This window comes from Grampus griseus (assembly GCF_964374135.1).
Source record: "Grampus griseus genome assembly, chromosome: X".
Classification (NCBI taxonomy): Eukaryota; Metazoa; Chordata; class Mammalia; order Artiodactyla; family Delphinidae; genus Grampus; species Grampus griseus.
The window spans coordinates 64,794,346-64,866,434 of NC_138999.1; the positions used below are offsets into that span (position 1 = coordinate 64,794,346).

Sequence of the window (72,089 nt, forward strand, 5' to 3'; positions counted from 1 at the left end):
TTTACTTCCTATCCAGTGTTTCTACTCCATATTTGCAAATTTACTGCTGCCCAGTCTTATATAACTTGATAATCTGTCTGGGTAACTGTTTCAAATTAATTAGTGCCAAAAGGGAATTACCTAGTCACAGCATTCAATGACTAGTGCAAAATGTAATGAACCATTGAAAACAGTCATTCATTTACTTATCTTGGTTGTTTTGACTAATCTAATGGGTGACAGCATTAATGAAGGATAATGTATGGAATCCTGGAAGAATGTATCTCAGTCCAGAAATACCTAAGTAAATTGGCCTATCAAATTCACTGTCATTAGGACAATAAGAAATTTAACTATAATTTCAAAATGGTACGTCCTAATATTACAATTCTAGTTTAGTGTTTTAAATTCACCTCTCCTTAGATGTTAACCAGACACTCAGAATTTAGATTGTAAAAGTTTATTGATATGATCAAAAAGCAAACAGCCAGACATTTGGTTATCTTTGTCACTACAATGTGTCATTTTAAATAGTATTTTTAAATGCATAACAAATAATATTTAAACAATTGCTAGAAAAGTTAATTAAGAGTCTACTTAAGGCACTTCAGATGAAAGCTAATTTCAACATTTCCACAAAAGTAACACTATTCTAAGTGTAGTAAATCTGCTTTCTACAGATTTTAGCCAGAATGCAACTTCTCTCCTTAAAGAAGAAGAATGTGCTCTTAAGAGACAAAACAAATACAAAAAAACCTGTCATTCTTTCAATGTTCGTTGCAAATTATCTGGAGCTATACATTTTACATGGCAGTAATATTCCCCCGGTTAGTATGTACAAATCAGGGTATATTCATACAAGTCTCATAAGAATCACAGCATAAATTTACTTGGCCTGAGACAAGTACAAGAACAGCAGATAAGGAATCCAGAATCATACAATTTACAGTGGAGTAACAAAAACAGGCTCCACTAGAGAGTAAATATCCCCTCACCCACCAAATCTACTAACAAAAACAAAAACAAAACCCCCACATACAACATTTCTTCTTAGGCAATTATATCCATCTCTTTCTTCAAACCTCTATTATATAAGACTTCCAGACCACGTGGGAGAGTTATTAGATGGTAAATAGTAGCAGGCAGTCACAGTATTATTTTAATGTAATAATACTTCTAAGATTTATTAAACATTTTTTTCATTATCAGAATTCTCATATTTCCATTAACAGTGGCATTTCTGGATACTCTTTATAACTATGGGGGAGGTTATAGCTAGATCTAATGATAACCATCAACTTCCATTCTTCACAGAAATTTGGTTAGCACATACGGTTATTTTCACTGACAGAAAAAAGATAAAACTCAAAACTTCTTCAAATGATTACTTTGTTCTCCACTTAAAGTGAGAAAATGAAGGCTAAAATAATAGCAAAAACCAGAACAGCTTTCAAGAAACATTTACTTTCTATTCACAGGCAACAGCTTAATATTTCACGATTTTATTTTCCCAATCTAGGGGAGTCCTTTTCCTAAACACAAGGGTTAATGAAATATGTTGCAACTGTAATACAGATATCAACTTAACCAGATGAACCTAGCTTTTTCTCTTAGGTACAAATGAAATAAGTGATGAGCTCTAATTTGCAGAAACGTTTTAGACCATTTAAAATTTACACTGATTTTAGCACTAAGCTACATTTTTATTAGAAAGGCGCCCACCTTAAATAAAAGAAAACTAGGGAGACAGAATGAGCCTGAAATCTTTCCAAATACAGGTAGTTAATACCACACTCATGCAGAAATCATAATCCTGCATTTAGAGATATTTCTTAATGTCTACAGCTACCAAGAAGCATAGTTTGCACTGCATTTCAGGAGGAAAGATGGAGGAGGACTGGCTAGTCTTTTTTTCTAAAGTCTAGACATGTACTCTGAAGAATGGTGTTCCATTTTCAGAAGACACATAGCACATATGATTTCTCTGCCCAAAAGGAAAGATGTGCAAAGTATACACATCCATGCAAAGATGGAAAAGTTAAGAATGGATTCTTGATGTTGTTATCAGAACTGCCCCCCACACCTTTGGATAAGATAATAAAAAATCAGATGGTCAAAAGTTAACTAAAGCAGTTTTGAACCTTGTTGTAACTAAAATGAAGTAGTAGCTTTAAAAGTTTTAAAAAATATTTAATTCCACTAAATTAAATATTCCACAAAGTTTACTGGGAAGGGAAGGTTAAGAGGAGAATCATATCCAAATACTTCATGATTTTGATGGAAAATTGCTTCTTAAGGCACTATACATCTTCTTTGGTTAAATGATTAACTATTTTAATCACTTGAAAAAAAGAGGTAATACAAAATACACAAATTGCATTCTTCTTTTCACACACACGTTTTTCATTTTTCAATTTCCATTACTCCAGTGTCTACATATCTCTGGAATCCTTTTTAACTCATCAGAAAGCTGAAACAAAAATATATACCAATCTATTAGTCTCTGAAAGAAAAGTAGTCTTTACTTCTAATAAATATCTTGATTTTTTCAGATCAAAGAACGTTTGGGTACATGTATAATAAACTTTGAGTATCAATCACAAAAAGTGAGAAACACTGAGATATTGAGGTAGTCTTAGGAGAAAAGGAAATAGAAATAACTTCGAATTAAAATATCTCCTGGAGACACCAATTAATAACTGAATCAACCACGGTGATCAAATACGTAACAGAAGTCCCAGCTTCTGGGGAGCAGAAGATTACCCTTGTATCTCAGCTAGTATTCTATAGGGGATAAATTATTTTAAAATGTACATACACAGAAGAATAAAAGTATAAAGCTAGAGGATTATAAGTCAAGGATCAAAGTTCTAGTAGGTTTTGGTCTTAAAATTAAGTAACTCTGCAGAAAATGCAAAAGAAGATTAAGTTGTTCACTAATCAAAATGCATTTAGGAATGTGACAATATAATGAACTGATCAGGGAGTGTTTCAAAATTACCTACTAAAAACTTGTGTTAAAAATACGAAGAATGAATGTGTCTCAAAAATATCACTTGATATACTTTACCTTTAGTGTTCATAGTCGTTTATACAACAGGACAATGTTGTATTAAAAGAATAGGAATTATAGTAAATGGCACTCAGATTATAAAACTAACTTACAACATTCCCCATTGTGTACTGGTACATTTATTTTGGCTAGTAACAGAATAAAACCAAGAACTTATAACCAGGAGAATAATGTCTTCCCTGAGCCTTAGAGATCTCTATGAACATTATAAGCCAATTAGACCTTCTTAAACACTCTTTCTTATTATACACTCTACAAACTGGATTCTAATCAAATGTTCTGTTTATGCCAGCTAAAGAGCCTGAAAAGTAGAGTGAGAAGTTTTAAAAAACATTAGAAAAATAATTCTGTCCTCAAAAACACGTAAAGTATGCAGATAAGGAACTGTATGAGTAGACAGGGTATAAAATGTCCTAATCATTATGTGTTTGATAGATTTCTAGGTTAAATTAGGAGATGTCAGAATAACCCTGAATGATGTTCCTGAGAAATCACATGCTATTGTTCATTGTATCATAATTATTTTAATTTCTATATGCAACATACCTAAATTAAAGCCTACCTCTTTGCTTTAGAAGCTAGAGTAATTTGGCAATACAGTCAAAAATACTATAAAGCAACATCAACTCTAATCATTGTAAGTATAGATAATCACTATATAAATGAAAAATAATCATACCTATATGGATATCCATGATATTTAGATCTGAAAATAGAGAGCATCCAACTGAAGAATAATACAACGAGTCCAATACCAGCCACACACATTACTGTAGAAAAATAAAAGGACAGTAAAATGAGCATGTTAAGCATAATAAAGAGCAAGAGCATAACTTGTAGGCTATACTTCCAAGAGTAAAAAGCAAGGGCTTTAATTTACTGGTAAATCTAAACTGTACAACAAAGTTCATCCCCATTCTTATATCTTCAGCAGTCTGCCTTCTCCTTTAATTTGCTCCATTACAATATAATAGAATAGTTCCATTTACATACTTGTGTAATTTAATTGTATGAAATAATGAATTTTATTAAAGCCATCACAGTCAAGAATTTAGTGTTAAATACACTGTTTTATGACTGACAAGAAAATAACTCACTCAGTTATTAAACTTCTTTTAAATTCTTAGTATGATCTTATTTATTATTGATAAATATTCACCTAAAGACATCTGGCAATATCATTGTGAAAGCCTTACTTGAAAGTATTTTATTCATTCACTGGTAACTACACTGCTTGTATGAGGAACTCCTTCAACATGGATTCCTCATTTGAATTATGAGGGGAAAAAATCCGCCCAGATTCCTAGTCCTAAATTCATAGCTCTCTCCATTAATCCCACATGCTCTGGTTTAGCATAGCAGTTACCAACCTTAACTCTAGATGCTGACCCTACAATGCTCAAGTATGATTCCCATAACATGAGGCTCTTTGAGTCCCTGGACTAAGACTGGCTAAGAAGCATAGAGGGAGGGGTGTGGGAAAGCATGTGTGCTACAGCAATGGAAGCTCCAGGGAAACTGGAGCTCCATATTTATTGGCCGATACCAAAAACAACTTTTAGTTTTGTTATACTTAGAGAATAATTCTTTTTCCTTTAAAAATTTTCACACAATATGATTAGGGGCCAAAATGTAAATGTTAAATATATTATATCTGAGTATTAACACATGCTCTTTGGAGAAGTCTTTTTTTTTCCCTAATCAAATGCACACATACATGTATATATACAGTTTCACTCTGAATATATATTTGTACTCTACTTTTTCCACGTATCTAAGAGTGCTTCAGGTAGTTCTTGGTACATAATAGGCACTAAAGAAATATATATTATTACTATTTGTGACTATTTCATTAAGTTAGAATCTTAGAAGTAGATCAAATTGTGACTATTTTAATATATGTCACCAAAATGTTTTACAATTTAAATTCATGCCAGCAGTGTAGTACCCAGATGGCCTTTCCCCAATAATGAATACTGAAATAGGCAATTTTTCAAAAGTCAGGAATGAAAGGATGTATATTGACTAGATAAAAAATTGTTACATTAGTTCTATTTTTCTAATATGTAAAAATTCATTTCAATTCAGCAAAATACATATCTCCCAAATTTAAAATCCAATGTCATCATCTTTTTTCTAGAAGAAAAAGTAAATAGATTTATTAACCTAGGTTAATTTTGATGACATTTAACTCTTTAACCATAAAAAGAAACTCTTAGACTGATTTCATGTAAAACTCTTAGACATAAATTACATTGTTTGCATTTCTTTGTAACAAATATCAGTGTGTGAATATTCTAATATATAAAAAGTCTATGCAAACCAATAGGAAAAGGAATAAGACTCTAATACATAAATGGCAAAAGACATTTTACAGAAGGGAAAACACAAACAGCTAATAAACATCTAAGAAAATATTCAACTATACTAATAACCAAAGAAGTACAAAATAATGTATTTCCCCCTTATCTGATTAGCAAATATACACATACACATTTTTAATGAGGTTATCTAATGTTGATAAAGTTACAGTGAAACAAGCATTCTGAAATACCACTGGTAGGAATCTAAATTATTAAAATATTTGGGGAAAGAATTAGGCATTGTCAGCTTAAAACATCAAGATAATTGAAAATACTCATACACAGGACCACACAGTCATTCTACTTTAAGGAATTAATATGAAAGAGGATAAAGTTTAATATGCACCATAATAGTCACTAAATAAGTATTATAATGAAAGTTAGGAAAAAAGTAAACACTTAACAAAATCAGATTGGTTAAGTAAATTACAGTATAGACTATAAATTAAAAATTATGTATGGGAAAGTATTAGTGAAATATTTTAACTCTGGTTAAAAAGGGGTGGTATAAGATTCAAAGTATTATACATACAGTTGAAAAGATGTTTTTATAAATGGAAGGAACTTATATTACGTTAAAATTATTAGCTTTTCAATGGTGGAACAATGGGTAACTCTCCCCCGAAATGTTTCATTCTCCTATTTTCCCCCACATTTTCTACAATGAGCACATATTATTTTTATAATCATAAAGAAGTAAAATAATATAACTAAGAGGGGAAGTGATTAAAAGGACATTCTTTTTTCTGTATTAAAGGCAGAATTGCTACATTTTGGCATATGATATGACTTACTCTTTCGCTTTCCAATATCCATGTCAGATGTAGCAGCTTCACATAAAAGCACCATCCCTAAGGTAACCCCACCATCTTAGAAAAATTGTTTAAGGAGAAATTCACACAGACAAAAATAACATACAACTTTAATATTTCTAGAATAATATAGAATGAATAAATATATAAACCTTCTACTCTCAATTATAAAAAATTATAACTACATAATCTGGTGTCTACATAGTATGACAATTATTTACTATGAAGATAAAATAAAAAATTAAGGTTAGAAAATTACTTTATTTGCACAAATAAAAACTGATATTTTAAACAAATGTCTGATACTTGTTTTTAAATACTGTCTGATATCAGTATTTAAAACTGATATTTAAACTCATAGATGAAATATGAGTTTTCCTCTAAAATTGTACTTTGAAATAAACTTCTGGAACATTCTTCCAACTATTGCGTCAATCTCATACACATTTAAAAAAGTTAAATAGCCATTTTGAATATTTCAACCACCCTCCAAAAAAGAACACACTTGAAACGTACACCATTTAAAGAATAGCAACTGGGCTTCCCTGGTGGCGCGGTGGTTGAGAGTCCACCTGCCGATGCAGGGGTTCGTGCCCCGGTCCAGGAGGATCCCACATGCCATGGAGCGGCTGGGCCCATGAGCCATGGCTGCTGAGCCTGCGCGTCCGGAGCCTGTGCTCCGCAACGGGAGAGGCCACAACAGTGAGAGAGAGGCCCGCGTACCGCAAAAAAAAAAAAAAAAAAGAATAGCAACTAATTTTTATTTGAAAAATAACTTATCAAAATTTTCCAGAATTTCAATAATTAACCTTTAAAGCACAAATTACTACTAAACTACCTAAATTGTCCTATTCTAATAAAAAGAGAAAATCCTGCGAGCCATAACCTCACTTTTATTCAGCTTAATATAGAAGCTATATAAATACAAAATAGACTTACTCGTGCAAAAGGTAACACATGGCATGGCAGAACAGTAAAATAAGAAAAATCACATTTTGAAACAAAGAGAATGTGTTCTAGTAGAAAAGAGAGACTCACCCTGCAGTTTGGTGAATACAAACAGCAGTTTAAAATGCTCATATTAATTATGCATATACACATGCATATTGTATGCTACCTCATGTGGGTATAATTAAACAGAAAGGGGCATAAACTCATTCATGTTTTTTGTTTTTTAGCCAAGTTGTCTTCTCCAGTGATTATTTTTTTTCTTACTGGGGTTCTTTGTATGCATGTAAGCATAAAGACTGATCATTTCTATAGGCTTTGGCTATAGGTACTCTGATTAATGGTTGAGACTTTTGTTTTTGGAATGGTTTGCTTCTGTATCATGGTCTATGAGCTTTCCATCTTACAGTATACCACCAAGGTCCAGCTATCAAGAGCTATGGTGCACTTCCATATGTATTGTTTCATTTCATTTATAGACTCTTTAAACTTTTACTATTATACTTCTACTGCCTATTATAGGGAGGCACTATTAGTTGGAGTCACAAAGTTAGAGGAAATACAGATCATTCCTTGGACAAGTTTACACTCTAGTGGGGGGATACAAGCAATAAATAATAAATAATTACATAATCATGATGACATGTTACCCTGAGAGAACTAAATAGAAAAGAGAGGAGGTGGTATTACATAACATACAGGAACTAGGCTACTAAACGAGCTACTAGGGGGACTTCCCTGCTGGTGCAGTGGTTAAGAATCCGCCTGCCAATGCAGGGGACACAGGTTTGATCCCTGGTCCGGGAAGATGCCACATGCCACAGAGCAACTAAGCCCGTGCTCCACAACTACTGAGCCTGTGCTCTAGAGCTCACGCACCACAACTACTGAAGCCCGCATGCCCTAGAGCCCGCGACCCACAACTATTGAGCCCACGTGCCACAACTACTGAGCCCACATGCTGCAACTACTGAGCCCATGTGCTGCAACTACTGAAGCCCACACACTTAGAGCCTGTGCTCTGCAACAAGAGAAGCCACAACAATGAGAAGCCCCTGCACCGCAATGAAGAGTAGCCTCCGCTCACCACAACTAGAGAAAGCCTGCATGCAGCAACAAAGACCCAACGCAGCCAAAAATAAATTGAAAAAAATTAATTAAAAAAATTAAATAAAAGAAATAAATGAGCTAGTAGGTTTGGGGTTCACGATGGCAGAGTAGGAGGATGTGAGCTCACCTCCCCCAACAAACATATCAAAAATACATCTAAATGTGGAATAATTCTCATGGAAACATAACTAGACACTGGCAGAAGAAATCCTATACAACCAAAACTGAAAGGAAGATCTCCACTTAACCGGGTAGGTCAGGAAAAAAAAAGGCGTTGGGTCAGGACCTACTCCTCCTGGAGAGATCTGTAAGGAAGAGAAGGTCCGCATGGGTGGATCCTCACCCTGGGGAGTGAGCAGGTCATGTCAGAGTCTGGGCATCCCAGTCCTTGCCTGCTAGGAAATTTGCTGGGACAGACAAAAGGGCTACAGAAGCTTAGACTCTACTTGCAAGGAGCACACGAGTGATGGCTTACTAACCATCAGGGCAGAGTGAGCCCTGCACTGATGTCTGTCACCACACCACAACCCCAACCGGAAGGGGCGGACACCCCGGCTGTGCTCACTCCACCCTACAGCCTGGCGCGAGATCTGGGCAAAGACTTGGTCTAGCTATGCAGAGACAGACCAGGTTGCCTAGGGTGGTACCACAAGAACATGCAGCAGCTAAGCGCTGAAATCTCAGGAAGACAGGCCCTGGGAGAGGACTCATCTAGCTATGCAAAGACTGCCTGGAGGGCCTGGGGTGTGGTCCAGGTGTACACAGTCGTTCCTATCGCAGTGGCACCTAGGCTCTGCCAACTCCACACCCTAGCTTAGCTCTAGATATGGGACAGACAGGTCCTGGGAGAAGACTGCCACAGAGGCAGCCCAGATCTCTCATGGCAGTGCAGCCACCTCAATTCCTGCAGCCACAATGCTCCAACCCCCACAGCCTTGCACTAGATCTGGGACAAACACAACAAAGGGACGCAACCTTGGACTGCTTCTGAGCGGAACTGTGGATAGCTACACAGGCAGCACATAAGTCCTCTGTGACTGCATAGGCCTCACTTGCTTCAGCAATCACCTCCGATGGGGCAGGGCACGCATTCAAGGGCAGTGGAGCCTGATTGAACCCGACCCTCAGGGCTTCTATTCCAAGAACTGGGGAGCAGACCCTGCCCCTAACAGGGTAGGGATAGCCATGGAGCAGAGAGGAAGCCCACCTCATATCTTGCATAGTCTCTAGATACTCCAACACCAACCAAAACCCCCATCAAGGGGATAATGACCAGCACACCCTGAGGAAAGACGTGGCTGGTATCCACACCAAAACCACCCTCGCAGCAAAAACGTTGGACACACATAGTCTACACCGGGATGCTCCCACTTAAAAACACCCCTTTAAGACCACAGAAGATAACTGTTTCTCCTGAAATCATAGAGACAGAGAATGTTAAGTAAAATGAAAAGGCAGAAGAACTACTCCCAATTAAAGAACAAGAGAGGGCTTCCCTGATGGTGCAGTGGTTGAGAGTCCGCCTGCCGATGCAGGGGACGTGGGTTCGTGCCCCGGTCCGGGAAGATCCCACATGCCACGTAACGGCTAGGCCCGTGAGCCATGGCCGCTGAGCCTATGCGTCCGGAGCCTGTGCTGCGCAACGGAAGAGGCCACAACAGTGAGAGGCCCGCCTACCACAAAAAAAAAAAGAACAAGAGAAATCCCCAGAGAAAACAAATAATGAAACAGAGCTCACCAGTCTAGTAGACCCCAAGTTCAAAAAGGTGGTAATAAAAATAACTGAATTAAGAAAGATTATCGATAGAAATGCAGATCATTATAACAAGGAACTAGATAAAGAAAGGATTCCAAAGGCAGCAAGAGAAAAACAGTCAGTTACAAGGGAACCTCCATAAGGCTATCAGCTGATTTCTCTGCAGAAACTTTGCAGGCCAGAAGGGAGTGGCATGATATATTCAAAGTCCTGTAAGGGTAAAACCTGAAATCAGGATAGCCAGCAAGATTATCATTTAGAATAGAAGGAGAGAGAAAGAATTTCTCAGACAAGCAAAAACTAAAAGAATTCAGCAATACTAAACCTACCCTAAAAGAAATATTGAAGTGTCTTCTCTAAATAGAAAAGAAGCAAGGATCTATAGGAAAGGGAAAACCACAAGAGGAAAGGCAAATATATAAAAGGGTTTAAGATCACTTAAATAAACCAGTACAGGGCTTCCCTGGTGGCGCAGTGGTTGAGAGTCCGCCTGCCGATGCAGGGGACACGGGTTCGTGCCCCGGTCCGGGAAGATCCCACATGCCGTGGAGCGGCTGGGCCCGTGAGCCATGGCCGCTGAACCTGTGCGTCTGGAGCCTGTGCTCCACGATGGGAGAGGCCACAACAGTGAGAGGCCCGCGTACAGCAAAAAAATAAAATAAAATAAAATAATAATAAACCAGTACATAGATTTAAAAAACAATTTAAAAAATTTTAAAAGTGACTGTAACTACAATAAACAGTAAAAGGTTAAGCATGAAGATGTAAAACAGGACATCAAAATCACAGAATGTGGGGGAGGGGAGTATATGCATATAAATGAATATATATATATATATATATATATATATATATATATATATATATATATATACATGGTAGGCTGAAAGGTTCGTTCGGTTTTTTCCGTAAGATGGCTCTAGTAGCACTTAGTTGTCTTTATTCATTTGAAACAATTTTGTTAGACTGTATGTGACAGCTGTCATATCAGCATGCATTTAAAAAAAACTAATCAAAATTGGTGAATTTTTGTGTAGCCATTTTAATACTGAAGATGGGGGAAATAGCAACATTTTCAGCATATTATGCTTTATTATTTCAAGAAAGGTAAAAACGCAACTGAAATGCAAAAAACGGTTTGTGCAGTGTATGGAGAAGGTGCTGTGACTGATCGAACATGTCAAAAGTTGTTTGCGGGGCTTCCCTGGTGGTGCAGTGGTTAAGAATCCGCCTGCCAATGCAGGGGACACGGGTTCAAGCCCTGGTCTGGGAAGATCCCACATGCCATGGAGCAACTAAGCCTGTGTACCACAACTACTGAGCCTGTGCTCTAGAGCCCACAAGCCACAATTTACTGAGCCCGTGCTCCCTAGAGCCCGTGCTCTGCAACAAGAGAAGCCATCTCAATGAGAAGCACGTGAAGCGCAATGAAGAGTAGCCCCCACTTGCTGCCACTAGAGAAAGCCCGTGTGCAGCAACGAACACCCAATGTAGCCAAAAATAAAATAAATAAATTTATAAAAACAAAAAAAGTGATTTGCAAAGTTTCGTGCTGGAGATTTATCGCTGGACAATGTGCCACGGTCGGGTAGACCAGTTTAAGTTGATAACAATCAAATCGAGACATTAATTGAGAACAATCAACGTTATACCACGTGGGAGATAGCCAACATACTCAAAATATCCAAAACAAGTGCTGAAAATCATTTGCACCAGCTTAGTTATATGAATCGCTTTGATGTTTGGGTTCCACATAAGTTAAGCAAAAAAAACGTTCTTGACCGTATTTCCACATGTGATCCTCTACTGAAAAGTAACGAAAACGTTCCGTCTTTAAGAAAAATTGTGACAGGCAATGAAAAGTGGACACTGTACAACAATGTGGAACAGAAGAGATCTTGGGTCAAGCAAAATGATCCACCACCAACCACACAAAAGACCAGTCTTCATCCAAAGAAGGTGATGTTGTGTATATGGTGGGATTGGAAGGGAGTCCTCTATTATGAGCTCCTTCCGGAAAACCAAACGATTAATTCCAACAAGTACTGCTCCCAATTAGACCAACTGAAAGCAGAACTCGATGAAAAGCGTCCAGAATTAGTCAACAGAAAACGCATAATCTTCCATCGGGATAACGCTAGACCGCATGTTTCTTTGATGACCAGGCAAAAAGTGTTACAACTTGGCTGGGAAGTTCTGATTCATCCTCCTTATTCACCAGACATTGCACCTTCGGATTTCCATTTATTTCAGTCTTTACAAAATTCTCTTAATGGAAAAAATTTCAATTCCCTGGAAGACTGTAAAAGGCACCTGGAACAGTTCTTTGCTCAAAAAGATAAAAAGTTTTGGGAGGATGGAATTATGAAGTTGCCTGAAAAATGGCAGAAAGTAGTGGAACAAAAGGGTGAAGATTTTGTTCAATAAAGTTCTTGGTGAAAATGAAAAATGTCTTTTATTTTTACTTAAAAAACCGAAGGCACTTTTTGGCCAACCCAATATATATGAATCTATGTACAAAACAGAAACAGACTCATAGACATAGAAAACAAACTTATGATTATGAAAGGGGAGAGGGAGGGAGGGACAAATTAGGGTTATGGGATTAACAAACACAAACTACTATACATAAAATAGATAAGCAACAAGGATTTACTGTATAGCACAGGGAATTATATTCAATATCTTGTAATAACCTATAATGGAATATAATCTGAAAAAAACTGAATCAGTATGTTGTACACCTGAAACTAACACAAATATTGTAAATCAACTACACTTCAATAAAAAAATAAAAGAGCCAGTAGAAGAAAGTATATTATATACGATGAAGGCAAAGATATTTGTATAAAAGGAAGCATAAGTATAGAATTGCGGAAAAATGTTTGTTACTTTGATTATTATTGTCCAAGCTACATTTAAACAATTTCTTTGCCTACTGAATTAGCAGTTTAAAAAAATAATACATCACGATGGTTAGGACTTGCCAGGGAAAGCAGGGCACATATATATTTCTGGCAGCAAACCTCCCTACCCCACCGCCTTTTTTTTTTTGGCCACACTGCGTGCTATGTGGGATCTTAGTTCCCTGACCAGGGATTGAACCCACACCCCCTGCACTGGAAGCACAGAATCTTAACCATTGGACCGCCAAGGGAAGTCCCTCCTACCCTTAAATTTAAGCAAAAGCCTTTTGGAAAACAATTTGGACAAAACACGAAGAGCAATAGACAGATTTACACACTCTGTTTCATACTTCTGGAAATTCAGAGATATGCCAATTATTATTATTATTTTTGGCTGTGCCGCGTGTCTTGCAGGATCTTATTTCCCTGACCAGGGATCGAACCTGGGCCCCCAGCAGTGAAAGCCTGGAATCCTAACCACTGGACCACCAGGGAATGCTGTCAATTATTTTTATACCCAAGAAAACATTCTTTCCAATATTCACCAATAGGAGAATAATTGAATTATGATATATCCATTATAAAGACATTGATAATGATGACTATTTTTCCTTTTCCTTGCCAATATTTTCTTATTGCTCTGTAATTCTCATGCACTTTTGTAACTTTGAAGGCCATATACAATTTATTAAATGCTTATAATACATTAAAAAACCAAACTGTGTGTGAAGTATGTCTATAACTATAAAAAATGGAACTCCTCTTAGTCATCTAGATGATGGGATGACAAGGCAGGGCAAATGACACTACCACCAAGTCACTGGGCAGATTCTCTAACAGCCTGGGCTACAATTGATTCCTGTATGTCAATGTTAGGACCCCTTGGCTGAGAAGCGCAACTCTAGGAACATTACATTTATTCCCCTTGTTGATTTGCTCCGCAGAGTCACTGTTTATGCATTCAGGTGGGTAAACTATGATCAGTAATACTAAGAAATGTAGACTGCTACCTATCTGATATCACTGTTACCCATTCTTCAGCTTACAGAGACATCAATTTTCAGATGTGAGAAAGTAAAAATCTGCCCTGCCATTCAAGAGGATGGGCCAACACACATATAAAGTAGCTGCACAGTTTACAGGAAATAATATTTCTCCGTAGGGCATGCTGCAGCTGTAAAATGTCAAAATAAACCCTGTCTTTGAGTAACTACAGTTTTCTTACTCAATGAGGAACCTTGTTCTCTAAAATCGTAGACTGATTCAAATTACATCAGTAAGAAGGAAACATTCCATTCTGGACTGGAGGATCTAAGTTACTCAATTTACAAGTACATTTCTAAGTAGCCTCAATTTACAACCAAAGTACAGAGCTTTAAAAAAGGCGTTTCTGGGTTTCCCTGGTGGTGCAGTGGTTAAGAATCCACCTGCCAATGCAGGGGACACGGGTTCGAGTCCTGGTCTGGGAAGATCCCACATGCTGCGGAGCAACTAAGCCCACGAGCCACAACTACTGAGCCCATGTACCACAACTACTGAAGCCCACACGCCTAGAGCCTGTGCTCTGCAACAAGAGAAGCCACCGCAACAAGAAGCCCACCCACTGCAACAAAGAGTAGCCCCGCTTGCCACAACTAGAGAAAGCCCACATGCAGCAATGAAGACCCAATGCAGACAAAAATAAATAAATAAATTTAATTAAAAAAAAAAAGGAGTTTCTGAAGACAAATTCCCAAATTTATCTGAACAGTGTAGTTTCCAGGAAACAGAACCCTGGGTTCACTTCACAGTCCAGACCTGATTCTGATCCCTTTACACTTAGCCTGGCTTTGCTTTGAGCTCATCAAAACATTGCTTCATTTACATTTCATCTAAGCTCCACCTTTCCTTAAATCCTATAACAACTCTATCTTTCCTTAGGTAAGATATCGCATGGTCCCTCTGATTTGTAGTCTCCTTTGTAGCAATGATCCAATAAGCTTGGCTTTATCAGACTTGCAGGTTTGTCCCTGGTGGTCTTTAGCTGATCACGCTAAGACAGATGACACAGTAATATGATTCCAAAGATATTATGACTTGCACTAATAAGAGAGCAGCCTCAACCAAATGCTGTAGAATGTAAGAAAACAGACAAATTAAAATGTGGCACCAAGAACTTATTGTAAAGAGGATACTAAACAGAAGAACAATGTGTGTTTCAGCTACAAACTGGGCTTGGCTGCTTCCATGGATATAATTCTGGGGGAAAAAAGGACAAAATTTAATCTTTAAATATACAGTAAATTTTGGTGATTTAATCCTAAAATTGACTACTTTCAAACACTATGAAATTAATAATTTACCTGATGTATGTAAGCATTGGATCTGTAGCATTCATCAGTAAAAAGTTTGATTAAAATAAAGCTATTTCTGTTATTTATTATTATTTGTACTTATATTTATTTGTACTTATTCACTGTACTTATACTGTGTTTTCAACAACAGAATATATGAGAAAACTAGTTTTTCAGTGTAGAAGACCATGAGGTACAGTAAAATAAACTCCATGAAAACAGGGACTATGTTTTTCTTATCACTATACCTAGTAATACCTAGTACAGTGCCTAGAAAGGATAGATGCTCAAGTACTTGATCATCTATTATTCTATTTAGTTGAAGGCTAACTTTCATTCTTAGCCACCTTACTCAAAAGAACTACCAAATGGGATAAGGAACTTCCCACTTTTAAGAGTACTGCACAGCTTTTTAGCAATTGAAGTTCATTAATACAAAGAGATTGAAAAGTCAAAACTAAATCTAGTTCCTTCATACTCTGGCACTGATCTCACAGGATAATAATAATTAAGGTTAACTTTGGTATAAGATGAAAAGAAATCCTGGACTTTCCCTTACCACATGTCCTGTGTGGGGATTCTTATGAGCATATGGTGGTCCTCTTATATGGTTCCACATTTGACCAGATGTCATAGCAAGCACAAAACACTAGGAAACAAAAAGTAATGAAATACTCATATAACATGGTGTAGCTGTTCCCACCTTGATTAGACTCATAGGTGTATGAAAAGTGCACCCTCTCAAGTAATATATGAAATAAATTTTTTCAGATAAACGATAAAAGATAAAAGACTTATATTTCATCACAAGGATCACAAGAATCAATAATATTTACTTTGAAAGGAAAACACTGTTTTAACATTATAAATAAACTGACACAAGTTTAAAATTGAATATTGAAAACCGTTTTAGAAGAATATTTTCAAAAGAACTGGAGATTTTTGTAGGGGTGACAGTCTTTCAGGTTGAATAAAAACTGGGTACAATGAGTTCCTTCAAGCTCTGTCCATCCTAATGAGATAATGGAGGAAACAAACTGATTTTAAGGTATAAAATAAAAATATATCAAATCTTTTCCCACAGGTAAGAAATAAACAAAATGCCACCTAACAATGTAACATTAGGAGTTTTATTCAAGCAATTTTTCTTCTAAAATTCACTTACCAGAGCCGCAAAAGCCCATCCAGTTTTATTAAAGAGAAATTCCATATTGCTTCTTCGAAGATATACAAGTCCACCAATAACAGCCAAAAGCAATCCCAACATAAGGGGGCCAGCATAATTTGGGGGTCTAATTACTCTAATCTAATGGAAAGGAGAGAAAAACACTTTAAAGTATGAATTTTATCCATTAATTATACAGTTCAAAATACTTTGAAATGAAAGCAATCAAAATTAGTGTGGTCATTTTCAAGAAAAATTACACTTTTTCTTTTCATCCTAATGAAAAAGTCTACAATGTACCCGAAAATGGGATGGATACAATATTCTCTTTAACCACAACATAACATCTTTTATTTATCTATTTATTTATTTTTGCTTTTTTTTTTTTCGTGTCACGCGGGCCTCTCACCTTTGCGGCCTCTCCCGCCGCGGAGCACAGGCTCGGGACGCGCAGGCCCAGTGGCCATGGCCCATGGGCCCAGCCGCTCCGCGGCACGTGGGATCCTCCCGGACTGGGGCACGAACCCGCGTCCCCTGCATCAGCAGGCAGACTCCCAACCCCTGCGCCACCAGGGAAGCCCTATTTTTGCTTTTTGAAAGCCATTTTTTTTCACAACATAACATCTTTTAGATTAAGAAGAATTTGCCAAGTACAACTAGATAGTCCATGGGCTTAACAAGGACAAAAGAGTGGTTTCCATGCTGAATTGACTACGTAATAGAGGATGTTTTGTAATGTCAGTCTTTCATCAGGATGATTCTCTTAAATGCTACTTATGAAGGGACTGACAAACTATCACTACCTCAGTGATATGGGGACAAGACCAATTAGGACCTCCCATAAAGATTCAAAGTGGATAATGACAAAGTAACTTTCTACTGTACAAAGCAAGGAAACTTACATTGACATCAGTTCTGTCAGCAATCCACCGGGCAATCTGCTCAGCTGAAAATCCACGCACCTGCAACTCATATGTATCACCCCGTTTGGGTTTCCCTTTTGCAGGAAAGTTGATGAAAGTTGGGGCTGAATTCATGTTTAGCTGAATAAAAAGTATTGCGTTAAAATATAAATTACCAAGAAAATAATCTTAACAGCAAATATTATCTTGAAATTTAGGCATTTTACAAAGATGAGGAAGCCCAGGTTTAGGTAGGTTAAGTGATTTGCCTAAGGAAAGTGGTAAGTGATGGAGACAGGATTCAAACCGAAGGCTGCTTGTGACCTTAACTAGCACACTTTACTTACCAAATATAAATTCCTAGCTAAGAAACCAACATTTTACTCCTTTAGAATGGAAAATTTCCCATACTGCAATCACTTTAATCTGTTCAGAGATTATGCAAAACATAATACATTTATGAGAACTAAAATTGTCTCATGTAGCTTAGGTAAGCTCCAAATAGAGCACACTCTCTATTTTTTTTTTGGCCGTGACATGTGGCACACGTGGGACCTTAGTTCCCTGACCAGGGATGGAACCTGCACCCCCTGCAGTGGAAGTGCAGTGTCTTAACCACTGGACTGCCAGGGAAGTCCCTAGAGCACATTCTCAATTTGGAGGAAACAAGATCAGGATAAAAGAGTGCTCTATTGTAGTGAAAACCAATACGAAATGATAACCAATATGAGAAATAGTCAATTTTAAAAGGTTCATAAATGTTTAGTGATAAGCATCATGTTTCTCTGTTCTCTGTCATGAGACCATGGTACTCTTAAGAAGATAACACTGGAATTGCTAAGGTAAAGAATCTATGACCTACTCATCCGCATTATATCTTTCCTGACGTGATATAACTATACTTGTGGAAAATAAAGTCTAAGTCCAGGGAAAAGATGTTGACCAACGGATGCAAGCATTTAGGTCCCCTCAGCAGGTAATCCTTTAATGGAGATTGGCTTGTATAAAACAATTATAACTTAAGACATCAACCAATAAAATAACCCACTCCCTTGCTTTGATTCTATACTTATTACAGTAACCCTTCTAACAGTAATATTTTTAGATATTCTCATAAGGGGAGAGGGTATACCGATAGTGGACATGATTATTTTGGTCTCCTTGGCAGTAAAATATGGTGAATTGGTGAATTAAAAGATTAGGTCTTTGGTTACCAATGTCCATGGATTTTTATGGTTTGGTGAGTATATACAAAGTCTGCAGAGCTAGATAAATTCTGGCTACACTGTTAAAAATTCAATTTGAGTCTGCAAAACTTAAGAACCACACCCTGGATAGTGTTCACGCCACCAAACTGCTGCCCAAACTTTAGGCCAAACTCTTCAGTATTTGTTTAGCTATACAGCAGTTCCCACTTGTCTGCAGTTTCACTTTCCAGAGTTTCAGTTACCCATGGGCAACTTCAGTCTGAAAATACTAAACGGAAAATTCCAGAAATAAACAATTCAAAAATTTTAAATTGCAGCCATTCTGAGCAGTGTGATGAAATCTCTCGCCATACCACCCAGGATGTGAATCATCCCTTTGTCCAGCATATCCCACCCATTAGTCACTTAGTGTTGGTTATCAGATCAACTGTCCTGGTACCACAATGTTTATGTTCAAGTAACCCTTATTTTACTTAATAATGGCCCCAAACACGAGAGTAGTGATGCTGGCAATTCAGATATCCCAAAGAGAAGCTGTAAAGTGCTTCCTTTAAGTGAAAAGGTGAAAGTTCTCAACTTAATAAGGAAAGAAAAAAAATCATATGCTGAGGTTGCTAAGACCTATGGTAAGAGTGAATCTTCATGAAATTGTGAAGAAGGAAGATAAATTCATGCTGACTTTGCTGTTCCACCTCAATTGCAAAAATTACAGCCACAGTAAATGATAAGTGCTTAATTAAGATAGAAAAGGTAAGATGGAAAAGATAAATTTGTACAACAAAATATTTTGAGAGAGACCACATTCACATAAATTTATTACAGTATATTGTTTTAATTCTTCCATTTTATTATTATTGTTGCTAATCTCTTACTGTACTAATTTATAAATTAAACTTTATCATAGGTATGTATGCATGTATAAGAAAAAATACAGTTACATATAGGGTTTGGTATTGTCTGCAGTTTCAGGGTCTTAGAATGTATCCCCTGTAGATAGAGGGGACTATTGTACCTCCTTTGGATTTAAAATATATATATGCATCTAAAAGAACTAGGTAATATATGAAATCCATTTCCCTTATGAAATTAAAAATAAAAAATTACAGGGTTATGAGGACCAACTCCAGTCCATTCTGGCAGCCATTATTACCATTTCTAGACCTTTCTGAATTTATTCATACACATGTGTATGTACCAACAGAAAACATAAAATATTGCTTTGTGTGTGCTTTATTTTAACACAAATGGTATCACATTAACTGTAATATTCTTCAATTTGCTTTTTATTATTCAACCATGTTTGAGAGATCTATCCATGACAGTATGTATATATATATTGACCTCACTCTCACAGTTTATTAAGTAATTATACTATTGTTGGTATTTTAGTTCTTTTTTTCCAATTAAAAATGATGTTGTAATGAACAGCCATGTACATATCTCCCTGTATACATCTGAGAGTGTTTCTCTAGAAATGGAATAATTAGTTCATGGGGCAGAAACATCTTAAATTAAAATGGATAGAGCCAACTCGCCTTCAGAAGTGGCTGTACCAATTTACACTCCTACCCAGAGACATAGGAAGGTATCTGCTTCCCCACATTCTTGCCAAAAGCTGATCTAATGGATGAATATTGTGTATCACCATTATTGTAATTTGTATGTCCATGATTACCAGTATAACATCTTTATACCAAATCAGCTTTGTAAAAATATCTTGTAGGCTACAGATACAATCAACAGAGTGAAAAAGCAATCAATGGAATGGGAGAAATATCTACAAATCATATGTCTGATAAGAGGCTAATATCCAGAATACATAAAGAAATCCTACAACTAAAAACCAAACAAACTGATTAAAAACTGGGCAAAGGATATGGATAGACATTTCTCAAAAAAGATATACAAATTGCCAACAAGCACATGAAAAGATGTTCTACATCACTAATCATTAAAGAATTACAAGTCAAAACCACAATGCGACACCATCTCACACTCATTAGGACAACTACTATCAAAAAATCAAAAATAATGCAAAATGGTACAGACACTATGGAAAACAATATGGAAGCTACTAAAAAAATAATAAATGGAACTACCATATGACCTAGGAATTCTACTTCTGGGTATAAATCTAAAACAACTGAAAGCAGGGTCTTGAAGAGATATTTGTATACCTATGCTGATAGCAGCATTATTCACAATAGCCAAAAGGTGGAAGCAACCCAAGTGTCCATCAACAGATGAATGGATAAATAAAACGTGGTATATACATTCAGTGCAACATTATTCAGCCTTAAGAAGCAAGGAAATTTTGATGCATGCTACAACATGGATAAACTTTGAGGACATTATCCTAAGTGAAATAAGCCAGTCACAAAAAGACAAATACTGTATGATTCCACTTATATGAGGTACCAACAGTAGTCAAATTCATAGAGACAAAGTAGAATGATAGTTGCCAGGGGCTGGAGGAAGAGGGAATAAGGAATTATTTAATGTGTAAAGAGTTTCAGTTTTACGAGGTGAAAAGAGTTCTGGAGGTTGGTTGTACAACAACCTGAATGTACTGAACATTACTGAACCACATTTAAGAATGGTTAAGATAGTACATTTCATGTTATGCCTATTTTCTCAATTTAAAAATTTTTTAAAGTCTTGTAGGCTTTGAAAATCCTTAGATGTTAAAGAACCAAAATAAGATGTACTGTTTTTGGTAGGTACCACTTTTCATCCATGCTTAGCTTTTGTATACTGTGGCATATGACATTGTTCTTTGGAGAAAGGTTTGAATTTCTTCCACAGATGGACACACTGCCATCCTTATACCACTAATTCTAAATATAGCTCTAAAATGAACATTGATATTAAAAGGTATTTGACGTAGAAGAAAATTGGTTTTGTATTTTTACAAATCACTAATAGAAATTCTTTATGTGTATCTTGTTCAAATAAATGGAATTACAATTTTTAATTTCCAAAACAGTCCTTGCTTTAATAGTAGAGAATGAGAAAGCAGTTCTTAAACTTTAGAAATTGTTTCCTTTGGTCTAAAAAGGCCTAAATGCACTAACCTTTTAGGCTATAGCATGTTTTATGAATATACTGATTTTGATTTATGGAGCTGTGTGAGACTAGAATATGACCAGCACGATGACATACTGTAAAATGGAACATTAATCCATCCGTTTGACATTTACTGAACATCTATTATGTGCTTAGCACTAATAGCTACAGGATGTTGGCTCTGCCCATAAGTAAGTATATTCTAAGAGGGACTGTCAAACAACTCTAGGGTTAATTCTACTATAAGATAGAATCTGGATATATATATATATATATATATATATATATATAATAGAAATATAAGGAAAGTAGTGTGACAATATAAAAAAAGGGTTGACTCACATTTGAGGATTTGAAAAGGCTTCAGGGGAATATCTGAAATGAGGCTTAAAGGGTAAACAGAACTTTGAAAGTGGAGAGAAAGGGAGCAAGAGAGAAAAGATACTTTATGTTGAAGGAAATGATCAACAATGTTGAAATAAAACAATGACATAATATTAATATGGGAAAGGTGGTTATGTGTTTGGAGTAAAGAGGGCATGAAGTGAGGAGGACTAAGGAATTTTGGCTTTAGTCTATATGCCACTATTTCCAAAAGTGTGTTCCATAGAATACAACTAAAATGCTCCATTAAGTGGTCCAATACTTGGGGAAATTCTGCATATTACAGCTCACTATTAGAATGGAAGGAATAACACATTTCAGCATGTTGAAGTCTATAAGAAGTCCTGTGTTGGAAAACAGTTTCTCATGTTTATGCATGTCTTGTGAGCAGAGGCACTGACTGCCTTTGTTCTGGATGATCTTCTCAAGGATGTTTGTACAGCCTTATAAGATAGTAACAGAGTCTCCCTCCAAAGCAATGGGCATGCATGCTTACTGGCCTTTATAGAAGATTTGGGTTCCCAAAGCTTAGAGTTCCTCTTCCATAATGCAACCCACTCGTTTTCCTTGCATTGTCCTATGGGAAGTGGGGCTTAGGGAACCAGCGCAATGAAGTGTTGATACTTTGGATTTTGTTGTTGTGAGTAATAAAGTCCTTTAACTCCAACCCAGGAGTGTCATGTCATCTGTGAGCATCTATGAAACTGTGGCAGGGTCACTTGTTAGCTTGCAAGTAGAATAAAACCTCAAGACCCTTCATAGTTCTTGATACCCTGAAGTAAAAAATAAAATTTAATTCTGTTTAAATTAAGGTTTCCCAAATTTTATTTTCCCCCAAGTTTTCTTATTAATACCCTCTAGAAAAAAACCTCTAGGAACTGTTACGGCAGGCAATATCGAGAGAGTATTATATGGATGGTAAGTTCAAATGAAAGAAGATGAAGGCCTTGGAAGTAAAGGATGATGGATGTTGTAGAAAAAGAGGAATGACAAAGAAGTGTCACCAATGATACAGAACCCAAGAGGACTGGGTTTGAGTGGAAGTGGGAGAGACAGGAGTTTTATTTGGGACATAATGAATTTTTGGATTGGGAAGTCATTCATATAAAGGTGTACAACAAGAAGTTATACGCAAATCTTTCCTTTCCTGTTTTATACAATTGTTGAGTAAAATATGTCCAAATATATGAGTTAGACAGATTTATAAACAGACAAAACTCAATCTATGTCCTTGAATCTACTGATTGCATCTATGTCCCCTTATACGCAAAGGGGAAAGAACTACTACAGGGCTTCCCTGGTGGCGCAGTGGTTAAGAATCTGCCTGCCAAGGCAGGGGACATGGGTTCGAGCTCTGGTCTGGGAAGATCCCACATGCCGCGGAGCAACTAAGCCCGTGCACCACAACTACTGAGCCTGCACTCTAGAGCCCACGAGCCACAACTACGGAGCCCACAAGCCACAACTACTGAAGTCCACGCGCCTAGAGCCTGTGCTCCGCAACAAGAAAAGCCACCGCAATGAGAAGCCCACGTACCGCAACGAAGAGTCGCCCCCGCTCGCCACAACCAGAGAAAGCCCACGTGTAGCAACAAAAACCCAACACAGCCAAAAATAAATTAAAAAAAAAAAACTAGTACAGATGCTGAAGTTAAAAATACAGTTGAAAGTTATGATTTCCAGTTCTGCATGTAAGAAGCTTGGAAGTCGCTACTCTATCATATTAACAAGTAAAAACCTGAACAAACTGAAAAGCAGACAACTCTTCTGGGATTCCCTAAGAGAGAGGAAGACACAGGGCAAACGACTGCCCCCAAGATTGGAGAGACAGACAGGCAAATACAGGGAGTCACGGCTTATCTGAGCAGAGACCAACAAGTGGAAACCGCCTCAGGAACATTGCCAGAGTAGGAAAACCTGATCTGTAACTGACAAATTACTGGAGGCTCAGTGTGGACAACTCTGAGAGTTAAAAACTCCAAAAGCACACAGTTTTGGGGAGGGGGGTAAAAATATTGTGAGATTTACCTCCAGGAGCTTGACTAGGTTCCCACAGTAAATACTGGAGAAAAATCACCTCATGCTACTGTCAGGGTGAGGGGAAAATAAAACATTTTGAAATACCCCAAAGAACTCTGCTCTTCTTAACAAGGTCTGTCCTCAGAGGAAACTAGTTAACCACAGCCTAACCTGCTGGGGTATTATCAGAGCCTAACTGACCTGGAAGAAGGGAAATACCGAACTCTAGTTCACTCCAGCCATCCTGTCCTTTAAGAGGGGAAGAAAAAAACTGAGAAACTCTTGTGAAGCTCACAGTCCAGAGGCATATGCTCACTAAAAGACTGAGATCTAATTATAGGACTATAAAACATCCCTCTCCCCTCACACCACATTACTAAAGGCCACTTTATAGCAGTTCCTTTCATCTAGTACATCATGTCTGGCTATGAAGAAAAAAATTACAAGGGATATCAAAAGTCAAAAAAACACAATTTGAAGAAACAGAGCAAGTATCAGAACCAGACTTGGAAGGGATGTTGGAATTATCATACCAGGAATTTTAAACAAAACTGACTAATATACTAATATCTCTAATGGATAAAGTAGACAACATGCAAAAACAGATGGTTAATGTAAGCAGAGAGATGGAAATCCTAAAAAGAACCAAAAAGAAATGTTGGTGATGAAAACCACTGTAACAGAAATGAAGAATGCCTTTAATGGACTTAGTACACTGGACATGTCTGAGGAATCTCTGAGCTAGAAGATCTATCAATAGAATCCTCAAAAACTGAAAAGCAAAGAGAACAAAGACAAAAAAAAAGGAAACTAAAACAGAACAGAATATCCAAGGACTGTGGGCCAATTACAAAAGGTGTAACATACACATAATGGGAATACCAGAAGAAAGAGAAAGGAATAGAAGAAATATTTAATGACTGAGAATAACCCAAAATAACGTCAGACTCCAAATCACAGATCCAGGAAGCTCTAAGAACATGAAGCAGGATGAATGCCAATAAAACTATGCCCAGGCATGTAATTTAACTCAAATAAACCAAAGATAAAAAAAAAGCTCTGGGGCTTCCCTGGTGGCGCAGTGGTTGAGAATCTGCCTACTAATGCAGGGGACACGGGTTCGAGCCCTGGTCTGGGAGGATCCCACATGCCGCGGAGCAACTAGGCCCGTGAGCCACAACTACTGAGCCTGCGCGTCTGGAGCCTGTGCTCCGCAACAAGAGAGGCCGCGATAGTGAGAGGCCCGCGCACCGCGATGAAGAGTGGCCCCCGCTTGCCACAACTAGAGAAAGCCCTCGCACAGAAACGAAGACCCAACACAACAAAAATAAATAAATAAGCTAATTAACTCCTACCCCCAACATCTAAAAAAAAAAAAAAAACTCTGAAAGAAGTCAGAGGAATCTCTCTTCCTCTTACCTATAGAGGAAGAGATATAAGAATTACATCCAATGTTTCTTCAGAAACCATGCAAACAAGAAAAGAGCGGAGTGAAATATTTAAAGTGTTGAGAGGAAAAAACAACACCAACTTAGAGAATCCTGTACCCTGTGAAATTATTCTTCAAAAGTGAAGGAGAAATAAAGACTTTTTCAGACAAAGAAAAATTGAGGGAATTCCAAGCAGGAAATGTTAAAAGAAGTTCTTTAGAGAAAAGAAAAATAAGGTAGGTTGGAAACTTGGATCTACATATATTAAGGGAGGGACTGAAGAGGGAATAAGTGAAGGTAAAATAAAAACTTTTGTTTTTCTTATTCTTAATTAATCTAACACATAACAGTTTGTTCAAAATAACACCAGCAATATATTCAATTGTGTGTGTGTGTATGTGCCTATATATAAGTGAAATGAATGACAGAAATGATACAAGGGATGGAAGGGGGGATTAGGATTATTTTGTTATTATAAGGTATTCTTGATACCCATGAAGTGGTATAGTGTTATTTGAAAGTGGGCTTTAATTAGCTGTAAATGTATTCTGCCAACTCTAGGGCAACAACTAAGAAAAGCAAAAAAAAAAAAAGTATAACTAATATACTAAAAAAGGAGAGAAAAATGGAATCATATAAAATGATCAATTAAAGCCACAAAAGGCAGAAAAAGATTGGAAGACAAAAATAGGAACAAAGGGCAAAAAACATAAAACACTCATGAATATGGCAGATGGTAATCCAACTATATCAATAATAAACTTGAATATCAATGGTCTAAATGCACCAATTAAAAGATAGAAATTGTTAGAGTGGTTCAAAAAACAAGACCCAAGTATATGTTGTCTTCAAGAAACCCACATTAAAATAGACACATATATAGATTAAAAGTAAATAGATGGAGGAAACATACCATGCTGTATCTTCTGAGTCATTATGATCATCATCAAAGAAGAAGAAAGCAAAGCTAGAACATGGAGGATCATCAAGCTCTAAACAAAATTCTGATCATAGCAATGGATCATTTAACTCGAAAGTTCTATCAGAACACTCTGGATATAAGTTTGGCGTTCTTGCTAAGATTTTGAATTACATGAAAACATGGCATTAGCAACGAGATACACATCCTCTTACTAAAATTTTGGATGAAACACAACATTTAGATATTGGACTCAAGCAGAAACAACGGCTAATGACTGAGGCAATAGTCAGTAATCCCAAAACTGAAGTAATAGATGGAAAGGATGCCTTCAAGCCCAAGTACAACTTGAAAGATAAGAAGGTCCTACTTAGGCTCTTAAATAAGCATGATCAGCAAGGCTTAGGAGGAATTCTTTTAGAAGACATTGGGGAAGGACTGCCCAATTCCCAGAAAGCAGTTAAGGATTCAGGGAACCAGATACCATTTGTAAACCTTCCTGATAAGAAGAAAATTCTTTTCTTCAATGATAAGAGCTGTCAGTTTTCTGTGGATGAGAAGTTTCAGAAACTGTGAAGGAGTGTCACCGTGGATTCAATGGATGAGGAGAAAACGGAAGAATATCTAAAGTGACAGGGTATTTCTTCCATGCAGGAATCTGGACCAAAGAAAGTGGCCCCTATTCAGAGAAAGAAAAAGCCTGCTTCACAGAAAAAGCGATGGTTTAAGCCTCACAATGAGCACTTGGCCTGGGTGCTGAAGGACTACTCTGACATCGCTCCTGGCAAGTAGTGAACAGTTTTGTCTGAGAGCAAAGAGTTACAAAGTCAAGATCTTCGTTGTTGATGCTGGGATCCGAAGACTGACTGTCTTCCCATTCTAGTTCTTAGGACCAAGGAGAGGAGCAGTTCAGTTTACAGAACTAGTGCAAATTACCATACTCGAAGCTTATTTTCATTAATGCGCTAATGAGAATGTGATGTCCCCGTTAACCTCCTGTTACTTCTTGGGGGAAAGGCAGTCAGCATGGCATGCAGGTGTCTTTGCTATTTATCTCTACTTCTAAGTGGTTCCTGGTTCCATTTTCCCTCTTTTATTACCTTAGAACAAGTTTGCTGATAGTCTTGAATGCAATATTTGTTTATTTCAAAAGAACATATTTATAATAAAATCATTGTAGAAGGAAAAAAAGTAACTGGAAGAAATATACGATGCTAACACTAATCAAAAGAAAGCAAGAGTAGTTATATTCATTTCAGATAGAGCAGACTTCAAAACAAGGAAAGATATTAGGGATAAAAAAGGGCATTACGTGATGAAAAAGGGGTCAATTCTCCAAGAAGAGATACAATCCTTAACATGTATGTGCCTAACAACATAGTGTCAAACTATGTGAGGCAAAAACTAATAGAACTGCAAGAAGAAATAGATAAATCTACTATCGTAGTTGGAGACTTCAAGACCCAATGGACAGATCCAGCAGGCAAAAAATCAGTAAGGACATAGCTGAACTCAATAACACCATCTAAACAACTGGATATAACTGACATCTATAGACTTCATCCAAAACAACAGAATTTGCCAAGCAAGACCACATTCTGGGCCATAAAACACACCATAACAAATTTAAAGAACAGAAATCACACAATGTCTGCCCTCAGACCACAATGGAATTAAACTGGACACCAATAACAGAAAGATAACTGGAAAATTCCAAAATACATGGAAACTAAAGAGCACAATTCTAATTAACACATAGGTCAAAGAAGAAATCTCAAGAAAACTTAAAAAGTATTTTGAATTAAATGAAAATGGAAACAGAACTTATCCAAATCTGTGGAATACAGCAAAAGCAATGGTTACAGGGAGATTTACAACACTGAATGCATATACGGCAAAAAAAGAAAGGTCTAAACTCAATAATTTAAGTTTCCATCTTAGGAAACCAACAAAAGAGCAAATTAAATCCAAAGGTAAATGAAGAGAAATAATAAAAATTAGAGAAGAAAGTAATGAAACTGAAGGTAGAAAAGCAATAGAGAAAAATCAATGAAACCAAAAGCTTGTTCTTTGAAAAGATCAGTAAAATCAATAAGCCTCTAGGCCAAGCTAACTAAGAAAAAAGAGAGAAGACACAAATTACTAATATCAGAAATGAAAGAGGGGGGACTTCCCTGGTGGCACAGTGGCTAAGAATCCACCTGCCAATGCAGGGGACACGGGTTCAAGCCCTGGTCCGGGAAGATCCCACATGCCACGGAGCAACTAAGCCCGTGTGCCACAACTACTCTAGAGCCTGTGAGCCACAACTACTGGAGCCCACGTGCTTAGAGCCCGTGCTCTGCAACAAAAGAAGCCACCGCAATGAGAAGCCCATGCACTGCAACGAAGACCCAACACAGCCAGAAATAAATAAATAAATACATTTATTTTAAAAAAAATAAAGTGGTAATTTTTTATTATATTTTACCACAATAAAAAATACATAAAAGTTACTTGATTTCTACCCAATTTCCATATTCTAATAGGCTAGTATTCACCACTACATTTCATGTTTAGCTTAAGTTTAGCTTTTATCTCATTAACTACTCTAGATCTTAGGTAAGACAAATCTTATTTAACTTCTTGCAGCCATTGAAATAAAGGTATTCCATATTAGCCATATGTTATCTATTTCTATTTAATAGAATAAACCAAATAGCTTACCATCTGAAATACATCAGAGCCTTCATCAAAATCCACCATAGCAAAAAATATCCTGTTGGTAAATGCACTGGAATATCGCCAGGAGTTTGCCAGGATCTGGAATTCTTCATCAGCTTGCCTGGATGCAATCGGATTTGTGAAGATAACATATAAAACATTTTTTAAAGCAATCTAATGCAAGTCAGGCTCTGCTGACAGGGTTAGGACAAACCTTGGAAAACACTGCCAACTGTTTTGGCATAAGAGAAGCCTTATACCAAGTGTTGGGGATTTCACCATGAAGTAGTGATTACTTGACTCTGCTTCATACTTTGTGCCTACTCCTTATCTCAAAGTTCCTTCAACATTCGCTGGAAGAAAGTCTAACTAGATTGTTTCTATACCAATTTTTAATACCCTAAATTACTTCTAAGAGTTCAAAGACAAGGTTGAAGTACTTCCCAGAGAAATTAGACTATAATATTAATCTATTTAAGAAATCTAAAGTACAAAACGCTACTTAGTAAGAATACAGTCTGATGAATTATTACAGTGAAAAAGAAGAAGAATCTAAGGAATTGAGATTAATTGAAACCTCAGGCCATATTTTACTTTTCCCTGATCTCCCATATGCTTTCAGTTTCTAAGATCTGACAATTTTTCATTTCTGATTATTTTTTAACTCTATCCTTCCCCATTTATTTTCATTGTTATCATCTAAAGTCAGATCCTTAATATCTGAAATTAGAACATTAAAACCCTAACTCTACTTTCTCCTCCTCCAATCCTTCTTACATTGCAATATATATCAGTCTTCCTAAATGACTACTTTCCTGATACTCCTCCTCGTCTCAGAAACCATTGTTGCTTTTCTATTACCTTCAGAACAGTCTCCAAGCTCTTTCACTGGTTATTCAAAGTTCTTTATCATCTATTTCCAAATAATGCATCTAGCTTTTACATAGCCTTACTACAACTCAACCTCAAACAGGATCTCTTAATTCCAGCACTTTATGCCTATCTCTGTACCCTTGCACACATCATTGCTTCTAATCAGAATATCCTACTGCTATGTAAATCTGATCCATCTGTCTAGCCCTAGTACAAGTCCTATCTTCTCCATTAGGCCAACCCTAACCACTCCTCTTATATGTCCTTCCTGAAATTTTATAGCATTTATTATGTACACAATTCATTTGGTACTTAATCATAAATTGTCTTATATTGCCAGCTAAATTTTCATATGTGGAACTGATTTCCCTAGCCGGATGATAAGGATAGCATATCTTTCTTATACTTTTCATCCTGATGGCACCAAATATATAGTATTACACACATCGCTGTTGCTTAGTTTTAATTATTTGAATGAGTTTAGGAAAATGTGCTAATTTACAATTTGGTCTTGTAAAAAGTAAGACAGTATTAAAAACTTTAGTTATTAAGAACTCCATTAATTTGCATTTAATACAGAATTATGAAGGACTTTGTTCATTCCCTGACATTTTTGTATACTCATGATTGCTAGTGAGTAAACTGACTGAATTACAGAGTAATTCCAGAGTTTAAGTTTATTCACAGTTAATATCTACTATTGTTTTTCCTTCTTCTACTTACTTTTAATTTATACTCAGCATAACAGCCATCCCTAAAAAAAAAAAAAAAAAAAGCACTCTGGTACCAAATCCCTTGACTATCTCCTACCTCTGAGGAGAAAATCCTTTAAAAAGAGTTAGAAAGGCTTGGGGTAGCATAACACACTATTCTGAAAGAAGGCTGTCTATTCCTTCACATGGGCTCAGGCTATCAGAATTTGGAAAGCCTCCAAGATTTTACTAAATTAGTTTTTCACAGGGTAACTTTGTCATTTCATTTAAAGTGAATTCCCAGATCACAATACTGATCTAAAAATATAAGTAAATAAACAACAAAAAGCAAAAGCGATTTTATTTTTTAGTATCCACTATTTTTAATTATCTATAGTGCTTTTGTTTAAAGAAATGTCTTTTTTCCTAAGATCATTCAGAAATAGTAAAATAAAATCAACAAACCATTGTTTGATGAAATTTTAAGTGAGATTAGTCTCGATTTCTAAGGTTTAAAATTACTACAAAATAATCTAGAAAAAAGAAACACCTCTAAATCATGCATCTTTGTTTTCTAAAAAAGTTCTCTTGTAATTCCAAATTTTGGATGTAGCCACCATTATTGCATTAATAAATATCTATAGCTTTGGGTAGACCAGTTAACATATTGGAATCTGTTTCTTTCAAAAATGAGAGAATATTTGCTTTATGTACCTTCTGGGGTTGTTGTGATAAAACAAGAGTATGAAGTTGAAAGCACACACAAATAATAAAACACTACATCAATGCTATTGACACGCATTTATATAAGTTGATACCAATTTATAAGATGATTGTTAGATTTTTTTATGTTATTTCTAGGATGGTTACCATGAAACTTTATCCTTGCTCTTTGTCCCTCCCCCAATAATATGGACCATCGAGAAAAGACTATAAAAGAGTAGTACTATTATGTGTTACTACAGACACTCTAAGTAACGTATATACATTAATTGTTTATGTACCCACTGAACTAATTTCATTCTTCTGGGGTTGAGATATGGTTAAAATCTTATGAGTTATTTAATTTTTAAAGTGTAGTTGAAAGTTCATACTTGCACACGACACATTGTCTATGAAGTTGGAGAGCAGTGAACATGACAATAACGGAGTAGTTTCTCGGTGGGGCTTTAACAAGGCGACGGAACTTGTCTCCATTCATTCTTATTACAGGCCTTTTATTGGTCCATTCCATCAGTTGACTAACCTTTTCAGATAACACCATCTAAAAAAAAGACAAAGACAGCATGCCATTAATACTCTCAACTTGGCATTTAAAATTTCTTTTAGCTAGATAACTTACTTAAAACCAAGACTAATAAGCAGAGGTACATAAAAAATGTGAAAGAACTAAAAATTAAATTTAGTACTTGTGCCTGATGATGATAATTATTCTTAAAATTACATTATTTCATGATGAGATTTAAATGTATATTGCAATACTACATTTTTTTGTGAATTACTTATTTCTTAATAAATAAGATAAAATCAAAAAACCTTTCATTGGCTAAAGATTCCAAAGAAAGTGAGAAAAGCCACTCTACCTGATTTTAAGGTTTATTATATAGCTACATAAAAGGATAGATACATATAGATCAATGGAACAGAAACAAGAGCCAGAAACAGACCTACACAAGTATAGCTAACTGATATTTCACAAAGGTGCAAAATCAACTCAGTACAGAAAGGACGGCCTTTTCAATAAATGGTGCTGAAGCAACTGGACATCCATAGTCAAAAATACGAACCTCAAACTAAACTTCACACCTTATACAAAAATTAATTAAAGGGGTTTCCCTGGTGGTGCAGTGGTTAAGAATCCGCCTACCAATGCAGGGGACACGGGTTCGAGCCCTGGTCCGGGAAGATCCCACATACCGAGGAGCAACTAACCCCGTGTGCCACAACTACTGAGCTTGCACTCTAGAGCCCACGAGCCACAACTACTGAGCTTGCCTGCCACAACTTCTGAAGCCCTCGTGCCTAAAGCCTGTGCTCCACAACAAGAGAAAGCCACCACAATGAGAAGCCGGCTCACCGCAACAAAGAGTAGCCCCTGCTCGCCACAACTAGAGATAAAGCCTGCACAAAGCAACGAAGACCCAACACAGCCAAAAATACATACATAAAATAAAATAAATAAATTTATTTTAAAATTAATTAAAAATGGATCACATACCTAAATGTAAAAATGAAAACTATTTAAAAATTAGGAAAAAAATATGGGAGAAAATGTTCAGGATCAAGGGGTAGGCAAAGAGTTCTTAGACCTGACACCAAAAGCACGATTCATAAAAAAGAAAAAAAAAAGGTAAACTGGACCTCATCAAAATTAAAAACTTTTGCTCTGTGAAAGACCCTGTTATGAGGATGTGAAGACAAGCTACAGAGTGGGAGAAAATATTTACAAACCACACATCTAAAAAGGATTAGTAGCTAGAATATATTTTTTAAAACTATCAAAACTCAACAGTAAAACAAACAAAATAGGCAAGACATGAAAAGATTTCATCGAAGATGATCTACTGATGACAAAGAAACACACAAAAAGATGTTCAACATCATCAGCCGTTACAGAAATGCAAATTAAGAGCACAATGAGCTATCACTACACACCCGTTACTAAAACAAAATATAGCGACAGTACCAAATTCTGGCGAGGACGTAGAGAAACTGGGTCTCTCATACATTTTTGGTGGGAATGTACCATGGTACAGTCACTCCGGAAAACAGTTTGGCAGTTTCTTTAAAAAATTAAGCAAGCAGGGCTTCCCTGGTGGCGCAGTGGTTGAGAGTCTGCCTGCCGATGAAGGGGACACGGGTTCGTGCCCCAGTCCGGGAAGATCCTACATGCCGCGGAGCGGCTGGGCCCTTGAGCCATGGCCGCTGAGCCTGCGTGTCCGGAGCCTGTGCTCCGCAACAGGAGAGGCCACAACAGTGAGAGGCCCGCGTACCGCAAAACAAAACAAAACAAAACAAAACAAAAAAACAAAAAAAAAATTAAGCAAGCACACCATTGTAAAGCAATTATACTCCAACAAAGATGTTAAAAAAAATTAAGTAAGTAAAATATACACTAACCATACAATCCAGCAACTGCACTCCCAAACATTTAACTCGGAGAAATGAAAATTTACGTCTACACAAAGAAAGAGCTACATTTTGTTTGTTTCTTTTTAAAAGCCAGTCATCAATGAGGCAATGGAAGAGAAGCATGGTTAGTCAATGAGAATTTCAGTTTGAAATAAACGCAATCATATTCATTTATCCTTCCCCTCACCTCTACCCTTATGTTCAAACTTTGCAAGAGTAGTAAGAAGATGGGAAAAGATAAAAAAAAAGAAGTGCAGAAGAATCTCAATGCAGAGTTAATGCTAATTTATGGTTTTGTTCTTCTTTACAGGGATATGTTTGTAAAGGGCTGGGAAATCATGGAGTGGTTCACTATTCAGAAGCATTTGACCAATTACATTTCCCATTACTTACACTGAAGTTTGGCCAGGGCACTGGCATTCAAACTTTAAAAATAGTTCCTTCTCATTAAATTCAATCATCAAAGAACAGATGTTAGGATGTGCCTTTTCAGTTGGGAAGTGGATCAGGAACCTAATAGAAAGATAGCACTCTTTGAAAGATAGGTGTCAGTGATGCAAATGAGTTGCCTCAGACTTAGGCTAAGAAAAATAATCCCTGGAACCAATAAGAATGGCTTCTGTGGCTTTAGTCATCCCAACAAAATTCTCAAAGAATGCACGTCTAGTGGGTTTAGTGGGTTTTAATTGAATGACCCTAAATGGTTTTCCTAGGTGGTCAAGGAACCAGGACACAAGCATATTAATCCCCCCACCCCTGCTAGATGTTTCACAACACTTTTTACCTGTGTTATAGCACTTATCATTCTAAGACAATTTGATATCTGTTTCCTTCTCTAGATTATTAGCTACTAGAGAGCAGACACACATAGTACTTTACCATATAGTAGGCATTCAGTTAGTGTGTACTGAATTTCTATTTAACAGAACCCAGCTGGGAATGGACTCACTTGCATCATCAACATATAAGGAAAAAAAGACGATTACACACATAAACACTTAATAGAAATGGGATTTTTTTTAATTTCAGGAAGGCAACAATAACATGGATTCTAAAAATGCATGATTTACCTTTAAAGCATGCTTGAATTCAGGCAATACTGAAAAAAATTTTACTTCCTGAGTACACTTCTATGAACAATAGAGAAAGATGGCATAAAAAATAGTTTTGTAGCAGATATAAAGTAATTCCAGTAAGAGCCACAAAATGAATATGCTACACATGGAAAAATGAATATAGTCTCTAATAAGCCCACAGAGAAATATATACACTCGCAGAAGACTGGTATAACAAATAATTAACAAGACTTGTGGAACAATGAATGATAGGAAACAGGTTGTTGGGGGAGGGATAAATTAGGAATTTGGGATTAACATATACACAGTACTATATATAAAATAGATAACCAACAAGGACCTACTGTATAGCACAGGGAACTATACTCAATATTTTGTAATAACCTACAAGGGAAAAGAATCTGAAAAAGAATACATATGTGTATAACTGAATCACTGTGCTGTACATCTAAAACTAACACAACATTGTACATCAACTATACTTCAATTTTAAAAAAAAGGAAACAGGTTGGTGGTAAAGGCAGTGGAAGAGAGTGAACTAGAAGGCAGATAGGACAAGGAACAAGGGGTGGAGGCTAGTTCATCTTTAGCAGTAGAATTAGTTACCAAAAATTGTCAAGAATAGGGATATTTGATTTAAAATAAGGCTGCATAAATTAAACTCAGTTTTTCTAAAAAATGAATTCTTATTATTTGATACAGACTTAATGATCCTCTTGGCTAAGAGAACAATATTAGTTCACAGAAAATATGCATTCTATATTCTAAAGCAGTCATTAATTCTGTTATATTTTCAAATTAAATTTGACAGTTACCAGCAAATTCAAACATAATTTGCCTATTTTATTCACCATGGCTACAGATACTATTTCGGGCTCTTTTAGAAAAAAAAATGTAAAGCAGTAACAGGTATAGTTTCAAATAGTCTATCTCTATTCAACCACATAGATATATGATCATTCCAATAAAACAAATGTATGTGCTTTGAATTAGTGGTAAACATGTGGAGTCTTCTTAAACAAAGTCTTGAATAGGTCTATGTAAAAAATGTATTATATTCCTCTTCTTGTTTATTAACAGACTGGAAAGACCAGATTTCTGGCTATACAATCCCCAAATAACTTATCAAGTAGAAGAAATTAGTTCAAAGGAATTACAAATTCTCTTTAAAGCTCTTATAAATGGGATTATTACCTCAAAAGACTGCTTATTACCGAGGCAATTAATTAGGTTACTTTCTCAGTTCATTTTTTTAAAATGAACTAGTTTTAAACTTTTACAATAAAAGTACATGAACATAGCTTGGGACATGATAATTAGAAGCTATAATCCTTATTCACAATGACCTAATCTTTTAACATTTTAATATATATTAAAGTAAGCCCATCTTGATTTTATGGAGAAAATAGCAGTTACTATTTGGAATGCTTAGTACGTATGTGTCAGGCAGCAACTTCTCTCCTTATAGAATGAGTATTTAATTCAATCCTCAGAACAACACTATGAGGTTAAATACTCTATTTTTAGTTCATTTAAATGTTGAGTAAACAGGATCAGAGAGGTTAAGCAACTTGGCCAAAGTGCCATAGTAAGACACAGAGCTAGGATTCAAACAGATCATTCTAAACCAAGGTTTCTCAGCAGCAGGGTAACTGACATCTTGGGCCAGATAATTCTTTTGTGGGGAGCTGTCCTGCACATTGCATGTTGAGCAGCATCCCTGACCTCTACCTATTAGATTCCAGTAGCATCACCAGCTGGCAATAACCAAAAATGTCTCCAGACATTGCCAGATAACCCTTGGGAAGTAAAATTCCCCACTCCCTCTTGAGAACCACTGTTCTAAACTGAAAAGGATTTTCACAGTCTGATTTAAGCTTTTATAATCTTATTATGTATTCAAAACTATTTTTATTAATTACCGATCGGAACACAATGTAAAAGAAAGACTTGGTGATAAAGTAAATCAAAACTTCCCAGAGCAAGCCCTTAGCATAATGGATAATACACTTACTAGGTCCATGTTTCTCAAAGTGTGGCTAGTATAAAGGAGCCTGTTAAAAGTGCAGACTTCTAGGTTTCATCCTCCAGTAAATTTGATTCAGTAGATCTACATAAGCCTTACTCAAAGGATGCTGATTAGCAGGGTTAGCTGATAAAAAAGACCAAGCAGCATGCCTGAGTGAGCCACATACTGTCTCCAATACCCAAAACTGTCCAATAAGGTGCTGGGTTTCCTGTTTGGTTTGGTGGGCCAAAGAGACAGCCGTTTTTCCATGACCACAACAGGAATTGAGCATTATAAATCCATTCCCTTAGTCCCAAGGAACTTTGCTTGGTGAGCAGGCCCTTGGATTTCGTCGGGTTTATCAGCTACTGCTCCTGGCTACCTCTGTAGTATGAGAGCACCACCACCAAGGTCATTGAGGCTGAGGCTTTTACTTGCCAACAAGGCATCATCCATATAGTGAAAGCTTTAAACATGGAAGGGTAGAGGAACTTATGCTAAATCCTGACTCACCAACTGGTAGCAAATGGCACGGGACCTTAGGTACCCCTAGAGAATACTATAAACATATATAGGAGACCTTGCTACCTGAAAATGAACTGACCTTGATCCTCAAATATCAGTAAGATGGCACAGAAGGTGTTAGTGATGTCTAAGACTGCATACCACTTGTCATCAGTCTGTGTAATAGATTCAGTTGCAGTCGCAATGTCTGGAACAGCCTGGGCTATGGGAAAAACAATTGAAATCAGTTGGTAATAATCTGCTATAAGGCTTCAGTTCCTGTTAGTCTTTTTTCACTGGCCATTGAGGGCTGTTGTTGTGAGATACTGCATCACTTACCACCTCTGATGCCTTTAAATCTTTAATCAAGGCTGTGATTTCCCTTTCTCTTCCTGGGGGGCTCTGTAGCTTCTGGTGGATTCCAGGAATACGGAATTTTAACATGTACCCCAAGTGATTCCTTTTTTAAAAATTTATTTATTTTATTTATTTATTTTTGGCTGCATTGGGTCTTTGTTGCTGTGCGCAGGCTTTCCCTAGTTGTGGTGAGCGGGGGCCACGTGCATGGGCTTCTCATCGCGGTGGCTTCTCTTGCTGCAGAGCACGGGTTCTAGATGCACGGACTTCAGTAGTCGTGGTGCGCGGGCTCAGTAGTTGTGGCTCGCAGGCTCTAGAGCGCAGGCTCGGTAGTTGTGGCACACAGGCTTAGTTGCTCCACGACTCGTGGGATCTTCCCGGATCAGGGATCAAACCCATGTCCCCTGCGTTGGTAGGTGGATTCTTAACCACTGCACCACAGGGGAGTTCCCCAAGTGATTCTTTATACACTGAAGTTTGAGTACTACTGCTCTACATTTTATTCTTATGGGTAAGGACTACGTCTTATATAATTTCTATGCAATTACACAGGGAAATTAAATAAACATTAAGCAATTCAAATTATACACAACAGGAAAAAATACACCATTCCTAAAAATAAACCACCACCTGATCTTCCTGAAATGGTTGAAGAATGTGATATATTCTAGATAACTCAAATATAACACCTTATCTAGGAATAAACCTACCTAAGGAGACAAAAGACCTGTAAGCGGAAAATTATAAGACACTGATGAAAGAAATTAAAGATGACACAAATAGATGGAGAGATATACCATGTTCTTGGATTGGAAGAATCAACATTGTGAAATTGACTCTACTACCCAAAGCAATCTACAGATTCAATGCAATCCCTATCAAACTACCACTGGCATTTTTCACAGAACTAGAACAAAAAAATTCACAATTTTATGGAAACGCAAAAGACCCCAAATAGTCAAAGCAATCTTGAGAAAGAAAAACGGAGCTGGAGGAATCAGGCTCCCTGACTTCAGACTATACTACAAAGCTACAGTAATCAAGACAGTATGGCACTGGCACAAAAACAGAAATATAGATCAATGCAACAGGATAGAAAGCCCAGAGATAAACCCACGCACATATGGTCACCTTATCTTTGATAAAGGAGGCAAGAATATACAGTGGAGAAAAGACAGCCTCTTCAATAAGTGGTGCTGGGAAAACTGGACAGCTACATGGAAAAGTGTGAAATTAGAACACTCCCTAACACCATACACCAAAATAAGCTCAAAATGGATTAAAGACCTAAATGTAAGGCCAGACACTATCAAACTCTCAGAGGAAAACATAGGCAGAACACTCTATGACATAAATCACAGCAAGATCCTTTTTGACTCACCTCCTAGAGAAATGGAAATAAAAACAAAAGTAAACAAATGGGACTTAATAAAACTTAAAAGCTTTTGCACAGCAAAGGAAACCATAAAGAAGACCAAAAGACAACCCTCAGAATGGGAGAAAATATTTGCAAATGAAGTAACTGACAAAGGATTAATCTCCAGAATTTACAAGCAGCTCATGCAGCTCAATATCAAAAAAACAAAAACCCAATCCAAAACTGGGCAGAAGACCTAAATAGACATTTCTCCAAAGAAGATATACAGATTGCCAACAAACACATGAAAGAATGCTCAACATCATTAATCATTAGAGAAATGCAAATCAAAACTACAATGAGATATCATCTCACACCCATCAGAATGGCCATCATCAAAGAATCTAGAAACAATAAATGCTGGAGAGGGTGTGGAGAAAAGGGAACCCTCTTGCACTGTTGGTGGGAATGTAAATTGATACAGCCACTATGGAGAACAGTACAGAGGTTCCTTAAAAAACTAAAAATAGAACTACCATATGACCCAGCAATCTCACTACTGGGCATATACCCTGAGAAAACCATAATTCAAGAAGAGTCATGTACCACAATGTTCATTGCAGCACTATTTACAATAGTCAGGACATGTAAGCAACCTAAGTGTCCATCAACAGATGAATGGATAAAGAAGATGTGGCACATATATACAATGGAATATTACTCAGCCATAAAACAGAAACAAAATTGAGTTATTTGTAGTGAGGTGGATGGACCTAGAGTCTGTCATACAAAGTAAGTCAGAAAGAGAAAAACAAATACCATATGCTAACACATATATATGAAATCTAAGTGGAAAAAAAAGGTCATGAAGAACCTAGGGGCAAGACGGGAATAAAGACACAGACCTACTAGAGAATGGACTTGAAGATATGGGGAGGGGGAAGGGTAAGCTGGGACAAAGTGAGAGAGTGGCATGGACATATATACACTATGAAACTTAAAATAGATAGCTAGTGGGAAGCAGCCGCATAGCACAGGGAGATCAGCTCGGTGCTTTGTGACACCTAGAGGAGTGGGATAGGGAGGGTGGGAGGGTGGGAGATGCAAGGGGGAAGAGATATGGGAACATATGTATATGTATAACTGATTCACTTTGTTATAAAGCAGAAACTAACACACCATTGTAAAGCAATTATACTCCAATAAAGATGTTAAATATATATATATATATATAAAACACCTTAATAATTCCTAGACACTTCTTTCACTAGTCTTCTTTTGTCTCTTCTGTTATATGATTTTATAAAGGAATTTCTCTTTTTTCACATTTGAGTTAAAAGTTTTCTTGATCGGAGTAAATCGCTAGTACTGAAGAAGCTTCTTCCTTAGGATGCCTCTTATTCGTTGTCAAGAGCCCATTGTTTGGGTACTGAAAGCTATGCCTTAGAAATAAAAATTTTGTTTCTCTATAGGCTCTACACTAAGTCCCACTATTCACTCTCTAAATATTCCTTTATCTTCCAAAGTCATAACCTTCAAAAGTAAAGGATTAATATATCACCTGTGACCTTCAGGCCCTTCTATTTACTATTTAATACTTTAAAGTTGTTAGTAGGAAAGATATTTTCCAGGGACTATAGTACATAAAGGTAGGAGGTTTATCAAGTGAGGTCAACTCAAAAAAGTAATTGATTTGGAAACAACTCCTACTGCAAATACTTTTTCCACTACAGTTTTAAAAAACATTTGAGAAAATATACCCATCCAGTCTTAAAATTTGCACTGGATATATTTATTTAAAACAAAATAAAAGTTTACTATGAAAAAACATTAAATTTATAAGCAAAGACTTTCACAATCAATTGATATCTCCCCTTCTTGGAGTACATTACTCTACTTTCAACTATTTAAATAAAACAAAAAGAAGAGTAATAATATTCACAATTAAAATATAATGCTTACCAACAAAGTTAAGTAAGCTTAAAGTCTTTCTCTTCTCTTGAAGCATTTAAATTATTATGGCCACAAAATAATCCCACTAACAGGAAGTCAATTAATATCTCTAATTCTGTTAGTAATAATCAAGTACGATGAAAATTTTAGGACTACAAGGGATTAAGAGGACCAAGAAAGTGCAGTAACACAACACTGCACTAATTTAACTTTATTCTACTTGCTTGCATAATATGTATCCCAATTAGCTCTAGCAAAATAGATTAAGCCTTAACAACTACAAATTTTCCTATTATCACTAAATATCACTCAGCAAAGATAGCATATAGCAGTCAGTGGTCCCCAATCTTTTCGGCACCGGGGACTGGTTTCGTGGAACAGTTTTTCCATGGACGGGGTGGTGGGGGATGGTTTCGGGATGATTTAAGTGCATTACATTTATTGTGCACTTTATTTCTATTATTATTACATTGTAATATATAATGAAATAATTATACAGCTCACCATAATGCAGAATCAGTGGGAGCCCTGAGCTTGTTTTCCCTTGCCACTCACTGATAGGGTTTTGATATGAGTTTGCAAGCAATTGATTTATTATGGTCTCCGTACAGTCAAAGCTCTCTGCTAATGATAATCTGTATTTGCAGAGCATCAACGCCTCAGCTCCACCTCAGATCATCAGGCATTAGATTCTCATAAGGTGTGCGCAACCTAGCTCCCTTGCATGCGCGGTTCACAGTAGGGTTCGCACTCCTATGAGAATCTAATGCCCCCGCTGATCTGACAGGAGGTGGAGCTCTGGCGGTAATGCGAGCAATCAGGAGCGGCTGTATTTCGCTCGCCCGCCCGGCGGCCCGCCGCTCAGCCCCTGCTGTGAGTCCCGGTTCCTAACAGGCCACGGACCGGTACCAGTCTGTGGCCCGGGGGTTGGGGACCCCTGGTATATAGGAATCCACTATAATTTAAATCTAAATTCTGATGCTGCCATTAAGATTACTTTTGAATTTCAGAAGTAATAAAGCTAAGCATCAACAGTCTGAATTCCTCTAAAATGCACCTCCCTTTCCCCCAAAACTTATTTCATTATATCTGTGTTCTAGACCATCAGGGTTTATTCATAAAAATTCTTGATATTTTTAGCTTTCTTAATAATCCACTAGCCTACAAATGTTAGTTTAAAAAATTCCTGGTTAAGGAATAAATTTTCAACTCCATCCTTAAATTACAAGTGAGACTGAACAGACCTGGAAACATAATTGGCAGATAATGACTGAAGGAGAAAGACAGTGAACAGAGAAGAGAGTATCTGTAATCCTTAAATGCTATCTGCTCCATTCTCAGTTCACATACTTCTTGCACAGGGCTAAAATATACCACTGTCCCCTCTCCTTGATGTTTATTTTTGGAGGATGTCTCAATTTGTTTGTTTTGCAATGCTACTGAGCCTTTTGTTCTTGGTAATAAGGTATTTTCTAAGTAATTGCTGGGGTTTTGCGCATGTGATACTTTCATGCATCACTTCTCAAAGCAATGTCAAAGAATACAGAAGTTTTTTCCAATAATTGCCTGCCTTGTCAAAATATGCAGATAATTTTATTTTCTGAATAAGCTTCATAAAAACAATATAAAAAGATCAATTGAAAAATATTTTATACTGCAGAGGAACACAAGCTTATTTTATTTTCTATCAATAATATTCATCTAATGTCTTCTACATACCAGGTACTGCATTAGGTACTTTACAGCCCTCATCTCCTTTAATTCTCACAATACAAAAGAAGATAGGCATTTTCCCATTCTACTGATAAGGAAAATGAGACTCAGAGTAACTTGCTAAAGATCACTTGGGTTGCATTAACATACATGATCTTTAAAATTTTACACAATGTTTTGAAAACTGAGCAAACGGGAGGAAAACTATCTGCCACCCTAGCATTATTAAGACCATTTTTTAATGTTTCAGTATGCTTTGTGCATTCATTCTTTTCCAGGGAATTCCCTGGCTGTCTGGTGGTTTAGACTCAGGGCTTTCACTCACAGGGCCCAGGTTCGATCCCTGGTCAGGGAACTAATATCCCACAAGCCACACAGTGTGGCCAAAGAAAAGAAAAAAAACGACACTCTTTTCCATATTCCATATTATTTTTCTATTACAGATTCCCAGAAGTAGATCAAGAAATATGGATAATTTTTTACAAGTGAAGAATTGTCAATTATTATTTTTTTTAAATATTTATTTTCGCTGTACCGTGTCTTAGTTGCAGCATGCAGGATCTTCCTTGCATCATGTGGGATCTTTAGTTGTGGCATGCGGACTCTTAGTTGCGGCATGCATGCGGAATCTAGTTCCCCGACCAGGGATCGAACTCAGGCCCCCTCCATTGGGAGCTCAGAGTCTTACCCACTGGACCACCAGGGAAGTCTTGAGATATGGATAATTTTGTCAAAGACCATGCCTTTTCATTTTTATCATGCTGCCTCCCTAAAATGACACCAGTTGCAAGAATAAGCAACTTTCTTTCTACCAGAGGGGGAAATAATTCACCATAAAAATAAAATAAGTCACTGCAAAATAAGCCTTTGTGGCCTAGCAGAGAGCATACGATTTGGAGTCAGATAAGGGGTAGAATCCCAGCTCAGCCTCTACAGCTGTGCTTCTTTAGGCAAACCCCCAACGTCTCTCTTGCTCAGTGTCAGTTTCCTCACCTTTCAAAAAGGGCTAATACTCTGCAGGGTTATTGTGAGGATTAGAGATAATGCATGTAAACCATAGTGCATGACATGTAGAAGGCATTGAATAAATATTAGAGAATAAGTCAATGTTCCAGTGAAAACACTGTTACGAGTGCAAGTAATCTGATAAGTAGGGTAGCATTTCATTTAACAACAGACAACTATGAAGAACTTGAGTGATTTTTAATTATATTCATTTAGGAGAGGTGTCTTTTTTTGTTGTTCTTCTCTATTTTTTTAAATAAATTTATTTATTTAATTTATTTATTTTTGGCTGCATTGGGTCTTCATTGCTGCACGCAGGCTTTCTCTAGTTGTGGCAAGCAGGGGCTACTCTCCGTTGTGGTGCTTGGGCTTCTCATTTTGGTGGTTTCTCTTGTTGCGGAGCACGGGCTCTAGGCACACAGGCTCAGTAGTTGCGGCTCTCAGGCTCTAGAGCTCAGGCTCAGTAGTTGTGGTCCACAGGCTTAGTTGCTCCGCGGCATGTGGGATCTTCCCGGACCAGAGCTCAAACCTGTGTCCCCTGCATTGGCAGGCAGATTCTTAACCACTGCGCCTCCAGGGAAGCCCTCTATTTTTTTTTAATTGAAGTGTAGTTGATTTACAAAGTTGTGCTAATTACTGCTGTACAGCAAAGTGACTCAGTTATACAGGAGAGGTGTCTTTTAAAACATAATACTTAGATTATAAGATCATACATTATCCTACCATTTAAAGTCAAATCTACTATGGTGGATAGACCTGGGATTTTTTAAAAATAATGTTTTCAAAAATTGTAAGCATTTTGCAACAGAACGTCTATATTTTTAAACTGTCTCTAAGTAGTATCACAGTAATCTCATTATTTAAAAGTCCAAAACATGCTCAGTTACAGGGGAAAGGTATAAAAACGAAACCAACTTTACCAGCCTATGTTTGTTCCTTGATTACTGATGAGAAAATCCAATTTTAGATTGTGAAACCTAAACAAACCCTCAAGTGAAAGAACAGATTGCTGACTTTATATGTACACAGTTAATTAATTAATTAATTAGATGTTTATTGACAGATACTGCTAGGTGTGAAAAGAATTAATTTAAAAGTGTCTGTATTCATTCATAACCAATATTTTATAATAACTATAAATGGAGTATAATCTTTAAAAATGGTGAATAGCCATGTTGTACACTTGAAACTCATATAATATTGTAAATCAACTATACCTCAGTTAAACAAAAGTGTCTGTATTCAAGATGCTCACAGTCTAATGGGAAAGACTGGTATATAAACAATGACAATACAATGTGCTGAATTCATCTCAATTCACCTAGGGGAACCAGGAAAAGCTTAGTTGAGAAGGAAGGTAATGTTTGAGCTAAGAGTTGAAGAGTAGGAACCCTCAGGTGAATGAGGGAGTGGGGTGAGGGAGAAGAAGGGAGATACTCCAGCAAGTATAGATACTTGCAAGAGAGTATAGAAAGATCAAGGCAGGAATTCCCTGGCAGTCCAGTGGTTAGGACTCGGCACTCTCACTGCTGGGGCAAGGGTTCAATCCCTGGTGGGAGAACTAAGATCCCGCAAGCCATGCGGCCAGTAGAGGGCGGAGCTTGAATTGAGATGAGCCTGGAAAAAGCAGACCAGGGACAGACCACAGGAGTCCTTTTATACTTTGCAAAATAGGTTATTTTAACCTTTCGGTTGTCAGTTTTTTACCTTAGCATCTCTGGCAACACTATGAAGGATGAGTTCAAGGATGACCAGTTAGGCAGTTATGGCAAGAGATTTGCAAGAGCGATAAGGGTCTTGAACAGTGGCATGATGGGAAGGGAGTTAGAATCTGATTCCTTAAAAACATTTTTTTATTGAGATAAAATGCACGTAACATAAAATCCACCGTGTTAACAATTTTAAAGTACATAAAACATTATTAATCATTAGAGAAATACAAATCAAAACTACAATGAGATATCATCTCACACTGGTCAGAATGGCCATCATCAAAAAATTTACAAACAATAATTGCAAGAGAGGGTGTGGAGAAAAGGGAACCCTCTTGCACTGTTGGTGGGAATGTAAATTGATACAGCCACTATGGAGAACAGTATGGAGGTTCCTTAAAAAACTACAAATAGAACTACCATATGACCCAGCAATCCCACTACTGAGCATATACCCTGAGAAACCATAATTCAAAAAGTGTCACATACCAAAATGTTCATTGCAGCTCTATTTACCATAGCCAGGCAACGGAAGCAACCTAAGTGTCCATCAACAGATGAATGGATAAAGAAGATGTGGCACATATATACAATGGAATATTACTCAGCCATAAAAAAGAAACAAAATTGAGTTATCTGTACTGAGGTGGATGGACCTAGAGTCTGTCACACAGAGTGAAGTAAGTCAGAAAGAGAAAAACAAATACCATATGCTAACACATATATATAGAATCTAAAAAAACCAAAAAGGTCATGAAGAACCTAGGGGCAAGACGGGAACAAAGACACAGACCTCCTAGAGAATGGACTTGAGGACACGGGGAGGGGGAAGGGTAAGCTGGGACAAAGTGAGAGAGTGGCATGGACATATATACACTACCAAACGTAAAATAGATAGCTAGTGGGAAACAGCCACATAGCACAGGGAGATCAGCTCGGTGCTTTGTGACCACCTAGAGGGGTGGGATAGGGAGGGTGGGAGGGAGGGAGATGCAAGAGGGAAGAGATATGGGGACATATGTATAACTGATTCACTTTGGTATAAAGCAGAAACTAACACACCAGTGTAAAGCAATTATACTCCAATAAAGATGTTTAAAAAATAAAAAATCAAGTACATAATTCATTGCTAATTCCTTTTGAAAGTAATCTATCCCCTGCTAGGCTCTTCTGCTTCTAGTTTAGTGAGAGGTTAAATGAATAAATAATTTAACTGGTAGAAATACTAGTTTTTAACATTTTTCACTGTTTTATTAAAAAATGGTGGTTGTAGAAATTTAGACAGTACCAACATATAAGGTAAAAAGTTACAGTGTTCCCCTAATGAACAATCCCAACTACCCAGAGATATCCACTGTTGTATATCCTTACAAAGGTTTCTCTCTCTATATATATACACTTTTATATATATATATATATATATAAACATAAAAGGCCTCTAGAATATAAAACTATGTATTGTTTTACATCTTGTTTTCCACGTAAAAATGGCTTGGAACCCTCCTAAAAAAGCACATAGATTTCTAGTTCCAGTGTATGAGCCTGCTCATTTCACCATTACTTTGAAAATTGTATATTTTTAATTTTACTTTTTGCCAATCTATTAACTCGTTTTAATATGCTAGCTTATTTTTTTTCTTATGGAATAGTACACATATTCAAAAACAGAGAAGGTAGGTTCTCTTAAATTCAGCTCAAGTTGACAAGCATCGGAGATGTTTAAATGGCATTTTAAAAGTGCCTGTACAGGTATCGTGTACTAGAAGGAGGCACAGAATGTACAGGAAATAGCATAAGACGGACTGACCTAGGATTTCAGTCCTTGTTCTGCAACAGTTAACTGTGTAAGTTTAGGACTTGGGTTTCCTTATTTATAAAATTAGAGAGCATAAAGAATTGCTAGTAATCTGTAAAGCTCTAAGAGCATACGGCTCTACACGTTTCAAAACAACAATGTTAAAATTCCTCAGCTTGGATTGCTTAATGGTGAGTAAAGAATACTGTATCTCCTCCACTTGCCAAAGTCAGTAAATTCCACGAGGAGGAATCTTAGTTTTGTTCACTTATATACACTAAGCTTCTCACAACAGCGCCTGGCGCGCTTGATATTTGGTAAACCATTGAAAATGGTTTAAGAGCTTCACTCCGGTAACTTGCTTTGAATCAATTATTTGGACAATGAAATAAATTTGGCATAGCTCCGCTCTTCTGTTTACTCCTCTCATTCCTGAAGTGAAAATGCTACAAAATACATAGTTCTCACACGTCTAAAAGGGAGTTACATCTACTGACAGAAGAAAGACTCAGATATTCTACTCCTTGGACCTAAAGTCGAACTTCCCGCCACCACCTGATGGGGCCCATACTCAAAGAAGTGTCAAAACTCGTAGCTATGTACATCCACAGGCCTATAGAAGCCAGCTTGTCACCTACCCCACCCCACTCTCAGACTCTACAGTCCCAGAAGACAAGGTATTACAGTTTCTTCTCTCGCGAATCCCACAATTCCAAAAACGGCGGAATTGGAGCCGCCAAAGGTACAGAATCGGCGGGGAAAAGGGATCGGGAAGGACAAAACAGACCCTCTCAAGCCCCACTCGTTGGGAGAAGCCCGTGTTGCTGGAAACAGCGTCCTCACCTCCTTCTTTCTCTGGGCAGAGGCTGAGGGAACCCCGTAAACGAGCAGCAGTGCCACCGCTACGGTCGCAGAGACGCACCAAAGCCACCAACGCGCTGCCATGTTCGCTTCTCTCCTTCCTAGAAGGGAAACTTTCCTGGGGCTGGGTCTGAGGGTTGGGCGTGAGAACAGGCAAACCAGCCCCCTCGCGCCTCCTCATTGGTCCAGCTCAACCCTGCCCGTAGTCCCCTCACATTACGTCAGGGCGCTGTACAGCCAGACGCCCGCTAAAAGACGTTTCACTTCTAATTGGTCTCTGTTAGCCAATAGAAAAATGACAATCTGGAGGTTTTACATTGGTCCGCTAAGGATGAGGGACCGCCCCTTTCATTAAACGTAAAGATGGCGGGCTTAGCGGTTCTTCAAATACGCGTGCGCAGTTGTGAAGCATTGCGGCTTTTCAGCGTCCAAGCTGGCTTAGGGTTGTTAGGACAGAAACTTTTTCCCGGAGACTCTTTAGAACTCTTTGAACACCTCTTTCGTGTAATATTCTAGAAAAATTGGACCTAGCCACGTGATTGATAGGAGCTATCCAAGTCCCTTATTTGGCCTCCAAAGTATTTCAAATAAAAAAATAAAAAGAAAGTTGGGGCTTCCCTGGTGGCAGTGGTTAAGAATCCGCCTGCCAATGAAGAGAACACGGGTTCGAGCCCTGGGCGGGGAAGATCCCACATGCCGTGGAGCAACTAAGCCCGTGTGCCACAACTACTGAGCCTGAGCTCTTGAGCCCGCGAGCCACAAATACTGAAGCCTGCGCACTTAGAGCCCGTGCCCTGCAACAAGAGAAGCCAGGACAATGAGAAGCCTGCGCACTGCAGCGAAGAGTAGCCCAGGCTCACCGCAATTAGCGAAAGCCCGCACACAGCAAGGAAGACCCAACACAGCCAAAAAATAGGTAAAAGCAGGAAAGCAAAAACAGTGTTACTGAGGGATATTTTAAAAAGTGAATGAACAAGAGCTTGTTGAATACCTTGTGTGTCCCAGGAACTGTGCCACATGTGCTGAACACAACAGACATCAAAAGTTATATTCTAAAGTGTTTATTCATGGCAAACCTTTAGGTTTATTAGGTAGGCACCAACAAGTACTTAAATTTCTGTTATAGACAGCAAATTTTTTTTTTTACTTGCCGTTCTTTTGTTTGAGAGATGGACGCAGCACTAAGGTTGTAAGAAAGCACTTCTGTCTTTTTAAAGTTTTTGTGTCATAATCGGTTTTCTTAAATATCCAGTTCCCTTATCTAAAAAATAATAAAAATCCTACATAGCAGAACTTTCCACTTATTTGGCCCAGTTCTGTTTACCATTGTGGGTTGTAAAACTGGGATAATAGAGAAGAATAATATACTCAAGAGGAAAAACACCAACAAAACCAATTGCATGTAATTTGGATTTATTTTGATGCTGTGGAATATCATATGACCATTCTTTTAGGCCCTGCTGAGAAACACACGGAGAGGAAAATAATTTCATTAAGTTGGAGAGACAAAGAGATGGGTATGGAAGGGAAAATAGTTGCTTCTGAAGAGATGTGATCTAGAGATATGTAAAAAATTAAAACGTTTACAGACACTCGTAGTAAGAAATTTTTTAAAAAAGGACACTGGGACATGCCATATGATTCCATTTATATGACATTCTAGAAAGGTAGAGAACAGATCAGTGACTATCAGGGGCTGGAGGTGGGGAGAGGGACTGACTACAAAGGGGCCACACAAGGAGATTTTTTGTGAGGATACAGCCTTTCTCTCCTTAATTATTGGGGTGGTTACACACTGTTTGCATTTGTCAAAACTCAGAAGACTACACTAAAAAAGAGTGAATTTTACTGCATGTAAATTTAACAAATAAAAAATTAAGGTAAGTTTTTTAAGTACACAAAAATCTCACCTATCATTTTGGCAAAAATTCAATACATGATGTCATTGAGTCTGTGAGGAAACAGGCACCCTCATACATTGCTGGTGGGAATGAAAAATGGAGGATAACTTAATATCTAATGCATTTATCCTTTGATTCAGCAATCCCACTTCTAGGAATCTACTCCAACAATAAGAAAATATATGCTCACAAATTTGTTCATTTCAGCACTATTTGTAATTGAAATATTCTCAAAACCACCTAAATGTTCAAATATAGGAGAATGATTGAATATACTATGGTACATAAATACCATGGAGTATTTCACAGCTGTAAAGAAAAGGAATGAGGAAGAGCTCTGTAAATGATATGGATTTTCAAGATCTATTGTTAAAGTGAAAAAACCAAGTGCAAAAGTACATACATATTATGCTACATTTGTGTAAAATAGAAGAGGAAATAAGAAAATATATATGTTTGCCCATTTTGCAAAAGGAAACACAGAAAGCTTAAATTAGAAACTAATGAAATTGGTTACCTACAGAAGGTGGAGAAAATGGAGTAGAAAAGTTATGAGGGAATGACACTTCTCTAAGTACACCAGTTTGTATAGTTTTGACTTTTGAAATAATGTTAATATTTTAAAAATAAAATATAAAAGCAAATCATATGGTTTTGCAAGATGAAAAAAGTTCTGGAGATGGATGGTGGTGATAGTTGTACAACAATGTGAATGTACTTAATACCACTGAACTATACACTTTAAAATGGTTAAAATGCTAAATTTTATGTTATGTATATTTTACCACAATTTAAAAAATAAGTTAAACATTTAAAAAGCACATCAGTAAGAATGGGTTAAAAAACTGAAATTGAATACAAACAGAAAAAAGGGAGCACAGCTCTATTTCAAATGAAAAAAACCACACTAAAAAAAAAATAACTAATCTGAAAAATTTATGAACACAGTACCTTGATTACATACCATTAGTCTAAAGAAAAAAACACAACTACAAGCAAATCTTAAACTCTACTAGGTAGATTTCTTTTTCATAGTGATATGAGCAAAGCAATTCTGAAAATATATTGTGTATAATGTAATATGTAAAAACACTGATGTTGAGAGCCAGGATTCTCACTGTGTAAGAAGGGAGATACAAATATGAAATGAGGGAAAGTAAAAAAGAACTTTTGGGGGTTGGACTGGAATTGGAAGTATTTGTATAAATTTATCATTCATGATATATATTCCTAGCTCTATTCACAGGAAGGACTAGAAGCAATGACACTCCAATATCAATGAGCAAACCTAGTGCCAAATCTAGGTTGCTAAATGCCATCCCTGAAATAAATTGGGGCTCCTTAGGGAAATGGTTGATTCCAGTGCTGGGGCAGGGAAAGTACAAGATGAGCCTTGTGTCAGAAAATAAAGATGTGCTCAAAAAAAATGATGGCGACGTCAAAAAAAGACATATAAGCCAGCTTGAAGGGAATCCTACTGACCACATCTGAGACTATTGAGCATTAAAATAAATCATGATAGCAATGGATTATAACCTATGGAATCCATGGATCCACACTGATAGTGAACAAATAAATAGGGGAGAAGATCAAACTCCTCTTTATAGTAGAACACTCAGTATTAAATATGGAAGGAATGATAGAGTTAGAAAATCACCATTTTGCAACTTTCATACTAATAATTCTTTTAGGCAAAAATCATCAATGGATACAAAAACTAGTGGGTGGAAGTTTGATAAAGAACAGGATATATACATAGTCTGAATGTATTCCTCACGTTACTTATTAATGACAAAGGGAAAAACAGTAACTTTATACTATAGGAACTTGGAGGTCACCCTTTTGATCAAATGATTAAAGTTGGCATTATCAATAATGGGACAAGCTAATATTATAGGCTTCCTGATAAGATGCCCTAAGAAGACATATCTGTCATGTAGTATTCCTGTCAGAAGTGCATTAACTGAATCTAATTAGGAGAAAATGTCAAGCACACAAAATTTGAGGGAACTTTTACAAAATAACTGGCCTGTACTCTTCAAATATATTACGGAGCACAGACCTGTGGAGTCAGAAGGTCCGTTACCAGTTGTCACTTACAATTGCCTAATCTTGATTCTGCACCTCACTTCCTTCATATGTAAGCTTGAGAGTATAAAGTTTACCTTAGTAAGAAAAAAATTAGTGCTGTGAAAGACAAAGAAAGGCCGAGGAACTGTTTGATTTTCTAGGAGACTAAAGACATAACTTACATGTAATGAGGTGGCTGGACCTAGAGTCTGTCATACAGAGTGAAGTAAGTCTGAAAGAGAAAAACAAATACCTTATGCTAACACATATATATGGAATCTAAAAAAACAAAAAGGTTCTGAAGAACCTAGGGGCAGGACAGGAATAAAGACGCAGACGTAGAGAATGCACTTGAGGACACGGGGAGGAGAAAGGGTAAGCTGGGTCGAAGTGAGAGAGTGGCATGGACATATATACACTACCAAATGTAAAACCGATAGCTAGTGGGAAGCAGCTGCATAGCACAGGGAGATCAGCTCGGTGGTTTGTGAGCACCTAGAGGGGTGGGATAGAGAGGGTGGGAGGGAGACGCAAGAGGGAGGAGACATGAGGATGTGTGTATATGTATAGCTGATTCACTTTGTTATAAAGCAGAAGCTAACACACCATTGTGGAGCAATTATACTCCAATAAAGATGTTTTAAAAAAAGACATAATTAAATTCAATACAGGGAACTGGATTGAATTCTGGATAGAGATATTGGGGTAATTGGTGAAATTGGAATATGAGCTGTAGTGTCTCAATATTAAAATTTCTGAATTTAATAACTGTACTGTGGTTATGTAAGAGAATAGCTTACTCTTAGGAAATGAACCCTGAAGTATTAACAGGTAAAAACACATGACGTATGCAAGTTATTCTCAAATGGTTCAGAAAAAAAGAGATGCATTTATATATACATCTTTTATGTACATGTATTTAATCACACACACAAAGAAAACATGTGGCAAAATATTACCAAGTGGTGTACCTTGGTAATGGGTGTACAGGAAGTCTCCCTCCCCCAATATTTTATTATGAAAATATCCAAATATACAAAGTGAAAGAATTGTACTCTGAACACACACCGCCAAGATTCTACAATCAACAATTTGTTAAATTTGCTTTATCACATATTTATCTACATATTAATAATTCTTTTTACTGTTCTTGCAAGTTTCCTCATAACTTGAAATCATTTCAAAATTAAAAGTTAAACGAATTAGTAGGTAGTAATAGGAAAAAAATTAAAGAAATGAAGGAAGTTTGGAGGGAACAGAAAGTACTGCTAGTGTGGAGCGAGACACAAGCTCAGTCCTCTAAAACACTATCTTGAAGCTGGTGCCTTTGATGTCTCAGTCTGAGATCAATGTCTCAGCTCTCCTCTATAGATCCCTAAACCTGGCTTCGAGGCCAGGGATTCTCTCATTGTTACGTAAATATCTTGGTATGTCATTTACAAAGTGTAAAACTTCGTTTCCCACAAGGCGTTTATCCTTCCGTGCTGTAAAGAGGACAAATTCTATAGGTTTTTTACAGGTCTCGCGAGATTCATCAAATCTCTTTAACGAGCTCAGCAGGAAGCCATTTTGTTTCTCAGGGCGCTTTGCAAGGGTACTAGAGGTGAAATTGCAAGAAGTCAGCAGCTGCAGTTGCCGCCGTTCTGTCTTCAGCTTCACGATGTTTCCCTTGGCCAAAAACGCACTAAGTCGTCTCGGAGGTGAGCAAAAATTGTGAGCACATCTTTTCCAACTGCCTTTATCCGTTGTCTTCGTGCCCCTTCCTTCCATGTGCATCTCGACTTTATTATTCTAAATGCTCTGTCTCCTACTTCACCCCAAGTAATTGGGAAAATGTCCTTAGCATTAGCCTAATCGCTCAGCGTTTCTGTTTGGGTTCCCAGCTCTCTTTTGTTACTGGAGTCATAACCCAGCTCTGCTTTTTTTTTTTTTTTTTTTTTTCGGTAGCCTACGATTTCAGGGGAGACACCTGGTGAACACTTCTCGTTCCTTAAGTAATTCCGTAAACTTTAGCTTTGGGGACACGTTTACCCGCAAATGGAAGAGCCTCTTCTCCAATTCTTGGTTTCATTGCAGGGAGACAACCTAAATGGTAGCACTGCAGCTTTTATGTTATTTGTGGATTATTAACTAAATAATTGTGGTCATTTTTTTCTTACCTAAAAGTTAGGCAGGTACAGGGAAATTTTGAGACCAGCATTATGTACTGAGAATGCACTAGATTGGAGAGATAAAAGTCATTTCCATACTTGATTTGCACTGAAGGTGACCTTGAGTAACGTGAGCAGTTTTACAATGAAAGTGACCTTAAACAACTACCATTTAGCTTCTTTAGCCATCTTTTTATTTTATGTTTATGGAGTCATTAGAAGTATTACTAGATTGTGTTCTAAATGCTCAAGCACCTTTGACAATAACCAAAAAATAGTTGTCTGACCGGTTTTTCATATTCCAAAAGCCACATCTATTATCTCTTTCACTTTGGGCAAATGATTTAACCTCTCTCAACTTCATTTTCCTCCTTTGTAAAATAGAGGCTTAGTAAATAATAAATACCTACCTCATAGAGTTGTTGAGGATTATATGAGATTACCAATAGGTGGTAACTGAACCATTTCTTGTCACAGAGAAGAGGTCCAAAGAAATCCACTTGGGTGACCTGAGTGTTGAGGTCATGAGGTGTTCCAGAATTGCTTGCTTGGTAATCTTATTTTCTTTGCTTTTTGAGCAGGTAGGGCCTTGTACCTCAGGAAAGGGGTTTGGGGGTTGTTATTTTCAATGTGGAATTCACATGCTCACTTTTTAACTGCTCTAGAGCAGATTATATTGGGAAATGTTTGTAAATTTGCTCATCCCAAGTGTGACTAAAGGTGAAAAAAAACTAAGGCACTTAAGCGAAGAAACCATTAAATGGTCAAATAACTATCCTGAAATAACCCATTGTATCACATTATATCAAATAACCCATTGTATCACATAACCCATTATATTCATAAGTGCTAGTGAATGGGCAACATTGCTGTTTCTTTAATACGTTTTTCATTACATACCTTTTGAGGCTCTAAAACTATAAGGACCTGCTACTTAGATTGGAGAGGAAGAAAAAAGCAGCTGGAAATATGCATTTTCCAGTCTTGGCTCTTTCCCAAGCCCCCCAACTACCTCCAGAGGCAGTTTGAAACTCTTTCTACTAAAATAGCAGTAATAGCAAAGCTTTCATGTTGTCATTCTGCTCAACAGCTTTTACCTCTACCAAAAAAGTGGCCCTCCATGAACCTTTCTAGTTTTACCTCCTGTTACTAATTTATTTACCTTGTCCTTCAAACGTAATTTGTTTTCTAGGACACTGGGTTTTCTGTCTCTGCTTTTTTCAGATTTGCCTTTCCAATGCCTATATAACCAAATCCTACCTGCTATTCAAAGTGCTTAGCTAACATTCTGCTTCCTTGTATTATAGTGGTTTGTGTCTTTGTATCTAATAGCCTGGCTACATAACCAAATCCTACCTGCTATTCAAAGTGCTTAGGTAACATTGTACTTCCTTTTATTATAATGGTTTGTGTCTTTGTATCTAATAGCCTCCCCTAGAGTGGAAGTTACCCAAGAACAGGGTCTGTGTCTTACACATTTCCATATACCCCATTTCTTTTAGCATGGTGCTATATTCATTAGTCACTTTTTTAAAAAGTCAAGATTACTCTAGTTTTTGGAGGTTTTGGGGTAATTTTAAGGTCATAAACATTTAGCGTGCTTTAATGATTTTGAGTTTATTTACCCCTTTATGTTGTAAGTTGTTGAGCACTGCTGAGTAAACTTTAGTGAAATTCAAAGTCATAAATACTCAAATTAATGAAGTAGGAGCTAAGTTCAGAGGTTATACAAATACCAATTTGTCATGGATGTTACTGACATCACTTTTTCTTGGTTTTTCCCCTCAACATTTTATTGTGGAAAGTTCCAGACATATCGAAAAGTTGGAAGAATTGTATAATGAATACCCACATACCCACCACATAGATTCTACAACTAACATTTTGCTGTATTTGTTATATCACATATTTATCCATCTGTCAATCTTATTTGTGAAGCATTTCAAAGTATGCTACTTTGCTTTTAGCTGCAATATGTTTTAACATTTTATTATACTGCGTAATACTGTAGAATTAACTTCCTTGGCTTTTGTGAGTGGCAATACCAATTACACATGTTCTCTTTTCCTGATAATTGATAGATATGCTCCCGTATTCTCTTTTCTTTCCCCCTTTAAGTTCGAAGCATTCCGCAAACAATGGCAAGGCAGAGCCACCAGAAGCGGGCACCTGATTTCCATGACAAATATGGTAATGCTGTATTAGCAAGTGGAGCCACTTTCTGTGTTGCTGTATGGGCATATGTAAGTACTGTTGATTGATAACCTGTTTTAGATGTTTTTTATTCCCATTTATCTCATGTATTCAAAATGTTTTCACACAGTATACATTTCTAGTTAGGAGGGGCTTTAGAGATTTTCTAACGTAATTACCCACCTAGTGCAGGAATTTCTTCCTCAACATTGAGCATTCATCCGTCATCTGTTCTTAACATTTCCAATGACAAGTTGCTTAGTGGATCAAAAGGCAGTCTTTTCCATATTGTGTAGCTGGTTGAAAAGATCTTATGTTGAGTTAAAATCTGCCTCCTTCATATTTTACCCATCATTTCATTGCAATACAGAAATTCTGATCACATTTCCATGTATCAGCTGTTAGATATTAGAAGATTCCTATCATGTCTCCTGGATCTTCTCTTTCATATTAAACATTCTTAGTTCTGTTGATCATTTTTTTGTTATATGATTTCCAGGGTTTTCACCATCTTGGTCACCTTTCTTTGCTTAATCAACCTTTCTTCTATAGAAGAACTGAGTACAGCATTTCTGATGGATGACATATAAAGTGACTTGCTTTTAATATTTTAGTTTTTTACATCTTCATTTACCAATCTACTTACCAGTCACTGTACTTGCTGGTTAAAAATAGGAGTCTTGAAGTTATAATAAATATATAAACTGATTTTAAAAGATATGAAACAACCCTTGCCTTAATAATCAAAGACTTTATTAATAGGCCTTTTTCATTCTTATTTTGATCTTCCTGAAATCAGATATATTATTAAAATAAGTGTGTGTACTTAATTGGAAGAGTAAACAGATGTTGAACAAATGTGTGATCGAGGGCACTTTTGGAAGTGAAGTGCTACTTGAAGAAGGGATATTATAAAAGTTCTCTTTGGCAGTATTTAGGTAGTCGTGGTTGAGTGCAACAATGTTTTTGAGGATGTAGTATAGAAATGTGATATACAAATTTGAATTAATTAAATGAAATTTAAAATGTAGTTGCTGAGTCACACTAGCTACATCTTAGTTGCTCAATAGCTGTATGTAGCTAGTGGCTAACTGTATTAGACAGTGCAGATATAGAACATTTCCTTCATCTCTGGAAGTTCTACTGAACAGCACTGCTCTAGAGAATTAGGACAGCAATTAGGTTTGGCCTACCTGGAGGGCACTGTATCCCAGGTGACTTTCTGTGTGTTTTTAACCTATAGTGCAGAATACCTTTGCCACTTTAGGAAATACTCTCCAAGGGAGAGTGGGCTCTGGTTTAAACATATAACTGACAGCATTTTAATTCTTACAGACAGCAACACAAATTGGAATAGAATGGAACCTGTCCCCTGTTGGCAGAGTCACCCCAAAGGAATGGAGAGATCAGTGATCATCCCAGCTCGTTTAATACTGAATTGTTTCAAAATCAACTCATAATTGATGCCAAGTAAAAGCATTATGTACCCATTAAAATATGGCGTGATTGAAGAAATAAAGTACATTTGAAAACCTCATTGTAGGTTTGTTTGTTTCTTTTGTAAATGAAACCAAGCTTGATCATTTTTATTTATTTAACCTTTGTGTTAATATTAAAGTCAAAACACTGTACAACTTCTTGAATAGCTTTTCTCTATTAGGTAGTGTGAAAGGAAAGTTTGGCTGTCACCTAGGAGTCAACTTTATAATAGGCTGAAATTACAGTTAATGAATAACTGATAACAGAGTTATTTTAGGGCATCTATGAGTTTAAAATTTGGTGTCCATATCTTGGTTATACCTACTACTTTCAGCCTCTCATATATGTTTGTATTTAGAATTGGCGTTAAGTCCTTTGTACTCCTGCCAAGAGAACTTAGGGTGTCACCAGACCCATAGGAAGAATGGTCCTATCAAATGAACTCCTAGGATGTCTGAAGACTAGCTAGCTTCTTGGCTCCCTCGGTACATTTATCTTAGAGCTCTATTTTTTTTTTTTTTTTTTTTTTGCTGTACACGAGCCTCTCACTGTTGTGGCCTCTCCCGCTGCGGAGCACAGGCTCTGGACGCGCAGGCTCAGCAGCCATGGCTCACGGGCCTAGCCACTCTGCGGCATGTGGGATCTTCCCGGACCGGGGCACGAACCCGTGTCCCCTGCATCGGCAGGCGGACTCTCAACCACTGCGCCACCAGGGAAGCCCGAGCTCTATATTTTTCAGCATATTTATTTGAGATGTTTATGAGGTTATTAAAGAAAGGATCTGTTTTACTTATCTAACTACTAGTGACCTCTGCTGTTGGCTTTCTGTAACTATACCAGTTTTTGGATTGGTGGATTATCCTGAATTCACTATGACATTGGATTTTATGTGTAAGATATTAACTGAAGAAAACACAGTATCTACACCATGTGCTTCTTTATTTCCTCAGCCAAAGGCTCTGAAGTAAGCCTCAAGTAGTGGCTTTTTAATAGTGCTCAAGCAGAAAATGAAATTTCAGTTGAGTAACCTATCTATATTGGCTAAATTTGAGATTTCTAAAATTCACTTACCTGATACTGTAGGTTATCAGGTAAGTGGCTTTTAGGACTCTCCAAATTTTCCTGATGTAGATAAGGATTTATACTTAACCAAACATTTGAAGAATGTTTACTCAATAGGTGAAATACTAGAATTGCTCTTATGGCAATATGTCCTGTTTTCTCATTAATGTACCAAAGCCAGTAATTTCATGACTTTTTAAAGTAGGAATAAGGATTTGAATGTCATTGCAGCACAGAAGGTTGCAAGATTAGTAACTACATAGTAGTGACACCATTTGGTAAAATTTGAACACTTTATATCATATTTAGAATGTTAAAAGAGGACTAAAGTATTCAAATGCACATAACCCTCCAACATGATTAAGCAAAATAAACATGTCTTTAAGAAAGTTTCAACCTTCTGTTTTTGTTCCTGAGTTGGCACTGAGAATTTCTAATGACTGGAGGTAATTTTCAGTATGATTTATACCACTTCTGTCAGATAAGTAGTAATTGTCAGCTATTCTGATAGGCAAAAATAAATAGTATGGGGGCTTCCCTGGTGGTGCAGTGGTTGCGAGTCTGCCTGCCGATGCAGGGGACACGAGTTCATGCCCCGGTCCAGGAAGATCCCACATGCCGCGGAGCGGCTAGGCCCGTGAGCCATGGCTGCTGAGCCTGCGCATCCAGAGCCTGTGCTCCACAGTGGAAGAGGCCACAACAGTGAGAGGCCCGCGTACCGCAAAAAAAAAAAAAAAAAAAATAGTATGACTTTTTTTAAAAATAAATTTATTTTTTGGCTGTTTTGGGGTCTTTGTTGCTGCACGTGGGCTTTCTCTTGTTGCGGCGAGCGGGAGCTACACTTCGTTGCAGTGCTCGTTGCTGTGCGCGGGCTTCTCATTGCGGTCACTACACTCTTGTTGCTGAGCACGGGCTCTAGGCGTGAGGGCTTCAGTACTTGTGGCACATGGGCTCAATAGTTGTGGCTTGCAGGCTCTAGAGCACAGGCTCAGTAGCTGTGGCGCACAGGCTTAGTTGCTCCGTGTCATGTGGGATCTTCCCAGACCAGGGCTCAAACCTGTGTCCCCTGCATTGGCAGGCAGATTCGTAACCACTGCTCCACCAGGGAAGTCCTAGTATGACATTTTAAAATGTCTATTTGTCAGCATACGTGTTGCCTTGTGTGATAAAATCGTGGTGGTAGTCAGCATCTTTGAAAATACTTACAAAACTTAGTTTTATGATTAATCTTGTCCTGATGAGTAGTTATAAAACTACCACGGCCACTACCAGAAATGAAGCTGTGGTTTAAGTCGAAGTTATTTTGTGTCATCACAATATTCTGACCTTGCAGCTTGCTTAGTGTACTCAAAGTTTTCATCCTGTGTGAAGGTTGTCAAATTAGTCTCCCTGTAAAAATCTGTATGTTTGAAGAATTTAGATAAGTGACTTAATTTGGAAGCATTGCCAATCCTTCAAATGTTATTTATTGGGGGAGTTATGAAGTATTTTTTAAAAAGGGTGAATGTTGTAACTGCCATTCTTAATTTGACTCAAGCTATTTTAGTGCATGTGTTCTGTTCTTTTAAATTCATTAAACTTACTTAGAACTAGGTATCATGGTAGTTGTAGAGGCACAGATGTTGTGTTCTCACCCTCCTGACTATCAACTTTATTGGTGATATTAATAAGCATTTTATAAGCATTTGGGGGGTACCTACTATCTGCTCAATGCCAGGAAACCTGATATACTTCTTGAAGACATTCCCTTCTATTTGAAAGCTCAGTTTAATATAGTAGTAATTTAAAAAGTGTTGGTATGCTCATGCATTGATATGGGAGATTAGGGATGATTCATTTAGAGATACGAAGTGGTTTATTTTTATTTATTTATTTTTTGCGGTACGCGGGCCTTTCACTGTTGTGGCCTCTCCCGTTGCGGAGCACAGGCTTCGGACGCGCAGGCTCAGTGGCCATGGCTCACGGGCCCAGCCGCTCCGCGGCATGTGGGATCCTCCCGGACCGGGGCACGAACCCGTGTCCCCTGCATCGGCAGGTGGACTCTCAACCACTGCGCCACCAGGGAAGCCCGGTTTATTTTTTTTTAATTATCCAGGTTCTATTTTTTTCTAAATAAATATTTATTTATTTATTTGGTTGCACCAGATCTTAGTTGTCTTAGTTGTGGCAGGCGGGCTCCTTAGTTGTGGCTCACAGGCTCCTTAGTTGAGGATCGCCAACTCCTTAGTTACGGCTTGCTTGCTCCTTAGTTGTGGCCGGTGGGCTCCTTAGTTGCAGCACACAGGCTCCTTAATTGTGGCATGCGAACTCTTAGTTGCAGCATGCATGTGGGATCTAGTTCCCTGACCAGGGACTGAACCCAGGCCCCCTGCATTGGAAGCTCAGTCTTATCCACTCCACCACCAGGGAGGTCCCTGAAGTGTTTTCTTTTTTTTTTTTTACATCTTTATTGGAGTATAATTGCTTTACATTGTTGTGTTAGTTTCTGCTGTACAGCAAAGTGCATCAGTTATATGTATACATATATCCCCATATCCCTTCCCTCTTGCATCTCCCTCCCACCCTCCCTATCCCACCGAGCTGATCTCCTGTGTGATGTGGCTGCTTCCCACTAGCTATCTATTTTACATTTGGTAGTGTATATATATCAATGCCACTCTCACCCTGAAGTGTTTTAAAGTCAGGGAAAGGCCCAGTGATTAAGAATGTAGAGGATGTTGCCACTCATAATGATAAACTTTACCTAAAAACTAGAGAGCCTAGTAGATTTGATATTCTTCTGATAAAGCTTTATTTCTGGTTTCTGCCTTTCAGTGAATTTCTTTGAAAGTTTAACACAGTGTTAATGTTGAAGTTAGAAAACAACTTGCTAATAATTGGAAGCCCACTTAAAACCCATCTTAATTTCATGTGATGTGAGTTAAGATTTTTAAATTTGGGGCTGAATTTATATCTTAATAGTTAAGGCTATGCACATTGATTGACAACTACAATTGAATGTCCAGGAAGGTAAGGAGTCCTGAAGTGAATTTTTATGTGGATGGGTGTAAAGCGGCAAAGAATAATTCTTTCTGAAATACTTAATTGTAGGCCTAAAATTTAAACCTATGGGCAGTGTTGCCTGTCAAGGCTTATTAGGGATTTCAAACAGGTAGGATGAAAATTATTAAACATATAAATATGCATACTGTGTGCCACTTTTCCAAGTCTTTTACAGTTTTACAATAATATTTGCACTTTGCTGACTGAGTTCTGCAACGTTATTTGACTTGATACTCTATGGTAACTGGGTTGAAATGGTTCCAGTTGAAAATATAAATAATCCTATGATTATTTTCCCCCTACATCTTACGACAGATATTTAATGAAAGGAAGTGTGAAAAGACCACATCTTACTTCAAAATTAGTGAGATGGAGCCCCCTCCCTCTTACTGTTAATGTTTACAGTTTTAAAAATTCTAGGATTTTGCTGCTTTTTAAAATGACAAATTGGAAAAGGAATAAAAAATACACTTTTTTCTGAAATGCTTTCTGTACTGCTTATTTATTGCATTGTATTGCTACATTTTAGGCATCTCAATTCTGTCTAAACTCAGGATGATAGATACTTTAATATTCTTTGCATCCTTGGAATCCTGTAAGTTTTTAAGATCATGGACAAATGAATAAATAAATGGGGAAGTGTTTGAGAGCTTTAAATGGCGATGTGAAGGTAGTGTGAGGTGAGATCCCTGCCCCAACTCAAATACACTCATACATAAAGATTATGAATTTAAAAACATGAATTAAAAAAAATTTGAGATCATTATTTTGGGGGGATAGCTTTCCATTTATTTGTATCTTCAATTTCTTTCATCAATGTCTTGTAGTTTTCAGTGTACAAGGTCTTTCACCTCCTTAGTTAAGTTTATTCCTAAGTGTTTTATTTTTAAAAAATTTATTTTTATATTTTATTTTTTCATACAGCAGGTTCTTATTAATTATCTATTTTATCCATATTAGTGTATATATGTCAATCCCAATCTCCCAATTCATCCCACCACCGCCCCCACCACCACTTTCCCCCCTTGGTGTCCATACGTTTGTTCTCTACATCTGTGTCTCTATTTCTGCCCTGCAAACCAGTTCATCTGTACAATTTTTCTAGGTCTAAGTGCTTTATTTTTTTATGCTATTGATTTTGTATCCTGCAACTGTACTGAATTAGGGTGCCAAAAATACACAATGGGGAATGGATAGTCTCTTTAACAAATGATGTTGGAAAACTAGGTAGCCACATACAAAAGAATGAAATTGGGCCTTTATCTTACAGCACACCCAAAAATCAACTCAAAATGGATTAAAGACTTAAATATAAGACTTGAAACTATAAAACTCCTAGAAGAAAACATAGGGGAAAAACTTCATGACATTGGTCTTGACAATGATTTCATGGATATGACACCAAAAGCATAGGTAACAAAAGCAAAAATAAACAAGTGGGACTACATCAAACTAAAAGGTTTCCACACACCAAAGGAAACAACAGAGTGAAAAGGCAATCTAAGGAATAGGAGAAAATATTTGCAAACTATATATCTGATAAGGGGTTATGCTCCCCAAAATATAAAGAATTCCCACAACTCCACAGTAAAAGTAGTAACTCAATTTAAAAATGGGCTAAGGGGGCTTCCCTGGTGGCGCAGTGGTTAGGAATCCGCCTGCCAATGTAGGGGACACGGGTTCGAGCCCTTGTCCGGGGAGATCCCACATGCAGCGGAGCAACTAAGCCCATGTGCCACAACTATTGAGTCCGCATGCCTAGAGCCTGTGCTCCGCAACAAGAGAAGCCATCGCAATGAGAAGCCTGCGCACCTCAACAAAGAGTAGCCCCCGCTTGCCACATCTAGGGAAAGCCTGCGCACAGCAACAAAGACCCAATGCAGCCAAAAATAAATAAATTTAAAAAAATGGGCTAAGGACTTGATTAGACATTTCTTAAAGATACACAAATGGCAAACATATATATATATATATATATATATATGGAATTTAAGAAAAAAATGTCATGAAGAACCTAGGGGTAAGACAGGAATAAAGACACAGACCTACTAGAGAATGGACTTGAGGATATGGGGAGGGGGAAGGGTAAGCTGTGACAAAGCGAGAGAGAGGCATGGACATATATACACTACCAAACGTAAGGTAGATAGCTAGTGGGAAGCAGCCGCATAGCACAGGGAGATCAGCTTGGTGCTTTGTGACCGCCTGGAGGGGTGGGATAGGGAGGGTGGGATAGGGAGGGTGGGAGGGAGGGAGATGCAAGAGGGAAGAGATATGGGAACATATGTATATGTATAGCTGATTCACTTTGTTATAAAGCAGAAACTAACACACCATTGTAAAGCAATTATACTCTAATAAAGATGTAAAAAAAAAGATAATCAGCCTCACTAATCATCAGGTAAATGCAAATCAAAACCACAATATCACCTCAAACATGTTAGAATGGTTATGAACAACAACAACAACAAAAAAGCAAGTGTTGGCAAAGATGTGGAGAAATTGGTACTCTTGTACACTGTTGGTGCAGCTGCTAAGGAAAACAGTATGGAAGTTCTTCAAGAAATTAAAAATAGAACTACCATATGATTCAGCAAACCCACTTCTGGGTACTTATCCAAAAGAACTGAAGAGACATTAGCACTCACATGATCACTGCAGCACTATTCATAACAGCAGGGATGTGGAAAGCCCCTAAATGTCCATCAGACAAATGGCTAACGAATACGCATATACATACAGTGCAATGTTATTCAGCCTTAAAAAAGAAGGAAATCCCGCAGTATGTGGCAACATAGATGAACTTTTAGAACATTATGCTAACTGAATAAGCTAGTCATAGAATGACATATACTGCATGGTTCCACTTAGATGAGGTATCTAAAATAGTCAAACTCATAGAAGCAGAGAATAGAATGGTGGTTGCCAGGGGCAGAGGGTAGGGGGAAATGGGGAATTGCTAACCAATGGGTATAAGGTTTCAGTTATGCAAGATGAATAAGTTCTAGACATCTGCTGTACAATCTGCCAGGGAATAAAGTAGCTTTTCCTTGAATGCTAACCATCATGTAAGTTCACTAGTTTCCTCAAAAGTAAATGGTGTGCTCTGCTTCCGTTTCTGGTTTTGCTCCAGTGTTTGGGTTTTCTCCGTGGCCGCCTAAGACGAACCAATTCTTCTGGAAAACCCAAGGCTCCGCCGCCCAGCTTGACTGACTGCATTGGCACGGTGGACAGCAGGGCAGAATCCACTGACAAGATTTGTCGGCTGGAGGCTGAGTTGGGACAGACCCCTCAGGGTCCCCCGCATCTGTTTTGCAGAAAAGCTTTAGCCTTTTGGGCCTTCCAAGTTTACCTAAGTGGTATTCTCACTCAGAATCTAATGTCACTCCTCCAAGCCTCAGCCACCGATTTTTTTTAAACTTTTGATGCACATCTGTTCACCTTTCTGTTGGAGAAACACGGAAGTGAAGCAAAGCGAATTCCATTTTGCGCGAGCGAGCGCGGTTTCCCACGACCTCACCGGAGAGCGCGCAGAGATCATTTTTCAATTGAGGGATATGGGTAAATTCATCTGGAGTCAGGCTACACAGTCTAACAGGAGCACGTTAATGTCATGCTATGAGAGGCTGAACTATCCAGAAGAAGATTATAAGTAAGTCTAAGGTCCTTCTTGGCTTCAGGTTAGGAAACTGCAGGTTTTGGTGGTGGTGGGGGGTTGTTTTGTCTTTGGTGAGCTGGGAAGAGGACTCTCTACAGAGCCAAAAAGGAAGATTTTCGCTGGCGGCTGTGTGTCAGGCCAGGCGCTGCAGGGAGAGGGAGAAGCTTGACTCTAGTCTGGGCGTTTCCCCTTTCACGTGACACGTCCCCCACCGCCTCGCCGGCTGCTTCCGGCCGGGGCATCACCCGGAAGTGGGGGGGGAAGGTGGGGTAAAAGCGGCGGCCGGGCGGCTCCGGGAAGAAGCGGAGGGAGGAGTTGGCGACGCCGCGGCCGTCGCGGTTGCCGCCACCGTCGCCGCCATCGCCGCCGCGGCTACTGTGACTTCTCCTGGTGTGTGAGATCGGAGCCTACGCGCCTGGATTTGTCGCCGCCACCGGCTGCGTAGATCCGGAGGTTTAACCACAGGACAGAAAAAACAGGTAAGTCCTATGTCGGCTTCCCGTCGTCCCCTTCTACAGAAGGGGTGTTCTGTACTGTCAGTCTGTACTACCGAGTGTGGCGAGAAGGTGATTTTAATCTGGGGGAGTTTCCAAACTCTTACTGCTTCACAACTCAGGTATGCATTACACTCTTGTTTTACCTCCCCTAACAGGGGATAGAGGAGGGAAGATTGGGTCCTGACCCCTGTCGCTTTCTTGTCCCCTCCTGAGGAAGTGTCCTGATCATCCATAGCCCATGTTACCTAATTAATTGAAGGTACAAGAAGGTCTGTGCCCGATTTTGGAGGTCACATGGACTGATCACCATTATTAATGAAATAATGTAAAGAAATTAGATATTTTGCTTCTTGTCTCGCTCTGGGAGCATGAAGTAAACTGAGAGAGCACTCTTGTTTCCATTTCATTTTGTTTATTCTGACCCTTCCCAGTAAAGTTACTCTCCATCCTTGTTGCACCCTGTGGCATCTTTTTCTTTGACACTTTTTCTTGTAGACGTTGAAGTTATTTATCCTAAGCACTGGCAACTCTTTCATCGTTTCGCAGGTTAATATTATTCAGCATCTGGTTTTTGTTTTAATTACACCCTCTTCATCTACAGTGGTATGACTTTGTATTGAGACTTAAGATGTGCAGAACAATGAATTAGGTGATATTGAGGTGTGGGGGGCGGTAGGGGGGTATACACAAGAAATAAGATGAAGTCCCTAGCCTCAAGAGAGTTTGCATTCAAGTTGAGTTCAGTTATGAAGACAATGGATTCTAGCAGCCCCACTTACTGAATAACTACATTGCTTATCTCATCCTTTTTGAAGGATATTTTGAACTGAAATTTTCTTTTTTAATCTTTCAAACTTTCTTGTTTCTACAGTCATGACATGAGAGGGTTTTTTTCCTATTTGTACTGAAGGGTCTCACAATGTAGTAGGAAAGACAGATACACCCTTTTAATCTCAGTAATGTATATTAGAAACAGAAAGTGTTATGAGAGTGTAGGGAAGGGAGCTTTTGAGCTGGGCCTTGAAAAATGGATAGGATTTAGCTTTGCAGGAATGGAGGTAGGGGACGACAGCCCAGGTACATGAAATAATGTGAGCAAAGGCTTGGGGGGCAGGAAAGATGCCTCCAGCAATACATTGTACATCAACATCTTTAACACAGCCACATCTTCCAAAATGTCACTGTTTAAAAGAAAAAAATATAGAATTCAAAACTGGTAAGCTTACAACCATATCCGACTACCCTCCAGCCAATAAAAAAGCTTATATATAGGAAGAAAACCCATGAAGTGACAAAAGCAGTGTTAATGTGTGAGATTTAATTCTGATGTAAACTCAAATGTAAAAGAGAAAAAGTAAAGCTTGCTATATTTTAATTCTGACTGAGTGTCGTGTCTTAAATATAATTTGGAATCTTTTTTTAAAAATTGCTGGGAATGAATAACAACACTGTGTGAAGTCAGAAGGCGTTCCAGTTTTTCCCCAAGGAATTTCTGTATTTCCTTGTCTCCTACAAAATGACTTCTCTACTGGCCTTCTTAACCTGATAGAAACTATTTTTTTACAGTCATAGTCTTAGATCTTGATTCTTGACCTTTAGGTAGCGTTAGATTAAACACTAATTCCTCCAAAGGATAGGTTAACACCCCTGGTCTCTAATGCAGAAGGTTGTTTTTCTTTGAAAAATGCATGCAGAAGTGGTAAAATTTGTTTGAAAGTGAGAGTGAGAGAGCAAGCAAAAATAACCCTAACATACCACAACCTTTACTTCTGGGAGGGATCTAAGGCAACACATTCCTTTTTATAAATTCCTCATTATAACTGCTTTTTATCTACATGTTTAAAAATGCTTGGCAAACTTTAATCAAGACTTTTGACATCCCAATGAGTGAAAATAATTTTCTTTGGCCAGTTGGGAAAGTAAATTGTGAGGAGAGGTTTGTCTGACATGATACAGGCACTGGCATAAATGAGAATAATATTTGGGAGTTTTGTCTTAAAATTCCTTCTACTTATCTTTGTTAAAGGGAAGTTCAGCTTTTAAAGGTTTTACAGTTTTGTTTTTAAACAGAACTCTTTCTTAGGACATAAATCACAGTGAGGGTGGGGGGTGGGAGAGGCAGGCAACAGTTGGCCTATTTCAGTTCAGTCTATTGTCCCAGCAACCATGTGTTTCATTTATAAATCACAGTGTTCAGGTTGATTTCACGTGATATAACTTGCTTACTTACTTGCTGAGATAGTATGGCAGAAATAGTGTCACAATACTTTTAGAATGTGTTCCATTAAAGTGAAAGGGTAGGATGTTTCTGGTTTCATAAATATGTTTCTAGTTTCTCCAGCACTATTAGAAAATGGATTTCCTGGGACTTCCCTGATGGTGCAGTGGTTAAGAATCTGCCTGCCAATGCAGGGGACACAGGTTCGAGCCCTGGTCCAGGAAGATCCCACATGCCAAGGAGCAACTAAGCCTGTGAGCCACAACTACAGAGCCTGTGCTCTACAGCCCGTGAGCCACAACTACTGAGCCTGTGTGCCACAACTACTGAAGCCCGTGCACCTAAAGCCTGTGTTCTGCAACAAGAGAAGCCACTGCAATGAGAAGCCAGTGCACCACAATGAAGAGTAGCCCCTGCTCGCTGCAACTAGAGAAAGCAGGTGTGCAGCAACGAAGACCGAACGCAACCAAAAATAAATTAAAAAAGAAAAAAGAAAATTGATTTCCTCATCTTTGTGGGCTCATATTTGTGTGGGATATTGGTAGATTGCATCAGTTTTCACAGATATTTCTGTCCTTGAAGGAAATGAGGATAAAATGAGCCAATTAGCTGTGCTTTGGCCTGTGTTTTCCATTTATATTTATAATTATACAGGTATGGCTGAAGGATTAAATTTTTTTTACCTGTTTTTGCTTTATAATTCTCTAGTGTAGAAGTCCACTTTTCCAGACCTACAATCAGGAGAACGTTTAACAATTTACTAATTGGAATAAATGGGTTATTCCACATCTTAGGGAAATTGTTTTAGGCTGACCATTTACCTTAGTTGATTTTGTTTGTAAAAAAGTTCAAGTGTTTTGTTTTATGCTCTAGTAATTGCTCCTGATCTGCTTGTGCATTTGATGTCACAACCAAAGCAGATAGGGAGCAAATAATACTGGAATTACTTCCTTCCCCTACTCCTACCTGAGTTTGCAGAACACTGTATATTTCTTATAATTTTGGAGAAATGGTTTCTGATCTCTTGAACGTTCACCTGAAGCATGCTGCCCACCACTCAGGAGAGGAGGGCATTAAAAGGGCTTCTGTTAAGACCTGAAACAGTGTCAACAGAGGTTGAAGAACAGAGAGGAAGAATTCCACAGCAGAGAGCCTGCTAAACAAAATTCTCAGGACTACTTAGGATAAATTTGTAGCTGATCTCTGGGGTCATGAGGATACTTAAGAGTTGATCCTTGGACTTCCCTGGTGGCACAGTGGTTAAGAATCCGCCTGCCAATGCAGGGGACATGGGTTTGATCCCTGGTCGGGGAATATCCCACATGCCGCAGAGCAACTGAGCTGGTGTGCCACAACTACTGAGCCTGTGCTCTAGAGCCCGTGAACCACAACTACGGAGCCCCCACGCCACAACTACTGAATCCCGTGTGCCCTAGAGCCCACGTGCCGCAACTACTGAGCCCACGGGCTGCAACTACTGAAGTGCGCGCACTTAGAGCCCGTGTTCCGCAACAAGAGAATCCACTGCAGTGAGAAGCCCCTGCACTGCAACGAAGAGTAGCCCCCGCTTGCCACAACTAGAGAAAGCCTGCACGCAGCAACGAAGACCCAGCACAACCAAAAAATAAATTAAAAAAAAAAGAGTTGATCCTTGAGCTAACAAAAGCTTAGAGAGCTTAGTTGTTACAGAGTTCCACGCGTAATTTCTTTTTTTTTTGTTTCTATGCGTAGTTTCCTTTGTTGATCCTTGCACTGAAAATGGTAGTGGAAAAAGGTGTCTAATTTTTTCGTGATGATAAAGTTTTTTGCGCTAAGAATTCTAATTGAATTATTAAATTAATCATTAATCTAATAGTATTAAATTAAAATACAAAGTAATATTGTATTGATTATTGGTAAATATATTAATAATATCAAAACATTAATATTAAATTATTATTAATTTCAATTAGTTGAATTTTATATTAATTATAATTATGCTTAATATAATTATAACTATATAAAAATATAATATATATAATAAATTTAATATATAAATATATATTTAATATATAATTATAATTTTATTATAATTAATAAAATTAGCTAATTTCATTTTGGCCAATAAATGCTTTCTCTTATTTTACTATACCATTTCACTGTTAGTTCTAAATATCACTTTTTAGTTCAAATTTATAGCCACAGTATCTTGGTATTAAGTACTAATCACAAATGTAAGTACTTTTTTATGTATTAACAATCAGATTGGTGTCATATGTCATTAAGTATTGTGCATCAAAAGCGAAGTATTTTGTCTTACTTATCTGTTTCTAGCTAGGTGTAACAGGATTAATTTTAGTCATAAAAACCTTCCTAGCCTTCAGAGAGTTTTAAAGCCTTAAATTCATCATATAATGATGGATAAAGGAATAAATTAATATGTGACCTTGAGTGTCAGGGTATGATTCAGATTGCCTAATGAGGATGTGGAGAAAAGGGAACCCTCATACACTGTTGGTGGGAATGTAAATTTGTGCAGCCACTGTGGAGAACAGTATGGAGGTTTCTCAAAAATCTAAAAATAGAACTACCATATGACCCAGAAGTTCTACTCCTGGGTATATACCTGAAAAAAACCAAAAGATACATGTACTGCAATGTTCATAACAGCGTTATTTACAATTGCTGAGATATTGAAGCAACCTAAGTGTCCATCAACAGATGACTGTTTAAAGCAGCTGTCTGTATGTATCTATATTTCTATAGATACATACAGACAGCTGCTTTATCTAGATATAGATATATACACACACACTCATACACACACACACACACACACACACACACACACACGTACAATGGAATATTACTCAGCCATAAAAAAGAATGAAAATTTTGCCATTCACAACAACATGGATGGACTTGGAGGGTATTACGCTAAGTGAAATAAGTCAGACAGAGAAAGACAAATACTGTATGATATCACTTATATGTGGAATCTAAAAAATTCAACAAACTAATGAATATAACAAAACAGAAAAAGACTCACAGACATAGAGAACAAACTAGTGGTTACCAGTGAGAAGAGAGAAGAGGGGAGGGGCAAGATAGGGGTATGAGATTAAGAGCTACAAACTACTATGTATGAAATAAATAAGCTACAAGGATATTTTGTACAACTCAAGGAATATAGCCAATATTTCATAATAACTATAAGGGAATATGACCTTTAAAAATTGTAACACCTGAAACCTATATAATATTGTAAATCAACTATACCTCAGTAAAAAAAAAGATTGCTTAAGAGTTTGTCTGCTGTGTTTATTATAAAACTAACCCGTTAATTCCTGTTTCTTAACTTTAGGGCAAATGGTAAGTCATGGGATTTTGAATCTTACATTTTTTGGAGGGGGGTGCACATAAGTAAAGGAGACCGGAACTGTTCCTTTGTCTGGTATGAAAAAAAATAAATCTGGTACTTTGTCTATCGTTTGCAGTTTGGTAAGTGTTGACATATTCTTTCATAGGGCCAAATTTTATTCCTAGACCTAGCAAGTGGCTAAACTGAGATTTAAAGCCAGTCAGTCTGGCTTTAGAACCTATGCTCTTATCTAACATAAAGGAACTGTATTTTTTAAAAAAATACATAGGGCTTCCCTGGTGGCACAGTGATTGAGAGTCTGCCTGCTGATGCAGGGGACACGGGTTCGTGCCCTGGTACGGGAA

General features: G+C 37.6%; 2 protein-coding genes and 1 pseudogene across 3 annotated transcripts; 2 read left to right on the top strand and 1 right to left on the bottom strand.

Moving 5' to 3' along the window:
• Positions 1–430: 430 nt before the first annotated feature.
• On the bottom strand, positions 431–48,291 carry MAGT1 (magnesium transporter 1). Its single transcript, XM_082680951.1, has 10 exons — positions 48,097–48,291; positions 31,736–31,905; positions 29,080–29,197; positions 17,348–17,488; positions 16,446–16,586; positions 15,840–15,929; positions 15,122–15,185; positions 6,210–6,284; positions 3,732–3,822; positions 431–2,449 (listed from the first exon to the last, which is right to left on the bottom strand). Exons 1-10 carry the CDS (start codon positions 48,196–48,198, stop codon positions 2,434–2,436), a joined length of 1,008 nt encoding a protein of 335 aa, XP_082537077.1. The 5' UTR covers positions 48,199–48,291; the 3' UTR covers positions 431–2,433.
• LOC309839431 (general transcription factor IIE subunit 2-like) lies at positions 26,395–27,165 on the top strand (annotated as a pseudogene). The gene has a single exon. The product of its transcript is annotated as a general transcription factor IIE subunit 2-like (transcript).
• Positions 48,292–53,639: 5,348 nt separating the features above from the next.
• COX7B (cytochrome c oxidase subunit 7B) lies at positions 53,640–57,965 on the top strand. The gene is made up of 3 exons (XM_082681268.1): positions 53,640–53,785; positions 56,354–56,478; positions 57,764–57,965. Exons 1-3 carry the CDS (start codon positions 53,746–53,748, stop codon positions 57,839–57,841), a joined length of 243 nt encoding a protein of 80 aa, XP_082537394.1. The 5' UTR covers positions 53,640–53,745; the 3' UTR covers positions 57,842–57,965.
• The last annotated feature ends 14,124 nt before the right edge of the window (positions 57,966–72,089 follow it).

What these genes read in the sequence shown, in the direction of transcription:
- MAGT1 (XM_082680951.1), bottom strand. Translation starts at nt 48,198, where the DNA reads ATGGCAGCGCGTTGGTGGCTTTGGTGCGTCTCTGCGACCGTAGCGGTG. An exon ending in ACACATTGTTCTTCTGTTTA is followed by an intron (nt 6,285 to 15,121) that starts GTATCCTCTTTA and finishes AATTTTTCTAAG; the next exon opens with ATGGTGGGGTTACCTTAGGG. An exon ending in GGATATTGGAAAGCGAAAGA is followed by an intron (nt 3,823 to 6,209) that starts GTAAGTCATATC and finishes ATTTTTCTACAG; the next exon opens with TAATGTGTGTGGCTGGTATT.
- COX7B (XM_082681268.1), top strand. Translation starts at nt 53,746, where the DNA reads ATGTTTCCCTTGGCCAAAAACGCACTAAGTCGTCTCGGAG. An exon ending in CGCACTAAGTCGTCTCGGAG is followed by an intron (nt 53,786 to 56,353) that starts GTGAGCAAAAAT and finishes TCCCCCTTTAAG; the next exon opens with TTCGAAGCATTCCGCAAACA. An exon ending in GTGTTGCTGTATGGGCATAT is followed by an intron (nt 56,479 to 57,763) that starts GTAAGTACTGTT and finishes TAATTCTTACAG; the next exon opens with ACAGCAACACAAATTGGAAT.